The 60948-nt window shown below is 33.9% G+C and overlaps 2 protein-coding genes across 2 annotated transcripts in view; both read left to right on the top strand.

The window, feature by feature from the left end:
• Positions 1-3548: 3548 nt before the first annotated feature.
• LOC124370016 (protein SET-like) lies at positions 3549-33321 on the top strand. Its single transcript, XM_046828293.1, has 8 exons — positions 3549-3866; positions 10587-10696; positions 14850-14923; positions 18662-18846; positions 21460-21539; positions 27651-27781; positions 27893-28084; positions 28190-33321. Exons 1-8 carry the CDS (start codon positions 3759-3761, stop codon positions 28327-28329), a joined length of 1020 nt encoding a protein of 339 aa, XP_046684249.1. The 5' UTR covers positions 3549-3758; the 3' UTR covers positions 28330-33321.
• Positions 33322-58960: 25639 nt separating this feature from the next.
• LOC124370015 overlaps positions 58961-60948 on the top strand; it is a 2547-nt gene continuing 559 nt past the window's right edge. Inside the window, exons 1-2 of the mRNA XM_046828291.1 lie at positions 58961-60260; positions 60645-60948. The exon at positions 60645-60948 is cut by the window's right edge and continues 559 nt beyond it. Coding sequence (XP_046684247.1) covers positions 58997-60260; positions 60645-60948 — 1568 coding nt within the window. The 5' untranslated portion in view covers positions 58961-58996. The remainder of the gene's footprint in view (positions 60261-60644) is intronic.

Below are 60948 nucleotides of genomic sequence, written 5' to 3'. Positions count from 1 at the left end.
AACGAAATTTTTTGTTTATTTGCTCGTGGATTCGGGAAATGTCCCTTGAATTTAGTTTTAAAAAACGCCCGACCAGTTGTCCCGATGTAAATGCTGTTACATCCCCCACATTTTAACTTGTATACACCAGTTCTCACCATTCTGTTATATATAACATTGTCTCCTCTGTTTAAACTATTAAGTATTCTGTTCGATGTTTCAAAGGGAAGTTTTGCGTATGCGATAGGCCTACAATTTATGTGTTGCTTACATTATTTATCGTGCTTATGTTTTATTTATTGTATTGTATGTTTAATGATGTGGTTTTACGAGTTTCTAGAAATTATTTGACTTCCGCATTGCTATACATCTGACGATGGAACGTTCGTCCCAAAACATGTAGTAAACTTTTACCAAAGTGAATTTTGGAACTGTTGACAAGTAAAAGTACTATATATTTGTAAATAATTGGATGTCATGTAAAAGCTTGTAAATTTACAAAACATGCATGACTCAACACTTTGTAACTGATTAATCGTATTTTTCATGGGTTTACGTGTCTAAGATAAGATCAGCTTTATGGAAATCGATAAAAAACACGTATATATTTATGTAAGAGACTATTACTTTTTGAAAGTGAAAGTACCTATATATTTGTATGTATATATTTCATTGCAAACTATTTTTGAGAGAAAATAGAAATATTCTTAAGATACGTAAGTGGCACGGAATTTCAAATTAGTTTTGCTATCGATGGTGGGATTAATAGAAGTAATGTATGTAAAACTGTTATGGCTGCTATAGACAATATAAAACAGGAAGCTCATCATTTGATTAAGTTTTCATTCACTTCAAGAGCTCCCGATTTTAATCGGTGGAATAGGCTGCTCATGTACATATTTAAAAGCCATCTAAGCACGGAGAAGATTGCGTTAACCGACATGGTGAAATTCCGATAAATGTGTCGATGCCATGCGATGCACATGCAAAAGTTATAAGTGTGGTCACTCAGTGAGTGGGAAGTGAACAAGATGCTAGTATCTGGCGTCAAAGTGGCACTCAAGAGATTATTCGAAAATTTAAAGTGTATTTTATCTGTATCTTAATGGCATATATGGTGTGCCTCTTTTGTAGCTCATGCCATTTGGCGATGAAAGATGAAACAATGAACAAGGTTGCTCAAGAAAGAGCAGTTATTAAGTGAGTTGTGCTGATAATACAATAGGGTCTAGAATTATTATAATTTCTTCTCTCCTATTTTGAGTGGGTGAGCAGCTTCCTCTTGCAGAGTTTCAATTTCATCTTGAGCACTACTACTTGAAGGAATATTGTTTAAACAGATTGTTAAAACCCTTGGTATTTTGCAAAAGCGGTGGATTTTAATTTCTCTCAAGAAATGTGATTGCTCTGTTTCCCATGTTACAATTTTTATTTGTGTGTTGCCAGTTGCGTTTACGTCGGGTTTAAATAACTGAATTCTGTTAAACAAATCTTTAGGTTGACTAGAGTCATTTACTTAACAGTATTCCTTGTAAAACCTGGTGCCAGATATTTTCTTGCCTTCTCCTTACCTTACATGCCTTGTGGCAAGGTAGATTTGTCAAGAACAACAATGTTGTCTATTAGTAATGCAACAAATACAGCTCTACTGACACATCAACTCACATCTTCAATAAACTCCATGGTGAACGCTCAACATTATACAAGTGAATAATATAAAATGAAAATGTTGACTAATTTAGGTAGAAAAATCAGTATGTGTACCTTATTGACTGTTCGCAACTAAGTAACAAGTATTTCAACTGCAAATACTTGCCACAAACTTGTATTTACTAGCAAGTATTCTCTCCATCCTTCAATTAATGATTTCTAGATAACTCTATGTTTTATTCACATGAGTTATTGCAGGATATTAGTACTTATCAGTAAATAAATTCAGTTGGACTGCAGTTAAGTAATGTAGTTTTTTCTGTACAGTAATATTTTCAATTTGCACTGAGCAGACCTGATATTTTCACGATACATTGTGTCGTAGTTGTAATCGTCACGACCACGAACCATTTGTCTTTAATCCAACAGTGCAAAATAGTTTCCAATTTAAACACACATGTCAATGTTAGTATTTCGAATTCCTTAAAAACATACCTTTTACACGACTCTGAAAAACTCAGTTCGGCAAAAATTCTGACAGCCTCTTCTGTAACATAAATAGTCATGGAAAGTCAGTATTTGAACAACTACCCCACAATATTTCGCTATAGAACAGATGTGAGTGGCCAAACCGTAATAAGCAGTTTTCATTATTTGATAATAACAGTGTTTGGTAAAATATCTCAAGAGATAGGTATGAGATGAAAGTCCCGCAGAGACATTGTCCACATGATTCCTCCGTCAACCCTTTATCCAGGAGTATTCTTAGAATTATCTTACAGTTAATTCATCCTGAACCATCTGGTTCTTCATCACAGCAGGTCTGTACTAAAATGATACAGTTCGTCCTTCAGATAGTAAGTTGCTGTAACAATCAAAGTCACACGTGAATTTTTGAAGCGTTTTATTACATACGATTTAAGTAGCAACTCAAACTATTTTTTATGTATATAATACGTAATATATAATACGCCGGCTATCTCTAGTTAGCAGGAGGGGCCCCTCCATCCCCACTCTTTCTCTCCGCCTGGCATGATCGCCCCATTGAACACAATTACACAAGCGTGAGGAGTAGTGATGGGAGAATCGAATACTTTAAAGAATCGAATACAATGAATTCGAATTCACCCCTGTATTCGAATATGTATTCGAATACTTGTATTCGAATACTTTTGCTCAGCTGAGCGTTTCTAACAGACAGGTCTGGACCTGTCTTACTTGTTTGTCACGAATTCATCACTGTATTCGAATATGTATTCGAATACTTTGGCTTTTGGTGCCTCGTATAAACAAGTCATACCCATGATATACGAACTTCAGAAGAAATATCTTTATTTACCTGCTACTTCAGTTCCGTCTGAAAGACTATTTCCCACAGCAGGTCCTGTTACTAATTACCGTAGAAATAGACTGAAGCCAGAAAACCTCAATAATATTTTGTTTTTACACAACTATATAAAATAAATATTCATATTTGTTTTTATTGCTTAGAACTGTAACTCAGTTATAATATATATATATATATATATATATATATATATATATATGATATATAATATAATATGTATTTTTAAATTTAATAATCATACAATTAATTATACTTTTTTTAAAGTATTAAAATTTGTAATTATTTTTTCAAATTATGAATCTCCCCAAAATTATTCATTTCAAAGTCTCCATATATGTATTCATTTTAAACCTCATATGAATACGAATACAGCTCTTGGATATTTTATTTGAATACTATTTGTCGGAATAAACGAATACTCCAGGTTTGAATTCAATTCTTCCAGAGAAATTGTATTCATTTCAAAAGTATTCGAATCCATTTTGATGTATTCGAATACGTGAATACTCTGGCTGTATTCGAATACTATTCGATTCTGTATTCGATTCTCCCATCACTAGTGAGGAGCTCGTTTCCCTCCAATCCCTCCTTCTCTCCTGTGGTGTCGTTGTGTGTAGTCATTTGTTCGGTGATGTTTTGTGTAGTTCTGTTTATCCGTTTGTACTTATTGTTCATAGTTTCAATGTTCAATTCAATTTTAGATTGCCCAAGAAACTAAAAACGTATTTTAGTTGCCTCTCGGAAAAATAATTATACTAGTGCCTTAAAGGAGTACAAAAATATGGAGAGTGATCCTAATCGCGATAAATATTATAGATATCGCCGAAATAAAGAGTACAAGAAAATGCACGATTGGGCAAACTCGTTTCCGCGCTTTTGGTGCATTTCTGTATCCTTTCCTTCTATATTTCATAAAATGTTAAAAGTAGATTGATAAGTTACTATACTAGCTTCTGGTAGGGCCTATGTTTTAAGTTCACAGTTATAGTGATTTTTATTTCTGGATCACATGTCAGCTGTAACTGTAACTGTAGCTCATGTAGACTGTGAAAATATTGTTTTGTAATTATATTTAACTTGTTTGTTTATTATGTATTAGGGATTTATTATATATTTATTATTATATATTCACACATTCCCATACTCAATTATTATATCTTTTGCCACAGCGAATAGGTTAGTGACGTGATTTGTTCTTAAACTAAGCTGTGAATTGAATGTACAAACAGTGAAAATCTCTACAACTTGCGATTAAATGAATCAACGTGCGGCCTGGTTCATACATGAACGAGAATCACGCAAGCCCAATTGTGACGACTCACAGCGATCTGTCTTCAAGTTATTTACTAGTGTACCAGATTTAATGGAGCGGTTTACTTCAGCGAGCGTGAGCTAGCCAACCACTCCATTTAGGAGCGATAATTGTAAACAACCGCCACTACTACTATATCGCAGCCAACAGCGGTGTTTCGCAGTTCCGGGGACGTAGTAGTGTTTGGGGGAGCATTTAAGGGTTGACAGTAGCTACTAGTTGTCGCAGTCGATCGGCGAACCTCGTTGGCGTACAAATGTTTCTTGGTGTATTCGGTTGGAGAGGATTACATAGATGTTCAATTACGTATAAACGTTAGCCTACTTTTTGTATACCATGATGTAAATATTATAAGTAAATTTCTCACCAGTGTAGTAGTTTTTGCATGGCAAGAAGTGCATTGAATAATGATTTGGAAATAAAATAATGTATACGCTACATGAATAATCAGTCATCAACTATGAGTCTTACCTTTGTTTTTTATAAATATTTGTTGTTTTAACATTCACCTTTACACATTCTTAGTACAGTTTTAGTAGGATTACGATTCTACTTGACTACTGGAGTAATTCATCTACTGTTTTCAGTTTTAAAAACATGTCAGTTTGTATTTAGTAGTTTACTACATTCTAGTGTTGCGTTATCAGTTATATCTTAACATTTTTGTTTATATAAAAATGGACATTGATTTTAAGGGACAATTAATAGGCTAAACGTAATATTTATTTCTACGAAACATTAATTGTGTTAACCAAGATGGTCAGATTGTTAATAATTTCTTCTACAAACAGTTCTACGATGAAACACCGGAATTTATATTACAAGACAAGAGGTGCGTCCACCACTATCAGCGATCGACTGGCAGACCCTCTTGATCCTTCCAATGCTCCCACATATGTACTATATCGCCGCTGTCAACTGCAATCATGTAGCGGCGGGTGGTTGTTTGTGATCGTCGCGCCTGAAAGCTGCAGTCGGCTGTGATCAGCCAGGTCGCGTTCATTTGTTACATAATGTGATTCAATACGCTACTCAGGCAGGCCTTCTTCTATGAGGCAGCCTACACAGGCCACAAAACGCCGAACTCTACTTTCCTTTCTCTGTCGTCGTCAGCTCGCCTGTTGGACTTATGGAGTTGGAAACAATAGGTAAGCCTCTGTGCTTTCACCCAGTGGCCGATTTCAGTGTGTAGTGCCAAAACGGCTACGAGCGTGTGTTAGTGGCTCAGCACTCAGCACTTATGGCGTTGCCGGTTCTCGCGTCTAACTCAGCTTGAATACAGGTGTGTTTCATTTTAGTTCTGATAATATCAACATTGTTTTTAAACCGTTAAAAATGTGCGAGTTAAACTTTGTATCTTATATTATATATAATATACAGCTTATAATAGTAGAGTGAATCCTTTGTTGTGTAATCAAGAAACAAGTTAATATTCCATACTTTTTTGTTGAATTATTTTTCGGACATTTGGTAATAATTTTTAAAAATTATGGCGTCTTTCCTAAGCTTTGAGTGCAGTAGTATTAGGTAAAACTGACTTGATAGATACCTGGAACTCATGATGGAATAAACTTCAAACTGTCTTTGTACTTTTCAGTCTTCTTTATAGCCTTAAAGCACGAAACAGCTAAGCATTAGAAAAAATAAAAAATATTCATCATTGATGCTGTGTCATCAAGAGACTACTGCTGAATGAGGCGATTTGACTTGTGGTGAGAAGAATGTAATGATCACTTTGTCCATATGGTGCGATGTCATTTTATGTGAAAATGAAAAAATTGAATCTTTGCTTCTTGGAACTCTCATATATTTGTTTTCTTAATCCGAGAAATCGATGCGATATTTGTGCAATTTTATCAGTGGCATAATTTATTTTACACCAACGATAAAGACTGAACATGGCTAGCTTTTTGTTTTCTAAGTTTTACTCCATATAACTTTCACATGACTTGAGATAGTAAGATACTGTAAATGTACAAAATATACACAGTTTTGTAGTGAACAAAAGGATTATAACATATTTACAATACAAAAAAGTTTTTTAATAAAAATGTAAATTATGTACTATTTTTTGGCAGTATGCCTACGCATTCATATTGGTGTTTGATGAATTCTTTGGGCAAGAGGAATATCAGATAATGATGAATTGTTGTTACTGTCATTATCAATCTCTTCACAACCCAACTCACATTCCACCGGTTTATAATCATCCAGACTGCCTGACAACAAATTTGACAAAAAAAAATCATCATGAACTTAATTTGCGGATATGTTACTTTTATGATCAGAACTAATATTTTTATCATCCAATAGTTCATGTATATCATTTGTACAACAAGGGTCACCCATTTCACAACATAACAATAAATTATAAACTATAAGCCTACATAATTACCTAGCAACAAAGATCGTCAAGGCCGTGCAGTGTGTCACCAGCAGCATTGTCCATCAGCATATATGACGTACGGCATTTGGATCGATATTAGATGATGAGTAATATTATGAATATAAATTATATGAAATGAATTGATGTTTATGAGTAGAGGATTCGACTGGTGTAAGTTATGTCTTTATAACTTAAACAGTTTTCGCTTAATAATAAAGGAAAGTTGACCGATGGCCGTCTTTATCAGTTCACAAGTAGAATTGATGAACGTCTGTGCCGTCGGTCATCAGTTGGAGGGTTAAGTGCTATAGGCGTATATCTACGTCTGTGGTCAAGAATTGCGCAACTGCTGATGACATATATATACAGTGGAGTCCCGCTAATCCGAACACGTGTAATCCGAACGTCGGTTAATCCGAACAGGTCCAGGAGGAATTATTTATAACGATAATGAACAGTTATAGGAACTAATTACATAAAAAATGAAAATGGGTGCATCATTTCGTACATAAACAAAGAAAACTTTAATTAAATAGACATACAGTATTTTATTAAAACAAATTGTGTACGGTACAGTACATAAATAATGAAGTTAAATACAGTACCAAATTGAAACTTATAGGTTAAGTATGAGTCAAATTACTGTATTAAGAAGTGAAATCAAACAAAAATTGGACGTACAGTACTGATATTATTATTGAGTACAATATTAATTGTTAAAAGACATAAATTCAGTTATTGTCTTCTGTCGCATTAAAGAGAGTCTATTGGATGACGCGTGGACCCGTACAATATCCAGTACGCTCACATTGCTTAACAATAGAACTCTCACACTAAATACGGTAAATGTGCTTAGTATTCGCAAACCCGTTTATTTGTCAAGAAATACAATGCAACAGTCAGAAAACATGTTTTAATAAACAATGTTGATAATTCTATAACAAAATAGACCCATTCTCAAGTTTAAAACCGTATTTTTCTGTAATTCTGGCTAATCCGAATAGGGCTCGGTCCCAATTAGGTCGGATTAACGGGACTCTACTGTACTTCTTTTGTTTTCCCGGTATAAACAAAGATTGCATCATCCTATTTTATGTATGAGATAATTCTGACATCTTTTTTTATTAGCTTTGCACCAACTAGCCCTTTGGTTAGGTTATCACAGAGGAGAGAGAGACTGTTCTGCCACTTCCATCAACTGCTGCCGCCCTCCATATCGTTCGTTACTCGTTCAGTTACTGCGTTGGAAACATGAATGTCATTGACACTTGAATTTATTATTTTCAACTGTAAATTTTTTATTTGTAATACATATATGTACATATGTATTTACCTTCCTATATCGCTTTGTAGATAGGGACAGAGTGGCCTATAGTATAGTAACAAAGCACCCCTCTCTACACTTCCCCAAAAATTCCTGCAATATATAACGTTATGAGAATTTGTATAATTATACAATGCCTTAATGGTAGTTTAAAAAATTACATGATTCTTTAAATTAGTACATGAGGACATTTGGAACAAAAACCCAACCAGAGCAGAATATAGGTTTGAAATTGAGGGGATAAAAGACTACTTTGTTTTGTTTTTCTTTCTTACGTATATTTTTTTCTCTATTCTATAAACGGATATGTTTGTACAATTTACTCAATGCAGTGTAATTTCCTTTCACACAAACGGTGAAACTTGTTGCCATGCAATTTCGCTTTGATGATCATGTGGATAGATTTCTGATCAAGCTTAATGCAGATTTAAGGCATCAAAATCAAATAAAAATGGCATTGCCCTTCAGTAATATTGTTTTTGAACTTTAAGCTTTATAATATGTCAAATAGAAGAAGTGAATAAATATTGTGCAAGTTAGATATAAAACAAAATTTCAAAGTAACATAACAAGGCAGATGTAGTTTTTTTATGCAACTGTTTTTGTATCATAACTATTGTGAGTCCTTGAAAAATGTGAAGGTGATCTTAGAAGGCCTATTAGGATATATGACTGTACTTATTTTGCACAATTTATCATTTGTTCTTTTTTAATCATCAAGTCACCATGCTTTCATCTAGATTGACAATATTAAGATATATAGCACAGATGATGGCATTAATCCTTCTACTAGACATTGATTAGAATCAAATTAAGTGTTGTGTTTGATTTTACCATATATTAAATTAATAATTCAAATAAATTTCGTACATGTGTCTTTAATGAGTTGTGCTATCAAAAACAGTTAGGTATAACACAATGAATGATGTTGGCCAATTATAATAAAGCTTAATTGTTAATGTCGTGATCTGTGGATTTTTTAGTTTACACGTTAAAAGTTATTTTTCCATATTAAAAATTATTCTTCTAAAATCAGATGTTTCTATCCTGGCCATTGACTATGTCTTAGTTGGTTGGTTTTTAGTGTAAGTGAGGCATTTACTTGATTACTTGTGCGAGTATTTGTTATAGTTTTCAAGAGTAAGGCCCTTTGCTTATTACACAATTCTGTTCTCTGGGGGAAAAACCGGACGGTTTTAAATTATGGTCTGTTAGTTTTCACACTGCACGATTCCGCCCGGACGGGAAAAAGCTGTTAATTTTCACACTGCACGATTCCGCCCGGACGGGAAAAAGACAATCGAAAACAGCACTTTAGTTCTTCTGAAGCTGCGGTTTTGATCGTATGGATCGTGAGCAAGTCATTGCATGGTACTCTGGCTAAGCGCGGAGAAAAACCGTCCTTTTCCCTCCGAAAAAAAGAAGAAATCATTGCATTATGGCTACTGTATTGTCGGCGGAAAAGAATAAGGCGCAATCATCTGAATTAATCAGAGACATGAGGAGGTCGGGACCATCTATGTATTATTTGAAGACCTAAGAAGTGACGATCAAAAGTTTTTTTTAACTACTTTTGTATGTCAGTTTCTTCTTTTGATGAATATTAATGGTAAAGATTTATATATAGATAAACTATATATTTACTTTGTTTAATAAAGAGTACTTACCAAATGCACTTTTTCTGTGTTACTTGTCTTCAAATTCTGGGTTGAGTGCTAAACATACTCCTTCTCGGACCTTTCTTGTTGTGTTTCTATCCTTATGAATATCTAAAGTTTTGTCAAGAATCGAGTATTGTGTGAAGGGTCTAAGAAATTACTTATTTGTATTCCTTTAGCAGTATGTGCAGGCTTATTTGTGCTGCTGTTCTTGCTGCAGACTTACTCAAGTACGAGTAGAACAATATTCAGGATTTTCCGTGTGTTATTTAAATTTTTCAGCTATCTATCAGGTTTTAGTAAAGATTTCCAATAAGTGTCAAAAACTCTTTACCAATACCAATTTTTGCTAAAGATTAATTACATGTTTTACAGAGTCTCTGTAAGTAAATGTTATACATTTTCCAGTTCTGTAATTAAAAAATGTTATTATTAAGTGCAGTAAATGTTTCTCATCCATTAAAACATACAATTGTAATATTTATACTATTATTAATTATGAGGTAATATCCATAAAGCTACTTTATAACTTGTAGTATACTGTTATTTTTATTTAATTTTTTCTTAAATGTTTTAAAATGTCTTACTTTCAGATATATTACAGATATATTGGCTATCTTGGTTTATCCAATAAAAACATTTTGTTGGAACTAAACTTTAAGATTTTTCAACAAAATTTCCTAACAATAACTAGATTTTTCTATGCAAGACAATAATTTTAAAAATATAGTATATCTACAGTTCATACTGAAAAACCCATATACAAAAAGTATATATTTTTGAGTGAAAACAACATACGTGAGAGTGGTTATAAAAACCTTTCCAAATCGACCAAAATAAAAAATAGGCTTGCCAGCACAGGAAAAATGGATGAATTGAATTGATTTATTTTTAATTGAAAAATAATATTCTCCTTAAAGTCTATTCAGCTAATGAACCATGAAGCTGTAGCTAATATCATTGCAGAGGAGGAAAAAGACTGCTTGAATTACATGACTGATTTTTACATCGATGAGCCCGAAACCGGCAATGGATACAGGTAATTTTTATCTTATTTTAGTTCAATTAAACATTCACTAGAGAAGTGCCATGGGAGATTGCAGCTGCTTGCTGGTTTGTAACACTTTGGGGACAATGTTATCACTTTAGGCCACCTCTGAACAATAATATTAATTATTGATAAAAAGTGTATTTTAATCATTATTGGGTTGATATTTGTACGAGTCGAAGTACTAATTTATGTTGACAAAACATGAACAACATTTTTAGGGAAGAACTTTTATTGGTTACTTAACCCTTTGAATGCCAACGTCCGATTTTACCGGACGTCAAAAGTTGGCCAAAAAGTGGCGACGTCCAATTTTACCCGACTTTCGGGGAAAAAAGCGAAAACTTCATATTTTTAAACTGATGTTATATTAAATTGTTTGTGAAGAACCATTCTTATCAAAATAAATTGTCATAGTTTTGTCACTTCCGATCAATTGACTTTTAACAAAAATCAATCTACGACTCACATTAAACATTTTTTGTTGAAATCGCTACCGGAAACAATGTGACATTAGTTTTGTAAATGTTGTATAACTCACTCATTATTGAAGATAACGCTATACATTTTTCAAGATTTATAGACGATTGAAAACCCTTTCCAGTGATATGGACAAAGAAAAGGATATGATTTTTTTGGTAATGATAATTAGGTTAAAAATTAAATTTAAATAAATTCTGAAATTTTTTGATGTAAGTCTATTTTTGATATTCCTAAATTTAATTTTATGGTAACTTTGTTATTTCATGTTAATTAGGCAGAGTTTTCAAAGAAAAATTACAAAAAAAGGATGTCGATAGCTTATTAACCCTTTGAGTGCCACGGGTATTTTCCAAAAGCATATGCATAGAGTGCCACGCTGTTTTTCCATATTTGTAAGCTTTTGGGAAAAAAAATCTGTTGTAAAATAACTACCAAACAGACTTTCATCATTTTGTTGTTTTTTTTTCTTATTAAATGCAGAATATGATACATATCGTTGCAAATAAAATTTGATATATACAAATTTCAGTATTTATAAAAAAAGTTTTTTTACTTTTGTATACAAAGTTAAGTTTCAACCTAATTTATACAGTATTTTAAAGATTTTTTTTCTTTATACCATGATAAAGGCCATATAATTCTAAATAAAACCCATTTGTAATATTTATTATAGAATTTTAAAAACATGGCATTATATGTATTAACAAAATGCTGCCCCGGGTACCAACATTTTATAAACTGTACTTCATCTGTCAGAGTTTAGAAATTAATTAGTAAAGATGTAGTTTTCCCAATAAATCTAATAAAATATCAATATAACACAAATAAATATGATTAATAAATGTAGAAACAAATACTTGTTAACATATTTACATAAAAGTTTACATTTACTACATAATAACCCTAATAATATTTACACTGAAAATTCACGTTTTTCGCTTGGACACAACTCAAATCACTACATTACTTTTGTAAAAAAATACAGTAAAGTACTGTATAAGTTACTATTTTATTGTGTATTTACTCAAATGCTTGGTTATCATAAACAACAAGAAAGGTCGTTATGCAACACGGTACTCGTCTGCTACGTCGCGTGACTGGAAGACAGAATCATCGCACAGGTACTTCTGTATTATCACAGCCCACTATTTTTGGACGAGCTTTCCTTATCAGAGATCAAAATAAACTTCATTATACATTTTTTTTTTTTCTCCCTTGGGGCGGCCTACTGCCATGCACTTAAGCCTCAAGGGCCTTTTGCGCACCCCGGAAACACCATGAGGCCTACCAGTCTACAACTTCAGCAGTTTAACAAACCGCCGAAAACAACCTATCAGGTCCTCCTGGGAAAACTCACCACCCCTGTTCAAGCTACCAAAGATGGCATACCGCTCTCTTGCTATTGCAGGACAATCAAAGAGCAGGTGCTCAGCAGTCTCCTCCTGCTCATTGCACCTTCCACAGAGCGGATCCTCCTGAAGGATGCCAACTCTGTGTAGATGCTTCTTCAGGTGACCATGTCCCGTAATGAGACCAATGACCTTAGAAGACATTGATCTGTTTAATGAGAGAAGGTCCGAAGCCACCTTGGAGGAAGGTGACTGTAATACCATTCTACTCACTCTCAAACCCGGATGCAACCTCCACCTTCTCCCATGCTCCGCGCGAATCCATTTCGAGACAACCCTAGAGGATTCACACTTTGGAACACCGCAGAAGGGTTGAGGGCCCGTCATAATTGTTGCTGAGCCCTGGTTGGCCAGGGCATCAGCTCTTTCGTTCCCAGGAATCCCCTCATGACCAGGAACCCAACAAACGGTTACATTGTTGATTCTGGCAAGGGAGGAAACGGTCTGATAGCAATCCCAAACCAGTTTGGATTTGATTGCGCAAGAATCCAGCGCCATCAGCGCTGCCTGACTGTCCGTGAAAATGTTAATCGTCTTGCCCCTATATCGCAGACGAAGATTCTCACGAGCACATTCCATAATGGCTGCGACCTCCGCTTGAAAGACTGTCAGATACGGACCCATAGGAACCACAAGCTCCCTACATGGTCTCACTCCCAGAATTCCAGCGCCTGTGCCGCTTTTTGTTTTGGAGCCGTTTGTGTACCATTCGAGCTCCGCTGGTGGAAGAGGTTTCTTCCCCTCTGACCAATCATCCCTTGAGGGTAAAATAATCCTAAAGGGTTTGTCAAAGGAAAACTTTTGTGGCATCTGATCAGAGATCATGTGAAAAACATCCTACTGTATCAGAGTGCCAATTATAGAGTGCCCACCGCTGCAGCCTGACCAGAGTCCCGTCTGCTGAAGACAGTAGGCACTCTTCCTGGCCATAGCTCGAATGACAATGTCCAGGGGGGCGAGATTAAGACAACAGTCCAGAGCCGCGCCTGGCGCACTAGGAAAAGCCCCTGTGATAGCGAGGCAGGCCATCCTTTGGATGCTCGCCAGACGTGCTACCACCGTCTTGGCTTCCGTTTTTGGCCACCATACGACAGCTCCGTACATTAGTGCAGGTCTGACCACGGAAACATAAAGCCAGTACAAGAGCCTCGGCTTCAGTCCCCAGGGCCCACCTATCACACGTCTGCATTGCATTAGAGACCACTTACCCCTGGCAATGACCCTTTCTAGATGAGGTCCCCAGTTTAGAACCCTATCTAGGATCACACCCAGGTACTTGACCTCAGGCTTCAGCTCAACGGGTGAGCCTTTAAATAGAAAGGGACCAATGCCCTCCATCTGTCGCCTCCTGGTAAAGGCAACCACGGCAGCCTTGGTGGGGTTGACAGTGAGGCCAACCTTATCACACCAGTTTCCCACCATGTCATTATACATTACGAAAAATACTCAATGAGTTGTACTTCCTATCTCCAAATTGTCTCCAAATAGACACACGAATGACTTGACATTTTTGAATAATGAAACTTGTTCTTATAGTTTTTTTATTTCATTGATTGTCGTAATAACTTGTAAATTCCAAAATAGGTTAAATAAAGTCAGTTGTTTTTAAATACTGTAATTTGTTTTGGGAAACTCGTCCAAAAATAGTGGCTTCTTGATAAATACCCAAGCAACATAAGTTTCAGTGAAAAAATAGTAGAGAAACAACATAAAACTTGTATTTATTGGTAGTTTGGAACCTATTGAATACAGCTGTCTGGTTATTTGGCCATAATCTTGTACTATATAAAATATTATCGAAATACGAAACGTCAAAATTGGCGAAGCTGGCACTTTTAGTACCGTCAAAATTAGCGACGCTGTGGCACTCAAAGGGTTAAATAATCAAACTGTGAATTTTTGTGTGTACCACTACAATAACACAGGTCCAACATATCATACCCTTCAGAGCACAAAATCATATTGAAGGAATATTTCACCTAAAAAAATCAGTATTTTTTAAAATGCATCTATATATATTAGGTTCAATATTTTAGAATTTTTCCCAAATTATTTTTTTTTATATAGAGCACATCATGGCACATAATTGATCCTGCCGTGAGATACGACTTTGGCACTAAGAAAAAAGTGTCATCGCGGCTATTTTGTATAATTATGTTAAAATAGAAAACTTTCTCAATAGCTAAGCCCATTTATATAATTTCAAAGCTTTAGTAATTAATTTATATTCTTCATCTCTTACATTGTTACAGATTCAATTTTGTCTTCAAAACAAACCCGTACTTCACGAATCAGGTTCTCAGTAGAGAATACCGTCGTGATGACTGTGAGTAATGTCTAGTGTATTCTTTCTAGGTTTACAAATTAGATTTATTTAATATAATTTTTTCTACATTTTTAATAATGATGATAATGATTGCATTTTACAGAAAGCATCAATAGAGACAGAGTCAAAACTATGTTCTAATACACATCTTGTACATGTTTTGTATTTTTTATATATATATATATATATATAATATATATATATATATATATAAACACGCACACACAGACACACTGGTTGAGGTCAGAAAAGAAATTTATTTGAAGATACACAGAAACAAAACTAGTAATGTGTATGCATGACAGTGACAATGTTTCTGTACCACTGTCATCTATTATCCTTTTACATTTTACTTCCGTCTGTATTAACTGTTCCCGTTCAACAAACATCCAGTGGCTCGGAGGACAATGTCATCAATTATAGGTATGTTTGGAAAGAAAGTATTTTTGACTGAAATCATCAAAACTCTACTGTTTTTTCTCCACACGCCTAAAATACGGGTTAAAAATAATAAATGAATTTGATTTCTCTTAATAAAAAACATGGCAAAACATACATATATATGTGTGAGAAATTAAACTGGCTACATTAAGGGGAGTCGGTTGACAAAAAATCTAAAAAAAGTTTTATTTGCTTTTATTAATCTTTAGACTCTCCTGTTTAATTTGGTGTAATTTTTTATTCAAATCGGCCAACAATATCACACCCATATATAATATTATGTAAATGGCTGCAGCATATTTTGGCTCGTAAAATTCATGTACTCTGCATCATTGTCATACATAATCCTATTTATTATTAGGCTTATGTTGGCCAACCTGCTTTATGCTGCTTTGAACATACAAGGTTGTCAACCCATCTGTTTACAGTCAGTTGAGATTTGACATAACCCTAATTGTTGTTGTTTATTATTTTCACATACATTGTGTTTCTTGCTTGCTTTCATTCAGTCTAAGTTATAATATTTAGTTATACTGTGTAGTTTATTGTTTGTGAAAATGTCTAGAGCACATAAAACCTTCAAAAACAAAGCAAAGTGCTTTACAGGGACAAGAAATCCAGGTGGTAAAAAAGTAATTGTGCCTAGTGAATATCAAGAACCAGAACCAAGTACTAGCCTGATATAAGTACTAGCCAAGATACATGGTGTAAGTATCAACTAGCTAAAATAAATGATGAAACTTATGATCACAACAATCACAATCACATTGCTCCTGCTGTCATGAAAGAGGCGAAACAAATATTTAGAGATTTATCAGATCCATCATTGTTAACAATATGTTTGCACGGTGGTACTCAAAACCCCAGTGAATCACTGAACAATATAATTTGTTCGTGAGTTCCAAAATCAACCTTCGTGATGAAGGGAACATTAGAACTAGGTGTATTTGATGCTGTGGCAAGTTTCAACAAAGGGAACATAATAAAATGTGAAGTGTTGAGCAAACTAGGGATCACACCTGCATGCTATTGTTGTGAAACAATGAAAAAAATTTGATGTCACTCGAATCAACAAAGCGCAGAAAGCTGTGGAATAGATCGAGAAAAAGTGTCGCCAGAAAGTAACTGCAGCTAAAAGGCATTTAGAAGACTTACATGAACAAGAGGAGGGTCCTGACAACCCTAGTTATGGTCCTGGAATGCATTAAATGTTGTTATGTTTCTGATTAATGTATATGCAATCTTTAAAAGAGTTTTCTGAAAATTCTTGTTTTTCTTTATTTAGGAACACGTTTCTCTAGAACCACTCATTATATTTTGATGATTATTTTTTAATTTTGTTCCCCGTAATTAGGGCAATGTTTATAGCACAGCAAATTGTTGTATGTAGTCTAATAATAATTAAAAAAAAATTATTTGCAAAAAAAATTGATAAAAATTGACTTTTATAAAAAAAAAATTTTTAATATTTAAATTTATGCTATGGAAATTTGCTGTGCTGTAAATGTAGGTAAGAAATAGCAGATTCAAATAAAACAAACCTTATCTTGATATGTTTATTGGTTATTGAGAAACATGTTCCTAAACTTATCTAATTTAACATGTGCGCTATATAGTCAACCGACTCCCCTTAACAAGTTGTGTGACCAGTGTTATAAAAAAATATATAAATTATAAATAAGAATTATTGCAGCCTAGTATTATTTGAAAGTCTGCTGTAACATCTGATGGTAAATATTCTGATTAAAAAATATAATACATAATTTAAAGTACCGTACATAAAACATAATTGTGAAAAAAAATTTAAAGAGTAAACCTAAAAAAAAATATTTACTTAAATAAGTAACGTTATAGCCCTTGTGAGATATACTGTAGACAATAAAGCCCAGTGATTCCTTTACTGGAACATATTTTTCATTTGTTGAATTCTTTATGTGAAGCGGAAGTTGATTAAACAATTTTTGACCCAAGTATTTAAAGGAATGAAGGAAAATCAATTTATTTACTTTTGGTAGTTTCAAATATTTACTTTTAGAGCTTCTCGTACTGTAAAAATGATTCGTCATTATATTTTCTCTATTTCTGCTCCGAATATAAAACAATCTGAGGACATAAAAATTGAAATCCATATTGTTAGACATAAACTTCACAACTTCAGCCAATCCGTATTAAAATCCATCTTGTTAGACATAAACTTCACAACTTCAGCCAATCCGTTTATGTCGTTTCTTGTAGTTTTCATTCCGTCACACAACTGAGATTTAAACTCCTGGAGTATTTCGTGGTACCCAATACTGGTAGTTGAGACATCACGACAGAGTTTACACTTCCAGTCTCTAAAAGTTTCTATCCAGCCAGGGCATTTACTTCGCATTCATGGATGATGTGTGTGGTAGTCTCCTTAGACTCACTACAGAAGGGCCGTATGTCCAATTAAAACCCATCTTATGTTGGTAGTAGTTTAGTGGGCAATGTCCAGTCAACATTGGAGAACAATCTGATGGCCGGTCTCCAGAGTCCTAGTAACCCCCAACTAAGAGTTCTGAATAACATTTGTTTTTAATTGGCACTTTTCTTCTTATTATAGCTTGTGTTACCCCTATTATTGTGTTATTATTATTATTGTGTACACACTATTATTACCAGTAATGTATTTCTAGAGTACTCTCACTTCTTCAATTGATGTTTTTGCTCCTTCACATATGATGTTAGGTGTTAGCATTGCATCTGGTAGTATAAGGTCTCCCTGTTGCCTTATACTGGATGAGATTGTTGGTCTCGACAGAAGGCATTCAGACATCATTAACGCCCGAAAAATAGGCAGAGGCTTTTATCATACCCAGCCTTTCCTCTAGCTTCTGCAGCCATAGGCCAGATCTCTCCACACAAGATCTGAAATGGACAAGTCCTAGTGGTTTGGAAATTATTTTCTTTGTGATTTATCTAAACTAGGGGGAATCTCTTGACATATCCGCTCTAGGTTCATGGTTTTTAAAATGAGTCAGAGCCAAAGAACTTCTGGCAAATCTCCAGCACCTCTTGAAACAAGCTTTGGCGTGCTGAAGATTTGCGTCCAGAAGCTAGTGGAGGAACATTGGTTTTTTGCCTTTTGAGTGTAGATTAGTAGTCATTTATTGTATTATACTTACTAGTTTTATATCGTTAGTTCTTTACGCCTCTTAGTAGACCACTTTTGTCTGGAGTCGGACCAATATTTAAGTCTTGATCTATGTCTGAGTTTTGGAAAAGGTTTTGGTCACTAAGTAAGTTGAACCTGATTGTTTTCTTTTGTTTCAGATCTCAGAATTTTGCCCAGCTACATCAACTGGAAAGATGGATATCACCTTGTACGACTTGTAAAGAAGAATTACACTGTAAAAAAAGACCCTCCAACAAGGTGGCATAAGTATGAACTTTCCCGTCAAACATTTTTTACGTGGTTCTTAGATCGCAGTACTCTTAATGAAGATAGAATTGGCAACGTAAGTTTATAGTATCATTGGTTTAGTAACAAGACCATTAGAATGCTCTATGATTTTATTTTGTAAAAGTACATTATGTTATGGTAACCACACCTTAAGTCATTTTACAAAGCCACCTACTACTTTTTGAAACTTACAATTTAATTTTCATTATTATTTTAGGCATGTATGTAATAATCGTCTCCCATTTTAATGTAGAACATGGTTAAAAAATGGTAATTTATCATGTTCATGTTTGTATATAACATGTATATGAAGCATAGTCTTTTTTGTTTCATCTAAAATTCAAATTTATCTTGCTGAAATCATACCATATCTAAGTGAAAACCAATAACTTTAAATTCATGTTGAGTATTGGCCTTGGAAATTCATTTCCTAAATTGGCCGTTCGGTGCTTAACTAATGGTAGGAACCAATAAGTCAAGAATGGTGGTAAATTTCTCTAAATTAAGTAGTAAACTGAAACGAGTTGAATATCCAATAGGAGATGTGCAAGAAATCTACTACTACTTGAGAGGGAGTTCACTGTCCTAGATTTTTGCAATTTATTTAATCAAATAAAGATAAACAAGAGTAGCAGGTAACTGGTTTTGTAACACAATTTGCCGGTTTCTAATTCAAAATGGGTCCAGATGGATTGCATTTAGGGTCTGAAGGGCTAAGTTCATTTTTAAACAAGCTTCTAGAAGGCCTAAGTACAAATGCGTTATGATCTATGTGGATGACATTATTATATATAGTGAAACATTGAACCGTATAAAACATTTAAGAGAGGTGATCCAGCGGTTGTCAATTCAAAAAACTTTATTCAACAAAAATTTTTTAACATTTTATCATTCCCCATGTGTACTCGCACGTGCAGGGTTATTTTAATTTAATTTTCATACACTGTATTTTATATGGCTATATATGCAGTCTTTGTTGTACCACCACCTCCCTGTATTTGATAAGCAATATAATTTGATAACAACAAAACATACATATATAATAATAATTTACGAGAAGGAATAACAATAAATTAACAATGTAACTAACATAACAATAACAATTAATACATAAAAAATAAACTTAAATATCTCAACAATCATAGAATTTAATTCCATAACGTTATAATAAAAATTTACAGTTCACCGCAACTTTAACTAAATAAAAAAAAGTCGCAAGTTATTTCTCTAAGTTTACCCCAGACTATGCTGAAACAGTGGCATGTTTAAATGATCTACGTAAAAGGGGCCGTAAATTTGAGTGGACTAAAGAATGTCAAAATAGTTTAAATAAATTAGATGTAAGTGTCACTGGTTGTATTTAAACCAGGTATCCAGTTCAAGAGCCTGACAATTAAGCCATTCAGCTATCAGTTTTGCCAGTATTCTTAGCCTATAACTTAATATTAAATATGTGAAATCCAGCAGCAATGCAGTTACTGATTATCTGTCACGTGTATTCGACAACAAGGATGCTAATGCTGAGTTAAGAGAATTTCATAAACACCTGTACTATGAATTAAACTATGTAGTGATAGACAAGATAGGAAGGTAAATGTGTAAAAATTCACAAAGTCAGAATAGTAAAGGAAAATAAGAAACTAGAAGATGAAGAAACGTATATTAATAATTTTCCTTTAACATTTAAAGACTTTAAATTAGAACAAAAATTTGTTATTAACTGATATAAGTATACAGTTTATGCTGTGTCAAACTGTTGACACACACTATGTGTTCATGCTGATTAGTTTATGTAAGTAATCAGGATTCAGTGCAAGTTATTAGTGAGGTGGTGGCTGATCCCATGATCTCTCTGTTGCTGCCATTGTTGTTAATTTATAAAAGTATGCAGGATTTTTTGTGCAGGTTATCGGGTGAGTGCGGTTTATTAGTGGGGAGGTGGCCAATCTCCTGATCTAATTGCTGCCATTATTATTAACTTATGTAAGTATGCAGTATACTGTCTTAAGCAGGTTCTTATGTGCAGGTTGTTAGTGAGGTGGTGGCTGATCCCTTGATCTCTCTAATTGCTGGCATTATTATTAACTTATGTAAGTATGCAGTGTACTGTCTTAAGCAGGTTCTTATGTGCAGGTTGTTAGTGAGGTGGTGGCTGATCCCTTGATCTCTCTAATTGCTGCCATTATTATTAATTTATGTAAGTATGCAGTACACTTACTTAAGCAGGTTCTTATGTGCAGGTTGTTAGTGAGGTGGTGGCTGATCCCCTGATCTCTCTAATTTTTGCCATTATTATTAACTTATATAAGTATGCAGTACACTGACTTAAGCAGGTTCTTATGTGCAGGTTGTTAGTGAGGTGGTGGCTGATCCCCTGATCTCTCTAATTTTTGCCATTATTATTAACTTATATAAGTATGCAGTACACTGACTTAAGCAGGTTCTTATGTGCAGGTTGTTAGTGAGGTGGTGGCTGATCCCCTGATCTCTCTAATTTTTGCCATGATTATTAACTTATATAAGTATGCAGTGTACTGTCTTAAGCAGGTTCTTATGTGCAGGTTGTTAGTGAGGTGGTGGCTGATCCCCTGATCTCTCTAATTTTTGCCATGATTATTAACTTATATAAGTATGCAGGGTACTGTCTTAAGCAGGTTCTTATGTGCAGGCTATCAGGAATGAAGTATGGACAGATCCGATTAGGTTTTATATGAAGAATGTACCTTCAGTATTAACTAAAAAAAGCAGGTAATTTTTTTTTGTACATTTGGAACCTGTTTCTTATAGCATATCGCTTAGATATAATTACAAACACGAAACAGGGACAAGAAAGTCATTGTGATCGATAGTTTTAGCTCTGCAGTGTAGTGAAATTGTATACAATTTTTCAAAATAGACTACATGTTCAGGGTGTTTCAGACCAACCGGCAATTAATGATCGGTGGAAATATGGTCAAATGATCCACCAGGCTTTAGTGTTATACCACTGTGTAATAATGTACATGTAGTGTACAATAGCTATAAACATACACAGATTCTGTTGAATGTGGCAACAAGGCAAACTCTACATCAGCGTTGGAAATATAATTCACTTGAACCAAAAGTGCTCATACACGGGCATAGCTTAATAAAACGTGCAAAGCCGCAAGTAACATCTAGTTTAAAATATATTTCGCACACAGCTGTAATGTTTTCCGAATTTGAAAATTTTGATGCTGTAGAAAAACTTGCAAAATGGTTATACGAAATAACATTTGAAAGCTTGTCTTGTGCTCTTTCAAATACAAAAAATCACAAATTTAAGTGCAAACGTGCCGTAGTAAAAAAGTTCCAAAAATGACTTGATTAACATATTTGGTACACCTTTGTATTTTAAACGCAACAAAAACATTTTCACGACTTTCACCTCATGAGATTTATTAGGGTACAATTTATTGCGTCGCTTTGTGTCAAACTTAGCAACCACGGGAGATTGCAGCCGAGGGGTCTAAAACACCTGTATTACAGTAGCCCATCCTAGATTTGTTACAACTGAACAATATTCAATGTTTCATATTCTGTCCCTAATACAGTACCTATATTTTCTAGTTTTATATATTTTAATTTTGGTATTTATGGATGAAACCTATTTCATTATGTATGATCAATGTTTAATTAGAGAGTCTTTGACTCTTTGTATAATTAATTTGTTGAAAATGTAATATTCATACAAAGGAAATCAAAAAGTACACTACTCATACACGGTACATATTTTATATCCACATGTTGTTCTTCTGATAATTTCTTATTACATTATGTCAGTATTTACTGCTATTTTCAATCAGGATTTGAACTAAATTTTAATTTTAAAATGACAAACTGAAAGTTAAGCTATACATACTACTCTTTATTAAAAATATAGAATTAAAGTACAAGAGCAAAATTGGTTTTACGTGAAATGCCTGTTTTTAATATTCTATCAATTTGGATATAATAGTTGGTGGGAGTTTGGTCTGTGGTGCTAAAATCAGCAGTCTACAATTTTTCGATTATTTAGTCTTACAATTTAATGATTATTGGTTTTTAATGGGTTTTTCCTTATGCAAGCTTGGGGAAATTGGACATTTTCTTTACATACAAAATGAAACTGTTTTCTATGAATATTGTTTACACTTTTTGTTAGACAATTATTTATAACAGTAACAAATTTAAGCAATATACAAGATTCAGCATTCTCAGTTCTTAAGTTTAAATTTGCAATAAAACTATAGACATAGTTAAAATGCTTTATCACACATTATGTGATAGTTTTACAGTTGAACTTAACTAATTAAAACCTCAAGGAACCAGCACACAATTTAAAGTATGACAAAATTATAGAAGTATCTTAAACTTTGTGAAAAATTAATTAATAAACTAAAGATTCAATATTTTAGTAGTCTTTACAAATGCAACTGCAAACGTCAGGTTTCATAACTTTAAATATTTATTATATATATATATATATATATATATATATTTACACAACCATACAGTAAATTTCCTCTGGTAACCAGTGCTAGAAGTTTGTTTATAGTCTATTTTAAAATTGTTATAAGAATGTATTGTGTTTTACATTTAGATTGTATGCTCTATTGTAAACAGCTCTGCTCTGTCGCTTTTCTATAATTGCTTTTTATACTAATTGCTTTTTTGAGTGCCACAGAAAACCTTTGTGTTCTATTGAGTGAATAATTTGTTTTTAGAAATCGTAGCACAGAAATAATGTAAAATGGACACAAAAACTATGAATTGAACAAACCAAAATGAAAATAATAACATTATTTTAACGTTGTAACGTACAAAACTGAAAACTTCTGCATTTAAACTTTTTTTCTACCTCTAACGATCACAAGAATGTGGTAAAGGAATTATATTATGAGTACTGAGTGGTCGTTTACATTGTCTCTTCACAAGTAGTTGGGCAGTTGAGAGGTGAAAATATAAAATAAAATATTTAAAAAATCTGTATTCACTACGTTAATAAATATCACTTTAACCAATTTGAACTTAGCATTTACATTTTTATATCTTATTATTACAAATGTGGGTTACAAATTCGATTTTATGGATACTTTCAAAACTTATTCAGCAAATTTATTGGAAGGACAATGTACATAAAGTTAATAAAAAATATAAAAGATGTTTTTATATCTTACAAATGCTTCAAGTCTGTGCCGTTGTTTTCCTAGAATAGCTAAATCCTGTGTTTGAATCTACGAACAGGCCGTAACACTTCTTCTCCATTGAGCCCAGCAATTGAATTTACAATTTGCATCTGCATTTCCTCTCAAGTTGTTGGTCGGTTTTTGAATATGGAATCTTTCAGACGTCCCCAGATGTAATAGTTTACACAATTGAGATCTGGTGACCTATGGAGCCAAGAGACAAGACCACTTCTTCCTATCCACTGTTTGGAAACTGACGGTTCCGGATTTCCCGAACAGTTCTAGTGTAATGAGGAGGCCGTATTGGAGAATCCACATTCTCTCCTTTACCTCTCGAGGTACATCTCTCAGCAACCTGGGCAGTATGTTTTGCGAAAAATTGTCGTACATATCTTCTGCAAGTTTTCCTTTAGAAAAATGATGGCCGATAATTTTGTTTGTCAGTATTCCACACCATGTTGTTACAGTCCAATATCTATGGTAGCTTACCTCTCACCCAGTGTGGACTGTCCACAGCCCAATATCTATGGTAGCTTACCTCTCACCCAGTGTGGACTGTCCAGAGCCCAATATCTATGGTAGCTTACCTCTCACCCAGTGTGGACTGTCCACAGCCCAATATCTATGGTAGCTTACCTCTCACCCAGTGTGGACTGTCCACAGCCCAATATCTATGGTAGCTTACCTCTCAACCAGTGTGGACTGTCCACAGCCCAATATCTGTGGTAGCTTACCTCTCACCCAGTGTGGACTGTCCACAGCCCAATATCTATGGTAGCTTACCTCTCACCCAGTGTGGACTGTTCACAGCCCAGTATCTATGGTAGCTTACCTCTCACCCAGTGTGGACTGTCCACAGCCCAATATCTATGGTAGCTTACCTCTCACCCAGTGTGGACTGTCCAGAGCCCAATATCTATGGTAGCTTACCTCTCACCCAGTGTGGACTGTCCACAGCCCAATATCTCGTGTTATATCTACTCACCTCCCCGCTAATTTGAAAGGTTGCTTTATCGCATTATAACAGAGAACATAGTTTACAAAGAAATCATCGTGTTTAAGCTGGTCTTGAGCCCAAGTGCAAAATTAATGCACTAAATACAGCTTTTTTAATATTTTTTCTTCCTAACTACTTATAAAGAGAATGTAAACTCTCACTCAGTATCCATAAATACAATTCATGTGTGACAGTTCGCTAATGTTTAGAGAGATACTCCTGCGAAAAACTATATACTGTTCCTATCAATGGTAGGGAGAAATGGATTATAAAAAGGTCCTAAAGTTTTACACAGATGGTTTACGCCCTGATTCTAGGGCAGGATTCGGAATACACGGACCAGGAGTTGACATAGCAGTGCCCCTGGAAATACATGCCACGGTCTTCCAAGCGGAAGTCATGGCAGTAGACTCATGCTCCAGAATACTCACACAAATGAGGACAAAAAGAGCAAAATACTTCATACTATCTGATAGCCAGGCTGCACTAAAGGCACTTGATACCTGTTCGTTTGACTCGAAAGCAGTTTGGGAATGTAAGAATGCTCTAGCAGAGCTGGCTACGAATAACAGAGTAACACTCTGTTGGGTGCCGGGCCATGAGGGCATTCATGGAAATGAAAAAGCAGACATCCTTGCCAAAAAGGGAGCTGAGTCCATAATGGTGGGGCTTGAGCCAGGCTGCTTTCTTAACAGCAGAGCTCTTGTAAAAGATTTGGAAAAGAGAACAAGAAACATTAATTGGAGCATTGTTAATTGTAAAAGATTCCTGGGAACCTATCTCCTCAGCCCCAAGGACATCAGAGAACAGGAGCTCTCAAATCTGATAGGCCTTGGATTTTGAGGACACAAGTTTAAGTAAGGGAGGCGCAAAGGTCCTTTTTAGGACTAAGTGCAGGGACAAACCGTCCTTTTCCCCCAGGACAAACAAAATGTTTAGAGAGACAATAGAACTTTAAATGTTGAAGTTGGTCAGTTTTGTATACTCTTTAACTTAAAGTAGGGAAAGCCCCCCCCCCTAACATTTGAAATCTTTGGGTTATGGGAATTTTTATATTTTCAAAAAAGTAAATTTTACAGTGATCGAAAATTTTTTTCAAATACGGCCATGCATGGTACAAGGCGTGTTCAGAAAGTAAGTACAGTTAAAAAAAAACAAGCAAAACAATTTTTTTCTCAACACAATTTTATTTCTACATGAAAGCCCAAACCTTATGTTCAAACACTTGTAGCAGGTGATCAATTTGTCTATACCCTCTTCATAGAAGGTTCCTGCTAACTAATGTAGCCACGACTCTATGGCAGTTTTTACTTCATCGTCGTTTTCAAAGCTGCAAGACAATAATGCGCTTCATGTGCAGGAACAAGTGGTAGTCAGACGGTGCCAAGTCCGGGCTGTAGGGCGGGTGATCAAACTGCTCCCAACAAAATTGTTGAACCAATGTTTGAGTGTCACCAGCGGTATCGAGCCGAGCATTGTAATGAGCAACACAATTCCGTAACTGAGCATTCCTCTCCGTTTGTTTTGAATTGCCCGCCTTAGTTTTCTTAAGGTTTCGCAATACCTTGCTGCATTAATGGTGTCACCTCTGGTGAGAAAATCATTCAGCAAAAAACAGTGCACATGATTTTTTGTGCAGACATTGTCGTCTTGAATATTTGTTTCTTCGGGGATTGCGTGTGTCGTCACTCCATTGACTGCTGTTTGGATTCCAGTGTGACATGACGGACCCAAGTTTTATCACCTGTCGCAATTTTGTTTAAAAAATCCTCACCATTATCACTGTACCATGTGAGAAAAGTCAAAGCACTTCCAAGTCTCTTGGTTTTGTCCACATCAGTGAGCATTTTTTAAACCCATCAGGAACACAGCTTGCGATAACCTAAGTGGTCAATAACAATTTCATACAAAAGAGTGTTTGAAATTTGTTTGAAGTCGTCAGATAACGTTGTCATAGTGAAACGTCTGTTCTCTTGGATTTTTTATCAACTGCTCTTACCAGATCATAGGTGACGAAAAAAAGGCCGACAGCTCCGTTTCTCATCATGCACATTTGTTCGACCGCCATTCTAAGCCACTTTCTTACCATTCCTTCACTCATCATGTCTTCCCCGTAATCATCTCAAAGTTGATGATAAATTTTAGTCGGTTTCACATTCCTTGCGTTCAAATCTTACTACAGAATGAATCTCACAATCGGCGGGATTGTTGCTATTGTCTTAAACATTCAGAGTAAACTGAAAACAACGTAGAACAACTAAAATGGCGTGAGTCGATAGCCAGTGAACAAGAATGACTAGTGTGCATGTGTGGAACACTGATTGCAGCACTACAGTGGCAGTAGAATGAAATGGTACTTACTTTCTAAACACTTCTTGTATTATTAGAAAGATCGTGTCATGCAGTACCGAACTAATTATTTTGGTGTGGGTTTGCACAGGAGTTGTAATAAAAAAACAAAAGAAAAACATTATTTTCTATTCACTTTAGACTGTCATTTCCTAACAAATAGTTTCTTTTACTGTAATGATTATACTACAAGTTATGTTTTATATTGTTTTGATTTATTACTTTTTTAAGTGGGAAAGCTTATTTGTCTTTTGGAGTCTTAAATTCTTCCAACCTTCCCCACAATGAGTATACTGTATTTATATTGTTTAACACTGGTTCTTTTAGTGGTGAAGAAAAAAATAATAATGACAAGAAAAGTGACGATGATGATGTGGTCTTCATAAAGGAAGTAAGGAAAGAGGACAGGGTGTATGAAGTAATCACCATAGACGATGAAGATGAAGATGTAAAGAAAGGTATACTAAGCTTAGTTTAAAACATTTAGTAGCTCAATTTGAATAGTTCTTTCCATTTAGTTCACTAGAAATCACCATATTCAATGTGTCATAACTAATCTAAATTTACAGACCAACAAGATGGAACCAAAGAGAATACAGAGTGTTCCAGCTCCAAAGCCGAGAGTACGGAAGAGAAAGGTACATCCCAAATTATTGATAGGTCCATCAGTGACAGTGAAACTGAAAGTGAAACCGAGAGTGAAACCGAAAGTGAAACCGAGAGTGATGTCGATGATGACATAATGGAGGATGACAAAGAAGGTAAACTAACCTTAGTTTAAAACATTTGGTAGCTCAGTTTGAAATAGCTCTTTCCATGTAGTTCACTAGAAATCACCTTACCAATGTATAAAAATTATTTTACAGAAAATCAGGATGGAACCGGAGAGGCTATGGAGTGTTCCAGCTCCAAAGCCGAAGAAAATCCGGAGAAAAAGGAACATAAGTGTAAATCTATCTGTTGCTATGATGGCTGTAGTGATGACAGTTCAGTTGAAATTGAATAAGTAACTTATTTCAATCCTGTTTTTTAAAGAACAAAAATTTACTTTTTTTATGTGATATGTTTAAGAGTTCCTGTTGATCCCTGATTTTTGCACTGGGGTTGATTTAAAATTAAGTTGTGAAAAATATCCCACCAATTGTTGATCAACATGATAGCTTTGTTGTATTTGACTTAATATTCAGTTTTATTTTGGGTTATGCACACTATTACTGTTACGCACTTCAAGAAGTTATAATATGTATATAACTAATCTTGAATATTTTAATTTTGTTCTTTTTAGTTAGGTTTTTACCACTTATATGTTTTTGATTTTTACGTTTTTCTTAATGTGTTTGTCCACTATATCCACAGTAAAAAGTGGGTATTTTAAATAATGCCAAAACTAATTTCTACTTACTTAGTAGTTATTTTACTTACTAAGTAGTAAGTAAAATATAGTTCATTAGATTTCTTAAGCAAGGACATTATTCTTGCTCGACTGAAGGGAAAATGTTCACATGTTTTGTATTGTTATTGTATTAACTTTAATTTTTAAATTAATTCAGTTTAATTGGGTTCATAGGATTTAACATACACCTATTTATTAGTTAACAATGAAAAGTGTAATGTGTTGAAATGAACTGGTACTATTTTTATGAATTTGAAAGATTTTAGCTTCAAAATTTGGTGATGTTGAATTGCAGTTTTTATAATTCAAGAACTGTTATACAATAAATAATATTGTATGGTATATTAAAACTGGCTCTGTCTATGTTTTATAATTTTGATTTTACTTTATTAAGCCATGTTTAGTTCAACACTTCTTCATAATTTTTACTACATTCTACATTAGAAGACAATTACAAATCCCGTAAATCACCATGTAATGTGCTTGTGGAATAATACCAAAAATATGTTTATCTTTGTCTTGAAATACTGTTCTTAATTTAAAAATGTGTAATTGTCCTGTAAATTTAATCCATTTTACTTGTTTTAATTTATCATATGGATGGTCTGATACCAAAGTGAACCAACTCCATATTTTTAATTTTTCAGTACGAACAATAATAGATTTTCAATGTTTGATGCTAAATAGCACTTTGAAATTGAAAAACATATTGTTGTTTTGTGATAATCTGAAAAGTTACACTAATTGTATCTTCATAATTACTGAAAAAAATTAATATAAAACTCAGCAAGGGATGAAAATATTTTTTCAAAATTTTTTTGTACTGACATGGTTCAGTCTGGTTCATGAAACTTACCATTGCACCCTGGGTGCTTCAGTGAACCAATATTTATATGTAAAATAAGTTACTTAAAATATTTTTCTTTCATCTTTAAAATTACTGAATTGTATCTAAAATGTTCTAAGGTGGATTTTACTTCTAAATTAGGGAGGAATAATAAGTTCATTACTGATTTTTCATTCTGATTTTATTATTTAAAAAGTGAGAAGACCAAACAAACACAGTATTACAAAATTAAAAACAGGTCAAATTTAATAAAACTTATAGATTATCAACCAATTCTTCATCGTTGATTTCACTGGTAGTTATTTCCTGTTTCTGGAACAAGTCTTCATAAAATCCATGGTGAATCGGTGGCACAAGTTCTAACATTGATTTTAAGTCAGCCTTTTTTTCAGAAGAAAGAGGTTTGCCGTTAGGATTCTTTGTGACTAAAGGAAGATGGTGAAGAGGAACTTGAGTCTTACTGGGTTCAGACCTCTTGGTTTCAAGGGTTTTTGATTTCTTTTTTTGGAGCCGTTTACTGAGACTGATTGAGTGGTACTCAACATCACTATTGTGTGTGTACTTATAATACATGACATAAGGATGACTTTGTCTTACACATAAACTTCTGATCTTTAACCATTCAACTTTCTCTCCGTCACACTCTTTTCTGTTTGTAAGAGCTGCGCAAACTTGATCAGTAGTTATCAAATCTGTTTCCTTTATAGTAATGACTTCAAATGCTTGCTTCTTTGACCTACATCCCTTTATTATTTCAGCAAGCTGTTGTGGGACATAAATGTATTCGTGTCTTCTCATGCTTTTTTCTATGTGACCAAAATCCGTGTCGTTTGGCAAAAAACTGTGGCCTGGTATGGGAAATTTTTGCTCAATTTCTTTAATGTTGTTTAAAGGGTTTTGCACTAGTCGCATGAGTAGGGATACCATTTTGAAATTCCTATTCTGGCCACCACATGAGTCGCACCACAACACAATCTTTTCTTTTGTAGGATGGTCAGAAATGTATTTCAAAAGGCAGGATCCAATTTCATCTGGTCCCCTTCCTCCTTGACATTCATTCCAAAGGTGCATTGTTCCTTTTGACGAGGCACAGTCATGAACGCCTAAATTATAAACGGACAATTGCCTCTTATAATATGCTATTCCTGTAGGAACCTTTGGCAATGAGAATGTCTTCTGTAAATCAAAAGTTAAAACGGTGCATTCGCCGTTTTTAGCAAATTGCATGTCCCGCTTCATTTCATCTCTTGCTGCATTTACTTTTCTATGGTGAAGCTCAGTATTGGCCAACACTTGATTGAGTTTCAATTTTTTTTCTGCAGAGTCTAGTTCACTCTCAATCGCTTTCTTCTGGACATTATATGAATCGCACACTTTACAGGTGTCCTTATGAGGTGTCTTAAAACCTAAATTGAAGTCTTTGTAAAAGATTTTTTCATACATTGACTGAGACACAGTCTGATCTTTAACATTATCAGCTTCCATTTTTTGGGCATATAACCTATACATTAGACTTAAATTTAATTCAGCCCCTAAATACTTTTTGTTTGGATTATCTTTGCGACTGTAATGGCTAGTGTAGGCAGGAAAAGATGATATATGATTTTTAACAGAGTTAATTCGTTCATCTGATAGTTTGTTATGAGGCGTATGTTTACCTCTTTTGTCTACAACCTCACCACGACTAACTTTCATCAGTGAGCGATGAATCTTCGCGCTATCTATTTTAAGTGTTTTTATAAACATACTTTTACAAATCCTGACATCAATATTTTGACATGGCAAATAATAGTAACGAGAGAATTCTCTCTTTGAATCATCAGAACCCTTTTTTTCAAAAGCATTTCGAACTTTAACAGACCTACCAATAATAGCAGTCTGTGTATCAAATGACCCTGAATTCCAAAAGAGATCAAAAAACTTTTTCCTTTCATCAATATTAACTTTTTCAGCGCATTTCATTCTACATTTACAGTCAAACGGTTCAAATATTTTACTTGCAACAGGATTACCACTAGTACTCTCATAAGCTTTTCCTGAGTTTCGATTTATCTTTCTAATATTTTTTTTCCACTTAGCTGGATCTCCGTAGTTTCTCTTTCTTCTCTTCTTCTCGGGTGGGTTTTCTTCTGTTGCTACGAGTGTTTCCTGTCTCATTTCTGATCCATCTGCCCCAACATCTTTTCCATCCTTCTTCTTCTTCTTCTTCCTTTTTTGCTTAGAACCACATGGGACATCATCTGCAACATTAATGCCAATATAAAGCATGTACAAAGCCAACAATATAAAATAGTCCTATTTTATTAAAGTATGGTGGTAAAAGGATTACTGTAGTAATAATGTACCAATATATACACACACAAAAAACAAAATAAGGTTTGTTTTATTAAAAAATGAATTAATTAATCTATTATCATTGTCTATAAGCTTTATAAAAATCCAGGGGCAAACAAACAATCAGCATTTTTACAATCTCGTCTGCCAGAATGAACTAACATCATTTAAATATCTGAACACTGTATGCCAGAGTGAACTAACTCCAAAATCCCAGTTATGACAACAGATAGTATATCGTGCATTGCAGATATCTGTTAACAACACTATTGAAAGGCTACAACATTAATATGTTACAAAAAACACAACCACAACAGCTGATATTATGGAGGGAATAGTTAGTTCACTTTGGCATAAGATGAAATGCTAATGTACACTAACCTATTGCATATAATTGAAATGACCTTAGATAATTAGTAAATGTGAAATATTACCTTCACTACTATCTTCAGCATGTTGAGGTGGGATGTACTCGTCGCCAGAATCTTCAAATAAGTCGGATAAACTGGAGTTTAACTCACTATTTATTAAAGAAGAGGATGCACCATGAACCAACTCTAATGCGTCAGCCATGTTTTTCAGGAGTTAGTTCAGTCTGCCACACAAACAAAATCAAAATTCCCCGTATGGTAAAACAGAAAAATAAAATTTCCCTCACAAACTCAGCTGTTTAATATGGTTCTCTCTGGCATGTGAATGTATTGTATTTTATAAAGTAAGAAATGACAATACCGGAAAAACATTGAAATTGGAGTTGGTTCAGTTTGGCATCAGACCATCCATATATTTTTACGAGTATATAGTGTGGATTACAAAACCAAGTGCAATTTGTATTGTATAATCTTATACATGGAATGACTAAGCGACAATTATGACAAGTTTTGTACTTAATATGTGATATAAATTTATATTGTTCAAGGTTTTTTGCATTTAATTGTCCAAAACCTAACATTCATGGTTTTATAAAGACACCTAGTGCCTAAGAGGTTAATGTTCGAATTTAAAATCTTGTTATGTTTGCGAAATAAAATTTAGAATGTACTGTTGTAACTGTTACCTGTATATAATTGTAAATAGGTAATTTTGTACCTGAATGTAGTTATCTGAAAAAGTAACTTAGTTTTAAAAGTCCAAATTTTCATACAGTATTTCTAACAAGCTTTACAGTTTTCTGACAATTCAGTTTTCTAAATCAACATTTATTGTGTTTGTTGAACAGTATTTTTAACAAGTCAGTGTTTTGTACGTTTATTATTTGCATTTTGCTTTATGTGTTGAGTTTTTATTTCACAATAGACTTTAGATTTACAAACATCACTTCATTTTCCTTTTGTTTTTTCACTTGGGTTTCTCTTTGTCTTTTGTTGTATAAGAACATATTTTTTATATCGTTGTATTGAAATAAATCTATGTTTCTAAAGAAAGTTTGTTTTTATAACTAAACCTGGTTCAACTTCTAGTTGTTGATAGAATTTAGCCTCTGCGCATCATAGAGTTTATTGTCTCAAGCAAGACAGTGGATCTGGGTGCCAGATAGATACGGTTGAGTTCTCTCTATCTTACTATAAATATTGTCTTATAAAGTGATAAACTATTTTTGAGGCTGCCACATTATTTTTTTCCATTTCCATTGAGTTCATGGTTTCCTACAAAATTGTCAGGAATCCAAAATCGATAAGTTTTGAAACTGTCTTAAGTCCCATACACATCAAGAATGCATCATTTGATTTTTTTGCACTCATGCTAACCAAACAGGGTCTCTATAGTATTATCCACTAAAATACATTGCACTACCACTTATTACCATTTTAAGTATACATGGTAGGATTGCAGCAGAAAAAAAATCAAATTATTAAACGGTTTAAAACTTTATTTCATAAAGCCTTTCAGCACTAGGTGTGATTTAATATTTGAATATTACATGTAAGAATATAATGCAAAAATACATTATGAACTGAAAATTTACATAATGAAATGAAATATTCGTTTTTATTTTGTGCACCAAAAAATTATTGACGAAGTCACAATTGAGCATTTTTCCTAAGTTATCATACATTATGATAAGTTAAATATAAGTTAAGGAATAGTTTAAATTAGACAAGTAAATAGTTAGATTATATAACTTATGGTATTCAGATATAAATAAAATTAATAGTAACAATAATAAATAATTTGTAACACATGCCTCGTGAATAGTGTGTGACAATGATAAAGTAAACATGTACTATATGACAAATAAGAGACAAAACGTAACAAATAGCAACCGAATAAAAATCATCATTCTATATAAATGGTTTTCTAACAGAAGGGATAAAACTTCTTTCTAAATAAATTATTTTAGTACTTTTCACACTCTGTGACTATTGATTGACTTGGACAGCTGATGGAATTCAGTAGCTGCACTGTTACAATCCGTAGTATTAAAATCAAGTGCATGAGGTATTTGTATTCAGGAGTGGTTTTGGGGGGTGCTTGAGGACCATCTGTTTCTGACCTTGTCGGGTTGACGATTTAGTGGCATAGTGTATGGGACAATGGCTTTTGTATGAATGGTGATGGGTGAATGTCTGTTAGTTTCCTTCGAATTTGTAGTTTATTTATTTATTTATAATTTCATGAAGAACCTTCTTTTCATTTTATTATTTTACATAAATTTAGATTATCAATTTTTAATGTAAATCAGTAGACTATACTGTGGCTCTATTTTACACTAAAAGTATCGCTTATAAATTTATGGTTAGGTTTAAGAGAGGACTTAATAGTCCTAACCTCACCAACTGAATATGTTTTTCTTTGTGTCCGATAAAGACATATTTCATTTCATGAAATGTCAGTATGTTTTAATTCTTATTTACAGTCAAGGTTTATTAAAAAAAAAATGAAGTCATGGCAATAGAATCGTGTACCAGAAGGCTCATACAAAAGAAGCAGAATACTTGCTACTTTCAGATATTAAGGCAGAATTAAAGGCACTTGACACCTACTCGATTGACACAAAAGCAGTGTGGGAATGTACTAGCGGATTTGGCAAAGAGGAACAAAATTTACAATCGGTTGGGTGTTGGGCCACGAGGGCTTTCGAGGAAATAAAAAAGCAGATACCCTTTTGTTAGAGCCAGGGTGTGGAGTAGCTTTCTCCTACAGCAATACTCTGGTAAAAGATTGGAAAAAGAGGATTAGATCCAACCTGAAGAGACATGCCTCTGGACTTAGACAGTCTAAAATTTGTATCTCTCCTTATGCAAAAGGATGGTCAGCTCTCCTTAAACAAAGTAAGGAGGATGTACAACTGGTATTAGGGATGTTGACTGGACATGGCCCTCTTAGAAAACATCGGATGAAGGTGGGTCTAAGCAAGACTGATGAATGCATGTTCTGTAGTGAAGCAGAATATGTATTACTAAACTGTCCTGCCATATGTAAAATAAGGAAACAATTCGTAAGGGCGTATTTTCTCAACCCCAAGAATATCAGAGAACAGGAGCCCTCAAATCTGATAGGTTTCTGTGCCTCAGACTCTGAGGGCCTAAACTATAAGTACAGACTACACGTGGAGACTTTTCCTCTAGGTAAAAAATTTGTGTAGTTCATAAATATATAAAAGTTATTATGGCCTATATTTGATATTTCTTAAATAAAAATTTACAATATTTGAGAACACGTCATTTGCTAATAATTCTAATAGCATCCCTAGTAAGTGTTCTCAATATTCTACTGCAATTTTCCGACGGTACCTGAATATGCCCTGGAAATACGCAATATAAAACAATTTTCATCTGTAAAGGTATGTGCATTCTATGGGCTGATTTTTAAATGTCCCTATACTCCAGACCACTAATCAATGTTGTGTAGCTATTACTTCATTTTAATTAAGTTCATTTTTTGGCCAACATCTTGGATCTACAATAGCGGAATTAAATAAAAACAATTTAATGTAATGTGGTAAGGATTTCGGAGATTTTTTATTGTTACACGTTACAAAACTAGAACTCTGCATTCTGAGGACGGGAATCTATCTTCTTCATTAGGTGTCACAACAACCTTAAGGCATAATGTTCGTCTACAAAAATAGAACACTATTTTCTGAGGATCCTCTTTTTCTTTCTACTTCCCTACCATAACCTCCTTGGCATAACACCCCCCCTTGATTTTCTTCTTTCTTGAGTGTAATCGTCTTCTAGACTGATAGTGCTTTTTTCTCAGAGTTCCAGTACATTGAGTACCTTTTTGCAGAAATTCCCAAGCAAGTAGGGCTATTATAATTATGTGTAATGAATGTCCCTTGTTTAATTTCCCTCTTATCAAATATTTTACTACTTTTGAGGTATAACATTTCCCCGACAGGATTTTCTCACTCCCATTGTAAAATTGGTAACAAGGCCATCAGGTACAGTCAAAGCATCAATTTTTATCCCATACTTGTTTTTATGTATTACCTAAAACTAAGCTTGTCGATCCATAATAGCATTCCTTCATCTAGAGAGAGATCTTTGCCAGGAGGAAACAGGATTTTTCCGGACATTTGCATTACAATGGTTGAGAATAATTTGGTATAATTCAGTATCGTGATAAAAATCAGGGTGACGTCTTTTTGAAGCTAACAAGAGAAAGTCGTATAAGTGATCTACCCATAGTTCCTTATTTATAAAGCTCTGAATCTGTTCCGGACCTAAGGTTGTTCAGTGAAGAAAAATCAGTAAAACTACATTTCGAGATCTGCAATCTGATCTCTTCTTCAGGTAAATAACTAACCTAATCCATAATAATTACAAACTAGGTTAAAATAAACAAATCATACTAAAGCGTTGTAGCACGCCTGTCAGGAATCACAACCACCATGTTGTGTGTCAACTTCACTAACTAAAACATGCACTTAATAAAAAAATAAACTTCAAACAAAGAATTTACCAGGAGAGTGTACCAAGATAGAGTACAGTAACAAACAAGTACAACAGTTTATTCGGGATTCTTGACCAGCATTTTCTTAAAATAGTAAACAATTGGGGAAATGATACATACAAAAACAAATTAATAAATCTGATAACCATTATTTTTAACAATATGATCAGAATCCTCAAAAGATAAATAAATTGGAAATAAGAAATACGCGTATATGTTGTTTTTAAAGTGATATAATGTTCTTATATTTTTCATTGTTGAAATATACATTATCTCATCAGAAAAGAGGTGGATTAATTTTCATATTGACAAGCAAGATTTAATAGAGTGTATACTCATATTTATAAATGGCATATCGTGTAAAAATTAACCTCGCTAATGGTTCAATGGTATATGTACTAAATTTACAGTATACATAGTCTGTTCAGAATATTTTGAGCAGATGCAATCAATCCATCACAGTAATTAAATTATCTAGGATAAGTTTATTATAACCAGTGGAATGTTGAAGGGAAGAGACAATCCCTATCTTTCCATCTCGTGACCTAATTTAAACAATCCCCAAGTGATTTAAGAAATACCCTTATTGATGGAAACTATTACTTTTATGTAGTACTTCCTTGGAGAGAAAAAAATAGCTGAATATACCAAGAGATATAACTTGACCTCTACTGCCTCTATTATTATGACCTCGTAAATACCTTCCTTTGGTTTTTTCATTATTTATATAAGAGTGGTACCCACCATGATTTTGGTGCAGTGCTATTTATTTTTGCCAATTACACCGTGGGCGTAAAATCTGAAATTGTAATAGCAACTAAATGAAATATTCTCTTCACAACTAAAATGAAACTTTGGCATTGACATATCCTTCAATGGCTGTGTAAATGTCACTATCCTCTACAAATCCGTGGATGTCCCTATTTTTCTGATTGTACGACCATGGTATATATATTTTCCACTTCAAACCATGTCAAAACATTTCTATCAAAAGTAAAGTTGCAATGGAACAAGGATTTAAAAATAAGATATTTACATTAATAATCTAAAAAATCCAAAAACTCACAATATGGCCACACTTTGAAAGGAAATATATTCACCTATATATGTTACTTCCGTGAAAATATTGCATTCGTGCTCAAGTAATTGAATGTTACCTACTGTTTTTAAAATCCCTTAAATCAAAATAAAATTAAACGTTTATTTTAATAACTTTAATGAAGCCAGAAAGTTAGAAAATACACCTGATATTCAAACAATTACAATTAGGTAATGTATATGAAAGTGATTTTAAAAAGGCCATAGTGGACGACAGAATTTTTTATATATCTTCAAAAACTGATTTCTTTCACTGAAACATCTATACCAGCTTTCGATCTAACAGGTGACTTGGGTGCAAGTTTGAAGCTAATGTGAATGTCTATAAGATTTATAACATTTCAATGTCTCAGTCTATAGGTAGAGAACGTTCAATTTATGTAACAAATATATAATATTCAGCATTCTTGGAGTTGTAATCTCTCGGTATTTTACAAGGGCGTTAGGAAGCGGGACAGGAACAAACTGGGCTATAAGCAGTAACCGCTGCAGCTTACTGCAGTCTTTCATTTTAATTTGCATAACTGTGCTACGTTATTTATCTATCCAACTTTATTTTACTTCTCAAAGAACTTTATTTTTATCGGATAAAATTAATTCATTGTTAATGCTGTAACCTTAGTAGTAACTCATTAATTACTTGTAAATAATAACACTTTACTGTAATATACTACAATGTAATAAAGTAATTAATTTATAGTAAAAAAAGTAGGCTAGTTATAACTTTTGTTGGAATATTTTTTCGTTTTACTTAAACATGCAAAAAAAAAAAAAATACTTTTTGTATACCGGTACTGCCGGTATTCGGTAATGTATATCATTGTTTTGTACAGCGACTACAATACTCTAAGGAGCATGGTCTATATTTAATGATAATTTAGCTAATAATTTGTTTATATCTGTGTTGATTTTCACAGAACCATTGCTCTGAGTTTAACTCTTTATTGATGTTTTCACATAATTTTGAAGTAGTATTATATTATATACAATATAATAAAGACAAGAGCGGGGTTTTGTATGGTGAGGTATAAGACTTTCCAATCATAGAATGAGAGATACGAACTTTTAATTTTTACAGCAATACAAAGACTAATAACAGTTAAACTCTCCAAGTGATAAACTGAATAATAACTGCTTGTTGGAAAATAGTGTGTTATGGTAAAATGTTATTATTCGAACGGTTTCCACCAGGTCAGTTCCTTTAAAATATCTAACCTCCTCCCATATATCATGTAAATAACGTTTAGATGCAGTAGTTTGAAGAACCTTTAAAGTGGAGAACTACTATCTAGACACTGCGTGTGGCGTAACAAGTTTCGCTGAAGTTCAGTGCAAAAGTTCAACCTCTATAAGTTATGTCTTTATTGATGGTTTGAATGACAGGTAATCATCCAGAAAATTAAATTTTTACACCCTCCTCCTCCCCATGTGAGTGACAAGCACCATAATCGAACTCAGTGATCCTCATAAAAAATGAAGAGTCATCCACAAGTTAACTACAGTTATAGACATTATCTACAGATCTGTTCGTATTCAAAATATCGTGCGGATAGACAAATAAATGGACAGAGAGACGGATGTGAATATTTTTCATGTAGAACTCTGTAGAGAATCACAGCCCAGGAAGTGTTTGACTTTAAATTAAATGAAACTTTTAATATGATACCAGTCACATAAGAACCCTTAACATGTTCAGAAAGCTACTTAATACAAAAAATGAAGACGTATTCCAAAATATTGTTAGGCCTTATAAAATAGTGTATATGATATATATTATGATATTCAGCCGTTATGAAAGGCAACAGAGTGTTGTTGGTATGTCAGTTAGTGCCTACACAGATGCAGACTAAAATAAGTATGAAATATTTTCTATACTAAATTTAGTTCTGGATAATAATTGGGTAGGTATAATTAGAATTAAATTATTCGTAGTTATACCTCTTTTTATATATACAGTACAGGAAGTGCAAGGATTCTCGTAGTAGCTCTGTAAAACGGCAAAGATAATGCAGATAAGTAGGTTAATATCATATTACGTATTAAGTCATGTGTACTGTTACTGCCTCACGATTTAGCAAAATTCAAATTTAATTACTCTCAGTCCACTGCCAATAAAACAATTACAGAGATTGTTTATATATATATATATATCAAACAATAGAAATTCATTATTATTATCATAGATACCATAAATAATAATAACCAAATTTAAAATGCTATAGTATTACTTATTATTGATTCACAAAAGTGATTTGAATTTTCATAAAACATTTTGAGAAATATATTTTTAAAAGTCGTCGGGAAAAAATTTGCTTCGTTCTAAAAAATTAAACTTTTATATATCTTTTTATTATTGAGGTGAAAATTTAAAATCAATTTGAATGGTATCTTATTTATAAAATGTATGGCTCAATATTTGTAAACTCTCCAAAATATTGTTGTGTTGTGTAATTTACACATTCTTTAGATAATGTTTTAGTCGTAAAAAATATTTAAGATAATTTAAGATTCAGCAGGTATAATTGGGTTATGTTAAATTGAGGATCTTTTTTGGCATAGGCTTTTGCTACCACTATAGCTCGTGACAGACACAGATTATCGCTATTCTTAATAACTATGATACCTCTACGGGCCTTGCATTCTTCTTCAAAATTGTTATAAAAACCTGGTCTTACCCTACCACTGCCTACTGGAATATTGGTGCGGGTGCACTTAACTCTAAATGTGTCCATGGACTTTATCGAATCCGTATTACTTTGGATAAGTTTTCCAAATGTATCCCAAATTATATCCCCGTGAACTTGATTTGCAGGTCTATAAGCGATTTAGTGGCATAGTGTATGGGACAATGGCTTTTGTATGAATGGTGATGGGTGAATGTCTGTTAGTTTCCTTCGAATTTGTAGTTTATTTATTTATTTATAATTTCATGAAGAACCTTCTTTTCATTTTATTATTTTACATAAATTTAGATTATCAATTTTTAATGTAAATCAGTAGACTATACTGTGGCTCTATTTTACACTAAAAGTATCGCTTATAAATTTATGGTTAGGTTTAAGAGAGGACTTAATAGTCCTAACCTCACCAACTGAATATGTTTTTCTTTGTGTCCGATAAAGACATATTTCATTTCATGAAATGTCAGTATGTTTTAATTCTTATTTACAGTCAAGGTTTATTAAAAAAAAAATGAAGTCATGGCAATAGAATCGTGTACCAGAAGGCTCATACAAAAGAAGCAGAATACTTGCTACTTTCAGATATTAAGGCAGAATTAAAGGCACTTGACACCTACTCGATTGACACAAAAGCAGTGTGGGAATGTACTAGCGGATTTGGCAAAGAGGAACAAAATTTACAATCGGTTGGGTGTTGGGCCACGAGGGCTTTCGAGGAAATAAAAAAGCAGATACCCTTTTGTTAGAGCCAGGGTGTGGAGTAGCTTTCTCCTACAGCAATACTCTGGTAAAAGATTGGAAAAAGAGGATTAGATCCAACCTGAAGAGACATGCCTCTGGACTTAGACAGTCTAAAATTTGTATCTCTCCTTATGCAAAAGGATGGTCAGCTCTCCTTAAACAAAGTAAGGAGGATGTACAACTGGTATTAGGGATGTTGACTGGACATGGCCCTCTTAGAAAACATCGGATGAAGGTGGGTCTAAGCAAGACTGATGAATGCATGTTCTGTAGTGAAGCAGAATATGTATTACTAAACTGTCCTGCCATATGTAAAATAAGGAAACAATTCGTAAGGGCGTATTTTCTCAACCCCAAGAATATCAGAGAACAGGAGCCCTCAAATCTGATAGGTTTCTGTGCCTCAGACTCTGAGGGCCTAAACTATAAGTACAGACTACACGTGGAGACTTTTCCTCTAGGTAAAAAATTTGTGTAGTTCATAAATATATAAAAGTTATTATGGCCTATATTTGATATTTCTTAAATAAAAATTTACAATATTTGAGAACACGTCATTTGCTAATAATTCTAATAGCATCCCTAGTAAGTGTTCTCAATATTCTACTGCAATTTTCCGACGGTACCTGAATATGCCCTGGAAATACGCAATATAAAACAATTTTCATCTGTAAAGGTATGTGCATTCTATGGGCTGATTTTTAAATGTCCCTATACTCCAGACCACTAATCAATGTTGTGTAGCTATTACTTCATTTTAATTAAGTTCATTTTTTGGCCAACATCTTGGATCTACAATAGCGGAATTAAATAAAAACAATTTAATGTAATGTGGTAAGGATTTCGGAGATTTTTTATTGTTACACGTTACAAAACTAGAACTCTGCATTCTGAGGACGGGAATCTATCTTCTTCATTAGGTGTCACAACAACCTTAAGGCATAATGTTCGTCTACAAAAATAGAACACTATTTTCTGAGGATCCTCTTTTTCTTTCTACTTCCCTACCATAACCTCCTTGGCATAACACCCCCCCTTGATTTTCTTCTTTCTTGAGTGTAATCGTCTTCTAGACTGATAGTGCTTTTTTCTCAGAGTTCCAGTACATTGAGTACCTTTTTGCAGAAATTCCCAAGCAAGTAGGGCTATTATAATTATGTGTAATGAATGTCCCTTGTTTAATTTCCCTCTTATCAAATATTTTACTACTTTTGAGGTATAACATTTCCCCGACAGGATTTTCTCACTCCCATTGTAAAATTGGTAACAAGGCCATCAGGTACAGTCAAAGCATCAATTTTTATCCCATACTTGTTTTTATGTATTACCTAAAACTAAGCTTGTCCCTCCATAATAGCATTCCTTCATCTAGAGAGAGATCTTTGCCAGGAGGAAACAGGATTTTTCCGGACATTTGCATTACAATGGTTGAGAATAATTTGGTATAATTCAGTATCGTGATAAAAATCAGGGTGACGTCTTTTTGAAGCTAACAAGAGAAAGACGTATAAGTGATCTACCCATAGTTCCTTATTTATAAAGCTCTGAATCTGTTCCGGACCTAAGGTTGTTCAGTGAAGAAAAATCAGTAAAACTACATTTCGAGATCTGCAATCTGATCTCTTCTTCAGGTAAATAACTAACCTAATCCATAATAATTACAAACTAGGTTAAAATAAACAAATCATACTAAAGCGTTGTAGCACGCCTGTCAGGAATCACAACCACCATGTTGTGTGTCAACTTCACTAACTAAAACATGCACTTAATAAAAAAATAAACTTCAAACAAAGAATTTACCAGGAGAGTGTACCAAGATAGAGTACAGTAACAAACAAGTACAACAGTTTATTCGGGATTCTTGACCAGCATTTTCTTAAAATAGTAAACAATTGGGGAAATGATACATACAAAAACAAATTAATAAATCTGATAACCATTATTTTTAACAATATGATCAGAATCCTCAAAAGATAAATAAATTGGAAATAAGAAATACGCGTATATGTTGTTTTTAAAGTGATATAATGTTCTTATATTTTTCATTGTTGAAATATACATTATCTCATCAGAAAAGAGGTGGATTAATTTTCATATTGACAAGCAAGATTTAATAGAGTGTATACTCATATTTATAAATGGCATATCGTGTAAAAATTAACCTCGCTAATGGTTCAATGGTATATGTACTAAATTTACAGTATACATAGTCTGTTCAGAATATTTTGAGCAGATGCAATCAATCCATCACAGTAATTAAATTATCTAGGATAAGTTTATTATAACCAGTGGAATGTTGAAGGGAAGAGACAATCCCTATCTTTCCATCTCGTGACCTAATTTAAACAATCCCCAAGTGATTTAAGAAATACCCTTATTGATGGAAACTATTACTTTTATGTAGTACTTCCTTGGAGAGAAAAAAATAGCTGAATATACCAAGAGATATAACTTGACCTCTACTGCCTCTATTATTATGACCTCGTAAATACCTTCCTTTGGTTTTTTCATTATTTATATAAGAGTGGTACCCACCATGATTTTGGTGCAGTGCTATTTATTTTTGCCAATTACACCGTGGGCGTAAAATCTGAAATTGTAATAGCAACTAAATGAAATATTCTCTTCACAACTAAAATGAAACTTTGGCATTGACATATCCTTCAATGGCTGTGTAAATGTCACTATCCTCTACAAATCCGTGGATGTCCCTATTTTTCTGATTGTACGACCATGGTATATATATTTTCCACTTCAAACCATGTCAAAACATTTCTATCAAAAGTAAAGTTGCAATGGAACAAGGATTTAAAAATAAGATATTTACATTAATAATCTAAAAAATCCAAAAACTCACAATATGGCCACACTTTGAAAGGAAATATATTCACCTATATATGTTACTTCCGTGAAAATATTGCATTCGTGCTCAAGTAATTGAATGTTACCTACTGTTTTTAAAATCCCTTAAATCAAAATAAAATTAAACGTTTATTTTAATAACTTTAATGAAGCCAGAAAGTTAGAAAATACACCTGATATTCAAACAATTACAATTAGGTAATGTATATGAAAGTGATTTTAAAAAGGCCATAGTGGACGACAGAATTTTTTATATATCTTCAAAAACTGATTTCTTTCACTGAAACATCTATACCAGCTTTCGATCTAACAGGTGACTTGGGTGCAAGTTTGAAGCTAATGTGAATGTCTATAAGATTTATAACATTTCAATGTCTCAGTCTATAGGTAGAGAACGTTCAATTTATGTAACAAATATATAATATTCAGCATTCTTGGAGTTGTAATCTCTCGGTATTTTACAAGGGCGTTAGGAAGCGGGACAGGAACAAACTGGGCTATAAGCAGTAACCGCTGCAGCTTACTGCAGTCTTTCATTTTAATTTGCATAACTGTGCTACGTTATTTATCTATCCAACTTTATTTTACTTCTCAAAGAACTTTATTTTTATCGGATAAAATTAATTCATTGTTAATGCTGTAACCTTAGTAGTAACTCATTAATTACTTGTAAATAATAACACTTTACTGTAATATACTACAATGTAATAAAGTAATTAATTTATAGTAAAAAAAGTAGGCTAGTTATAACTTTTGTTGGAATATTTTTTCGTTTTACTTAAACATGCAAAAAAAAAAAAAATACTTTTTGTATACCGGTACTGCCGGTATTCGGTAATGTATATCATTGTTTTGTACAGCGACTACAATACTCTAAGGAGCATGGTCTATATTTAATGATAATTTAGCTAATAATTTGTTTATATCTGTGTTGATTTTCACAGAACCATTGCTCTGAGTTTAACTCTTTATTGATGTTTTCACATAATTTTGAAGTAGTATTATATTATATACAATATAATAAAGACAAGAGCGGGGTTTTGTATGGTGAGGTATAAGACTTTCCAATCATAGAATGAGAGATACGAACTTTTAATTTTTACAGCAATACAAAGACTAATAACAGTTAAACTCTCCAAGTGATAAACTGAATAATAACTGCTTGTTGGAAAATAGTGTGTTATGGTAAAATGTTATTATTCGAACGGTTTCCACCAGGTCAGTTCCTTTAAAATATCTAACCTCCTCCCATATATCATGTAAATAACGTTTAGATGCAGTAGTTTGAAGAACCTTTAAAGTGGAGAACTACTATCTAGACACTGCGTGTGGCGTAACAAGTTTCGCTGAAGTTCAGTGCAAAAGTTCAACCTCTATAAGTTATGTCTTTATTGATGGTTTGAATGACAGGTAATCATCCAGAAAATTAAATTTTTACACCCTCCTCCTCCCCATGTGAGTGACAAGCACCATAATCGAACTCAGTGATCCTCATAAAAAATGAAGAGTCATCCACAAGTTAACTACAGTTATAGACATTATCTACAGATCTGTTCGTATTCAAAATATCGTGCGGATAGACAAATAAATGGACAGAGAGACGGATGTGAATATTTTTCATGTAGAACTCTGTAGAGAATCACAGCCCAGGAAGTGTTTGACTTTAAATTAAATGAAACTTTTAATATGATACCAGTCACATAAGAACCCTTAACATGTTCAGAAAGCTACTTAATACAAAAAATGAAGACGTATTCCAAAATATTGTTAGGCCTTATAAAATAGTGTATATGATATATATTATGATATTCAGCCGTTATGAAAGGCAACAGAGTGTTGTTGGTATGTCAGTTAGTGCCTACACAGATGCAGACTAAAATAAGTATGAAATATTTTCTATACTAAATTTAGTTCTGGATAATAATTGGGTAGGTATAATTAGAATTAAATTATTCGTAGTTATACCTCTTTTTATATATACAGTACAGGAAGTGCAAGGATTCTCGTAGTAGCTCTGTAAAACGGCAAAGATAATGCAGATAAGTAGGTTAATATCATATTACGTATTAAGTCATGTGTACTGTTACTGCCTCACGATTTAGCAAAATTCAAATTTAATTACTCTCAGTCCACTGCCAATAAAACAATTACAGAGATTGTTTATATATATATATATATATATATATATCAAACAATAGAAATTCATTATTATTATCATAGATACCATAAATAATAATAACCAAATTTAAAATGCTATAGTATTACTTATTATTGATTCACAAAAGTGATTTGAATTTTCATAAAACATTTTGAGAAATATATTTTTAAAAGTCGTCGGGAAAAAATTTGCTTCGTTCTAAAAAATTAAACTTTTATATATCTTTTTATTATTGAGGTGAAAATTTAAAATCAATTTGAATGGTATCTTATTTATAAAATGTATGGCTCAATATTTGTAAACTCTCCAAAATATTGTTGTGTTGTGTAATTTACACATTCTTTAGATAATGTTTTAGTCGTAAAAAATATTTAAGATAATTTAAGATTCAGCAGGTATAATTGGGTTATGTTAAATTGAGGATCTTTTTTGGCATAGGCTTTTGCTACCACTATAGCTCGTGACAGACACAGATTATCGCTATTCTTAATAAACTATGATACCTCTACGGGCCTTGCATTCTTCTTCAAAATTGTTATAAAAACCTGGTCTTACCCTACCACTGCCTACTGGAATATTGGTGCGGGTGCACTTAACTCTAAATGTGTCCATGGACTTTATCGAATCCGTATTACTTTGGATAAGTTTTCCAAATGTATCCCAAATTATATCCCCGTGAACTTGATTTGCAGGTCTATAAGCGATTTAGTGGCATAGTGTATGGGACAATGGCTTTTGTATGAATGGTGATGGGTGAATGTCTGTTAGTTTCCTTCGAATTTGTAGTTTATTTATTTATTTATAATTTCATGAAGAACCTTCTTTTCATTTTATTATTTTACATAAATTTAGATTATCAATTTTTAATGTAAATCAGTAGACTATACTGTGGCTCTATTTTACACTAAAAGTATCGCTTATAAATTTATGGTTAGGTTTAAGAGAGGACTTAATAGTCCTAACCTCACCAACTGAATATGTTTTTCTTTGTGTCCGATAAAGACATATTTCATTTCATGAAATGTCAGTATGTTTTAATTCTTATTTACAGTCAAGGTTTATTAAAAAAAAAATGAAGTCATGGCAATAGAATCGTGTACCAGAAGGCTCATACAAAAGAAGCAGAATACTTGCTACTTTCAGATATTAAGGCAGAATTAAAGGCACTTGACACCTACTCGATTGACACAAAAGCAGTGTGGGAATGTACTAGCGGATTTGGCAAAGAGGAACAAAATTTACAATCGGTTGGGTGTTGGGCCACGAGGGCTTTCGAGGAAATAAAAAAGCAGATACCCTTTTGTTAGAGCCAGGGTGTGGAGTAGCTTTCTCCTACAGCAATACTCTGGTAAAAGATTGGAAAAAGAGGATTAGATCCAACCTGAAGAGACATGCCTCTGGACTTAGACAGTCTAAAATTTGTATCTCTCCTTATGCAAAAGGATGGTCAGCTCTCCTTAAACAAAGTAAGGAGGATGTACAACTGGTATTAGGGATGTTGACTGGACATGGCCCTCTTAGAAAACATCGGATGAAGGTGGGTCTAAGCAAGACTGATGAATGCATGTTCTGTAGTGAAGCAGAATATGTATTACTAAACTGTCCTGCCATATGTAAAATAAGGAAACAATTCGTAAGGGCGTATTTTCTCAACCCCAAGAATATCAGAGAACAGGAGCCCTCAAATCTGATAGGTTTCTGTGCCTCAGACTCTGAGGGCCTAAACTATAAGTACAGACTACACGTGGAGACTTTTCCTCTAGGTAAAAAATTTGTGTAGTTCATAAATATATAAAAGTTATTATGGCCTATATTTGATATTTCTTAAATAAAAATTTACAATATTTGAGAACACGTCATTTGCTAATAATTCTAATAGCATCCCTAGTAAGTGTTCTCAATATTCTACTGCAATTTTCCGACGGTACCTGAATATGCCCTGGAAATACGCAATATAAAACAATTTTCATCTGTAAAGGTATGTGCATTCTATGGGCTGATTTTTAAATGTCCCTATACTCCAGACCACTAATCAATGTTGTGTAGCTATTACTTCATTTTAATTAAGTTCATTTTTTGGCCAACATCTTGGATCTACAATAGCGGAATTAAATAAAAACAATTTAATGTAATGTGGTAAGGATTTCGGAGATTTTTTATTGTTACACGTTACAAAACTAGAACTCTGCATTCTGAGGACGGGAATCTATCTTCTTCATTAGGTGTCACAACAACCTTAAGGCATAATGTTCGTCTACAAAAATAGAACACTATTTTCTGAGGATCCTCTTTTTCTTTCTACTTCCCTACCATAACCTCCTTGGCATAACACCCCCCCTTGATTTTCTTCTTTCTTGAGTGTAATCGTCTTCTAGACTGATAGTGCTTTTTTCTCAGAGTTCCAGTACATTGAGTACCTTTTTGCAGAAATTCCCAAGCAAGTAGGGCTATTATAATTATGTGTAATGAATGTCCCTTGTTTAATTTCCCTCTTATCAAATATTTTACTACTTTTGAGGTATAACATTTCCCCGACAGGATTTTCTCACTCCCATTGTAAAATTGGTAACAAGGCCATCAGGTACAGTCAAAGCATCAATTTTTATCCCATACTTGTTTTTATGTATTACCTAAAACTAAGCTTGTCCCTCCATAATAGCATTCCTTCATCTAGAGAGAGATCTTTGCCAGGAGGAAACAGGATTTTTCCGGACATTTGCATTACAATGGTTGAGAATAATTTGGTATAATTCAGTATCGTGATAAAAATCAGGGTGACGTCTTTTTGAAGCTAACAAGAGAAAGACGTATAAGTGATCTACCCATAGTTCCTTATTTATAAAGCTCTGAATCTGTTCCGGACCTAAGGTTGTTCAGTGAAGAAAAATCAGTAAAACTACATTTCGAGATCTGCAATCTGATCTCTTCTTCAGGTAAATAACTAACCTAATCCATAATAATTACAAACTAGGTTAAAATAAACAAATCATACTAAAGCGTTGTAGCACGCCTGTCAGGAATCACAACCACCATGTTGTGTGTCAACTTCACTAACTAAAACATGCACTTAATAAAAAAATAAACTTCAAACAAAGAATTTACCAGGAGAGTGTACCAAGATAGAGTACAGTAACAAACAAGTACAACAGTTTATTCGGGATTCTTGACCAGCATTTTCTTAAAATAGTAAACAATTGGGGAAATGATACATACAAAAACAAATTAATAAATCTGATAACCATTATTTTTAACAATATGATCAGAATCCTCAAAAGATAAATAAATTGGAAATAAGAAATACGCGTATATGTTGTTTTTAAAGTGATATAATGTTCTTATATTTTTCATTGTTGAAATATACATTATCTCATCAGAAAAGAGGTGGATTAATTTTCATATTGACAAGCAAGATTTAATAGAGTGTATACTCATATTTATAAATGGCATATCGTGTAAAAATTAACCTCGCTAATGGTTCAATGGTATATGTACTAAATTTACAGTATACATAGTCTGTTCAGAATATTTTGAGCAGATGCAATCAATCCATCACAGTAATTAAATTATCTAGGATAAGTTTATTATAACCAGTGGAATGTTGAAGGGAAGAGACAATCCCTATCTTTCCATCTCGTGACCTAATTTAAACAATCCCCAAGTGATTTAAGAAATACCCTTATTGATGGAAACTATTACTTTTATGTAGTACTTCCTTGGAGAGAAAAAAATAGCTGAATATACCAAGAGATATAACTTGACCTCTACTGCCTCTATTATTATGACCTCGTAAATACCTTCCTTTGGTTTTTTCATTATTTATATAAGAGTGGTACCCACCATGATTTTGGTGCAGTGCTATTTATTTTTGCCAATTACACCGTGGGCGTAAAATCTGAAATTGTAATAGCAACTAAATGAAATATTCTCTTCACAACTAAAATGAAACTTTGGCATTGACATATCCTTCAATGGCTGTGTAAATGTCACTATCCTCTACAAATCCGTGGATGTCCCTATTTTTCTGATTGTACGACCATGGTATATATATTTTCCACTTCAAACCATGTCAAAACATTTCTATCAAAAGTAAAGTTGCAATGGAACAAGGATTTAAAAATAAGATATTTACATTAATAATCTAAAAAAATCCAAAAAACTCACAATATGGCCACACTTTGAAAGGAAATATATTCACCTATATATGTTACTTCCGTGAAAATATTGCATTCGTGCTCAAGTAATTGAATGTTACCTACTGTTTTTAAAATCCCTTAAATCAAAATAAAATTAAACGTTTATTTTAATAACTTTAATGAAGCCAGAAAGTTAGAAAATACACCTGATATTCAAACAATTACAATTAGGTAATGTATATGAAAGTGATTTTAAAAAGGCCATAGTGGACGACAGAATTTTTTATATATCTTCAAAAACTGATTTCTTTCACTGAAACATCTATACCAGCTTTCGATCTAACAGGTGACTTGGGTGCAAGTTTGAAGCTAATGTGAATGTCTATAAGATTTATAACATTTCAATGTCTCAGTCTATAGGTAGAGAACGTTCAATTTATGTAACAAATATATAATATTCAGCATTCTTGGAGTTGTAATCTCTCGGTATTTTACAAGGGCGTTAGGAAGCGGGACAGGAACAAACTGGGCTATAAGCAGTAACCGCTGCAGCTTACTGCAGTCTTTCATTTTAATTTGCATAACTGTGCTACGTTATTTATCTATCCAACTTTATTTTACTTCTCAAAGAACTTTTATTTTTATCGGATAAAATTAATTCATTGTTAATGCTGTAACCTTAGTAGTAACTCATTAATTACTTGTAAATAATAACACTTTACTGTAATATACTACAATGTAATAAAGTAATTAATTTATAGTAAAAAAAGTAGGCTAGTTATAACTTTTGTTGGAATATTTTTTTCGTTTTACTTAAACATGCAAAAAAAAAAAAATACTTTTTGTATACCGGTACTGCCGGTATTCGGTAATGTATATCATTGTTTTGTACAGCGACTACAATACTCTAAGGAGCATGGTCTATATTTAATGATAATTTAGCTAATAATTTGTTTATATCTGTGTTGATTTTCACAGAACCATTGCTCTGAGTTTAACTCTTTATTGATGTTTTCACATAATTTTGAAGTAGTATTATATTATATACAATATAATAAAGACAAGAGCGGGGTTTTGTATGGTGAGGTATAAGACTTTCCAATCATAGAATGAGAGATACGAACTTTTAATTTTTACAGCAATACAAAGACTAATAACAGTTAAACTCTCCAAGTGATAAACTGAATAATAACTGCTTGTTGGAAAATAGTGTGTTATGGTAAAATGTTATTATTCGAACGGTTTCCACCAGGTCAGTTCCTTTAAAATATCTAACCTCCTCCCATATATCATGTAAATAACGTTTAGATGCAGTAGTTTGAAGAACCTTTAAAGTGGAGAACTACTATCTAGACACTGCGTGTGGCGTAACAAGTTTCGCTGAAGTTCAGTGCAAAAGTTCAACCTCTATAAGTTATGTCTTTATTGATGGTTTGAATGACAGGTAATCATCCAGAAAATTAAATTTTTACACCCTCCTCCTCCCCATGTGAGTGACAAGCACCATAATCGAACTCAGTGATCCTCATAAAAAATGAAGAGTCATCCACAAGTTAACTACAGTTATAGACATTATCTACAGATCTGTTCGTATTCAAAATATCGTGCGGATAGACAAATAAATGGACAGAGAGACGGATGTGAATATTTTTCATGTAGAACTCTGTAGAGAATCACAGCCCAGGAAGTGTTTGACTTTAAATTAAATGAAACTTTTAATATGATACCAGTCACATAAGAACCCTTAACATGTTCAGAAAGCTACTTAATACAAAAATGAAGACGTATTCCAAAATATTGTTAGGCCTTATAAAATAGTGTATATGATATATATTATGATATTCAGCCGTTATGAAAGGCAACAGAGTGTTGTTGGTATGTCAGTTAGTGCCTACACAGATGCAGACTAAAATAAGTATGAAATATTTTCTATACTAAATTTAGTTCTGGATAATAATTGGGTAGGTATAATTAGAATTAAATTATTCGTAGTTATACCTCTTTTTATATATACAGTACAGGAAGTGCAAGGATTCTCGTAGTAGCTCTGTAAAACGGCAAAGATAATGCAGATAAGTAGGTTAATATCATATTACGTATTAAGTCATGTGTACTGTTACTGCCTCACGATTTAGCAAAATTCAAATTTAATTACTCTCAGTCCACTGCCAATAAAACAATTACAGAGATTGTTTATATATATATATATATATATATATATCAAACAATAGAAATTCATTATTATTATCATAGATACCATAAATAATAATAACCAAATTTAAAATGCTATAGTATTACTTATTATTGATTCACAAAAGTGATTTGAATTTTCATAAAACATTTTGAGAAATATATTTTTAAAAGTCGTCGGGAAAAAAATTTGCTTCGTTCTAAAAAATTAAACTTTTATATATCTTTGGGGGGGGGGGTGGGGGGGGGGGGGGGTGGGGGGGGGGGGGGGTGGGGGGGGGGGGGGGTGGGGGGGGGGGGGGGTGGGGGGGGGGGGGGGTGGGGGGGAATCATTAAAACTCTTTCAATCACCAGCTCATAATATTTAACTATTTGATTATAAACCAATGTACATGGTAATTCGAGTGTTTCATAAAGAACTACAAAATATATTGTAGCTAGACAAATTATAACAATCACAAAATATTAACAGTATTTTAATTAAAATCCCTTATCATTCAATATCTTAATTTCTTGATGACAATTGTGCTAACCATTTAATGTGATATAATTACATGTTCTTAGGTTATTTTCTATTAATAATCTGGCAAAGCACCTGTAACTTTGTACTCTTTACTGTTTTTTGTATGTTAAACAGTTTACCACAATGAAGCTATGGGAAAACTCAAGTCTACGAGTGGTTGTTGATTTAAAAATGGCGACATGTCCATTGATGACAGACCTCGTTCTGGATGTGCAGCTATTGCCTGAATCGACGAAAATGTTGAAAAACATTGAAGAGCATCTGCTTATAGACCATTGACAGACAATTGATCGACTGCCGGAGATTAGTGGTATATCATGGAACTCAATTCAGCAAATTTTAATCCAATATTTGGGGATAAAAAGAGCTTCTGCCAAGTTTGTTCTCCAGGTTCTGACTGACAAAAAAAACATTGATTTGAAACAACAGCTTGAAACTGATCCAGATATTTGTCAAAGGTCATCCATTACTAGTGATGTCATGGCGCTATGGTTACGAACTAGAAACAAAGCAACAGAGACGTCAATGGATGATGTCAATAAAAGTAATCGTTATGTCAAATCAAAAACCAAAACAATGCAGATTTGCTTCTTTTGACGGTGAGGACGTACTTTATTTGGGCAAATGGAAGAATATCAATTTAACAACGTTGAAGAGGTCAAGAAAAAACGAGAGAGGAAATGACAGCCATTTCTATAGCTTCAAAAGATGTTTCAAACAGTGGAAGTGCCGGTGGGAGAAATGATTTAGATGTAATAGAGAGTATTTTGAAGGAGATAAGGTGCTCTGAAAAAAATAAATATATACCTTTAAATAATTGTTTACAGTTTTTATTAGTACCCCCCTCATATTAGTTGCTGGACAAATCAACAGATTGGTGATCGGTTGATACTCACAAGCTGTTGGAGATCAATCTGACGATATAGATATTACAAGAGCGTTTGTATATTTGGTCTCCACTCATTCTTGTAAGCATTGCATAATTATTAGAATAGAATTATTTTACATTTATTATAAAGAACATCCAAGAGGTTTACAGTTTACCATGTTTACAGTGTACTACAAGCTATACAAGGGCACCTGTGTGATGGACCTGCAAGACGAGACTTCGTGTCTAGTGATATACGACTGAGCCACATCACCTCTCTACGCCATGTATAAACATGTATGTAAACAACCATGTATAAAATAACCTTGTCATTTCAATTACATGAGGTTTATGAAAATTATGGGACATTTTTGTGATTAAGGAGCTCACACAAGTCGTTAAATTCTGGTCATACAAAAAGTTTAGTTTATTAGTTTCTTTTCTACGTATACCCTCATAATTGTTACATGCTTCTGTAAGAGCTTCAGATTCTGAGGGCTTAAAACTTAAGTAAGGGAGGTGAAGAGGTCCTTTCAGGGCTATGTTCCAGAGACACCCATCCTTTTATATATCACAGTGTTCTCTAGTGCATTGTGAACTAAATGATTCAAAATATAGGTAGGTTAACACAGAGGTTTTTTTATGAATTTTAAAAATACAATCTGAAAATCACCCAAAAACAGCATGCCAGATAGGCCCGAACAAAGTGCAAGAGTTAAAAGTAAGAATATTGTATTTATTGTACTCTCTGACTCGAATGTCGTCCTCTAGCCACAGAATTCTGTTAAACACTCCTGTCAAACCACACAACATTTTACACCACTGCACAATTAATGAAGACAAACAGCAGAGCAGTGTATTTTCTGAACGAAAACATATCTGTGTGCTTGCTAGTCAGTAAACTTCACAAAACACAGAGAATGTAAGAATAACTTACGTTCGTAGATAAGCGGCAGGATGCCTCTATACAAGTGACACTGTCTGGCGATCCTGCTGTGCCTAGTGACCGCAATGATAGGGCAACGAGGTCGATACTTGGAGACCAGATGGGCAGTGCGGCCTGATGTAGTGACCGTCACGATGGCAGTTGCCAAACACTTGTTGGCCGCCTCTACAGCAGCGATGGCCACAGTGTTAGTGACGTCGATCAGTGGATATACCTGCAATACAGCTCGATGTAGTAATCATGATAGTAGGGCACAAGATTCAAATTCCATGATTCGATTGACAACTAGCAAACAATAAATCATTTCAAATAGCGTCATTTTGTAAATACTTTTTGACTCTAAATTGGTATGTTTATGTTCATGCACATGAACACACTTATTACTGATCATTAAAAAAGGGTTTTCGTCGCATGTTGTGTATAAAAAGTCGTACAAAAGAATAAAAAATAAAAAATTATTTTTGTATTGAATAATATATTTTAATTGCAGTTTGATTTTTTTTAATGTTTGTGTTCATAGATTGCCGTGAGTTTGCTGTGTCTATTCCACATGACAGCTGTACACAATTGCCAACTACAAAAACATGTTATTGGTGTACTTTGTGTATGAAAATCGTAGACAGATTATCAAGTTAAAAATTATAGTAGTCTTGAAAATAATATTTGGGTTACAGTTTATGTTTGCTGTTTACATTGCTGCGTGGCTGTTGAGTCTATGGGCAGACATCAGCTACTCAGCAGCAAGTACACAGACGATTACTGAGCGATTATCATGTCCACTATAAAATATACATACATTTGTATCATAAAATTTGTATTACAACTGTAGGTGATTTGAATTTTTTTCAACATTTTAAATTTAATGTATATTTATTTTATAATAAATACAAATACCCATATATTGTTGCAGATAAATTGCATATATTCTTCTCTGATATATCTAGGTAGATATATTTATTTTCTACAATATTGCCATTTCCACGAACTCCTGAAAATCTGTTTAACACATTTACGACAACAACTATTTTCCTCCCTTTTTTACATGCTGTCGAACTTTTTAATAATAATTGTAAAAAACTAAATATTTCCTTTTACGTTAAACGTAGAAGTATAATGAGAAAAGTGTACAGGCCTCAAAGTTTTGCACGCAAAAATTATTCTTAAATGTTTTTTCAACCTTTCTCCATGTAACCCAAGTGGTACCTAAAAATATTAAGCAATTTATTGATTTATTGATTTATTGATTTATTGATAGAACTTAATACAAGATCATCAAGATCTGAATTGGTGTCAAACAGTATAAGCATTTTACAATTTGTCAATAATAGTTTCCAGGTTAGGCAGTTGTGGTTAATGTTCTCTCCAATTCAGGAACTCCTCCAGGCTGTAGAATGATTGGTCCAGCAACCAGGTTGTCAGTCTCTTCTTAAGCAGATTGCGGCTGATACTCTTCAGTGCTTCTGGGAGGTTGTTAAAAAATTTTGCTCCAGCGTATGTAGGCTTTGATTCATAGAGTGCTGACCTGTGTAGAGGTAATGTATAGTTTGTGGCATTTCTAGTTTGGTAAGCATGCCTATCATAGTGTCTTGGAAGGTTTCGAGAAGAGGCATGAAGTATTGTCTCTAGGATATAAAGGGAGGGTGCTGTGAGGATCCCTAAGTCCTTAAAAGCCTGTCTACAGCTGTCTCTTGTGCCTAGCCCAGATATTGTTCTTATGGCTTTCTTTTGTAGGATCAGTACACGCTGTATATTTCTTGCTGTTGAGCCTCCCCAGACCACAATGCCGTACCTTAGGTGTGACTCAAACAGTGCATAGTATGCGATTTTGCTGGCTGCTTGAGTGCTGATGGTCTTAATCCTCCTTATTACAAAGATGGCTGAGCTCAGTCTTTGACAAAGCCTATCCAGGTGTCCATTCCAGGATAGCTTTTCATCTATGATGATCCCCAGATGCTTCACTTCGCTGGTCACTGTGATGTTGGGGAGTTCAGAGACTTTCTCTCTGTTTCTTCCCAGAACAATCTGCTTTGTCTTAGACTCATTAAGTACAAGGTCATTTTTTATGCAGTATTCAGCAGCCACATTCAGTGCAATATATGAGTCAATTTCCAGGTCTTATGCGCCCAACCGGGTATACGATAATCTGAGGTATTTATTTAAACGTGCATTCAAATTTAAAAAACCACCAAGACAGACAAACAATAAAAACGCAAGAAGGAATTGCTTAGCAGTGTGTATCCCATCAAGTGCACGACGCACTTCACAAAAGCCCAGTGTGTGCTCAATTTGGTACATGACGGCAGTTGTGAAAGATCAAGTCTACCTGATGGGGTGTTAAAATAGAGTGATACTGTCCGATTACTTCTTGTGGAATTGGGCAGCAAGTATCTGGTAAAAAAGGTTTGGTGATGATTTCATTAAATGCTCAGGGTTAAAAAAAAGGCCTTAGAATTAAAATTACGAGAATTGGAAATCAGTTTTTGAAGATTTAGAATCTGATACGAGATTAAAAAATTGTGGACTTAACCATTACTAGATAATTTACTTTCTCAAAGGTTTTAACTTTCCCTGAGGTGCTACCTTTTGAACCGGGCATTTTACTCGGTGGAATAGTCTTTAACAAAAAATGTATTTAATTCAATGGTTAATATATACGTTCAATGAAGCATTAGATTTCAACAATTTAGATATATTACTGAGCTGTGCTTAACATAGTAAACACTTGTTGCCTGCATCGACAGCAGTGATGGCAGAGTGTGTTATCTCTAAGATGAGGAAAATAATGACTATAAAGTGGCAACAAATTAAAACAGGATTACGAAATACCTTTGCTTAAAATACAAGCATATTATTATGTTTAATTTTCGAGCCGAATACTGTATTGCTGAAAAAGTTCAATGTAATAAGTAATCTAATGTACAACATACACAACATGAAGCCCCAAACCCAGTATCTAAATGCATTATAGCGCTCCACATCCACTTTAGATCAGGAGTAAAGAGTTTTTGTACTGTTTTTGTTTGGTTTTTTCCAGTGTTGTGCCAAAAACAGATACAATAAATAAGTAAAAAAAGTAAAACAGTAATAGTTGGTTTAAAAATATTAAATCCATACACAGTTGGTAACAACATCAAAGTAACAGTAGAAGATATTTTAAAAATTCAATGAAAATGCTAAGGGAAATTTATTTTACTTCCTTAAAAGAAATGTTACTCTACTGAAGTTACCTCCGAAGTGAGATCAACGAAGAGTTGTTTATGCCAGATCGCGGCCTCTGCCTCCTTACAGATATTGGCCATGGTGGCCACACATTTCAGAGGGTATACACCATTGGCTGTTTCATCAGACAGCATCACACAGTCTGCACCGTCTAGGATAGCGTTGATAATGTCAGCGCTTTCGGCCCTTGTCGGTCGTGGTTTCTTCACCATGGACTCCAGCATCTGTGTAGCGCAGATCACTGGTTTGCCGACCTGCAAGAAAAAACATCACTTTGATTAACTGAGCGTACAAAAAATTCAAACTGTCCTAGTCAAGATGTTAATTTAGCGTCTCTTCACGTAAAGGGCTCAGCTCCTGGCATGTAGCTCTGAGGAGATCCAAGTATTAGTCTTGCCGCTCTCACAGAGTATCTGAATAAGCTAATGCTGTGTTCCAGGAATTATAGAATTAATTATTAATTGGAGAAATATATGCTAATTGCAAACTCTTGTACACAAAACAACTCTGGCCTTTATGTCAAAAAACGGAATGTCACTTTGTGCAATAGGGATGCCCTAAAACATATTTACTTTTCATTGATTTATTCTTATATATCTTAAGGTTGTTTATATTTAATTGCATTTAGTAATATTTTTATTTAATTAAGCATTAAGTTTAATCAATGAGTGAGCGAGAGAGATCAGCTGTTGTCTATCCACCACCGCCCGTGTCCCTCGGCTGGTAGTGAGGTTGGCGTTGTCACTCTCTCGACACGATCTACCTCCTCTACATTACTCCTATGTGTTTTTTGCACACATTTACTTCTCTGTTCACTATCCCATCTCACATTCTCCTGTATTGTTTTATCTTTTGTTATACCTTGTTCACTCTTTATGTGCCCTGTTGTGTGAGCTACTCTTGTGGTGGTACTCACTTCTCTGTTCACTATCCCATCTCACATTCTCCTGTATTGTTTTATCTATTTTGTTATACCTTGTTCACTCTTTATGTGCCCTGTTGTGTGAGCTACTCTTGTGGTGGTACTCACTTCTCTGTTCACCATCCCATCTCACATTCTCCTGTATTGTTTTATCTATTTTGTTATACCTTGTTCACTCTTTATGTGCCCTGTTGTGTGAGCTACTCTTGTGGTGGTACTCACTTCTCTGTTCACCATCCCATCTCACATTCTCCTGTATTGTTTTATCTATTTTGTTATACCTTGTTCACTCTTTATGTGCCCTGTTGTGTGAGCTACTCTTGTGGTGGTACTCACTTCTCTGTTCACCATCCCATCTCACATTCTCCTGTATTGTTTTATCTATTTTGTTATACCTTGTTCACTCTTTATGTGCCCTGTTGTGTGAGCTACTCTTGTGGTGGTACTCACTTCTCTGTTCACTATCCCATCTCACATTCTCCTGTATTGTTTTATCTATTTTGTTATACCTTGTTCACTCTTTATGTGCCCTGTTGTGTGAGCTACTCTTGTGGTGGTACTCACTTCTCTGTTCACCATCCCATCTCACATTCTCCTGTATTGTTTTATCTATTTTGTTATACCTTGTTCACTCTTTATGTGCCCTGTTGTGTGAGCTACTCTTGTGGTGGTACTCACTTCTCTGTTCACCATCCCATCTCACATTCTCCTGTATTGTTTTATCTATTTTGTTATACCTTGTTCACTCTTTATGTGCCCTGTTGTGTGAGCTACTCTTGTGGTGGTACTCACTTCTCTGTTCACCATCCCATCTCACATTCTCCTGTATTGTTTTATCTATTTTGTTATACCTTGTTCACTCTTTATGTGCCCTGTTGTGTGAGCTACTCTTGTGGTGGTACTCACTTCTCTGTTCACCATCCCATCTCACATTCTCCTGTATTGTTTTATCTATTTTGTTATACCTTGTTCACTCTTTATGTGTCCTGTTGTGTGAGCTACTCTTGTGGTGGTACTCACTTCTCTGTTCACCATCCCATCTCACATTCTCCTGTATTGTTTTATCTATTTTGTTATACCTTGTTCACTCTTTATGTGCCCTGTTGTGTGAGCTACTCTTGTGGTGGTACTCACTTCTCTTGGTAAGTGACTTCTTTGCCACGTTCCATTATCCTACCCTCACATTGTCTCCTTTAAAACTGTCGGAAGCTGGAGACCCTGCCTGATCCTCCAAACATTTGAAATAATTATTATCAAATAATTGACTGATTCATTTGATTTCTTTTCTCTAGACGACATTATCTGGTCTGTCAGGGCCTGATGCCACTTTGAAACTTAACGTACGGTATTGGTCTCCATGGAGCTGAGCTGCATGCAAATATAATGTTGAAATTTTGAAAGTTCAAAAAAACATTCAAAATAATAATAATTTGAACACTTATCTGAATCTGTAAAGTCGTAATTCGATACATCAGACATAATGACAGTGACAAACTTTACACATATGGTGGTACTCACTTCTCTGTTCACCATCCCATCTCACATTCTCCTGTATTGTTTTATCTATTTTGTTATACCTTGTTCACTCTTTATGTGCCCTGTTGTGTGAGCTACTCTTGTGGTGGTACTCACTTCTCTGTTCACCATCCCATCTCACATTCTCCTGTATTGTTTTATCTATTTTGTTATACCTTGTTCACTCTTTATGTGCCCTGTTGTGTGAGCTACTCTTGTGGTGGTACTCACTTCTCTGTTCACCATCCCATCTCACATTCTCCTGTATTGTTTTATCTATTTTGTTATACCTTGTT

Source organism: Homalodisca vitripennis, chromosome X, assembly GCF_021130785.1.
Source record: "Homalodisca vitripennis isolate AUS2020 chromosome X, UT_GWSS_2.1, whole genome shotgun sequence".
NCBI lineage: Eukaryota > Metazoa > Arthropoda > Insecta > Hemiptera > Cicadellidae > Homalodisca > Homalodisca vitripennis.
The sequence above is the reverse complement of the archived record's forward strand: the minus strand, read 5'-3'. Positions and strand labels throughout refer to the sequence as shown.

Excerpts from the sequence above, each read along its gene's own strand:
- LOC124370016 (XM_046828293.1), top strand. The coding sequence starts at position 3,759 with ATGGAGAGTGATCCTAATCGCGATAAATATTATAGATATCGCCGAAAT. Across the intron at positions 10,697-14,849 it reads GAAACCGGCAATGGATACAG|ATTCAATTTTGTCTTCAAAA; the intron begins GTAATTTTTATC and ends ACATTGTTACAG. Across the intron at positions 14,924-18,661 it reads AGAATACCGTCGTGATGACT|ATCTCAGAATTTTGCCCAGC; the intron begins GTGAGTAATGTC and ends CTTTTGTTTCAG.